This window comes from Triticum aestivum, chromosome 3D, assembly GCF_018294505.1.
Source record: "Triticum aestivum cultivar Chinese Spring chromosome 3D, IWGSC CS RefSeq v2.1, whole genome shotgun sequence".
Lineage (NCBI taxonomy): Eukaryota > Viridiplantae > Streptophyta > Magnoliopsida > Poales > Poaceae > Triticum > Triticum aestivum.
The window spans coordinates 79645832-79716405 of record NC_057802.1 but is presented as its reverse complement, the minus strand read 5'-3'; the positions used below and the strand labels follow the sequence as shown (position 1 = coordinate 79716405).

At 46.8% G+C, this 70574-nt stretch overlaps 4 protein-coding genes across 7 annotated transcripts; 2 read left to right on the top strand and 2 right to left on the bottom strand.

The window, feature by feature from the left end:
- The first annotated feature begins 5114 nt into the window (after positions 1–5114).
- LOC123077540 (valine--tRNA ligase, mitochondrial 1) lies at positions 5115–12870 on the top strand. Of its 3 annotated transcripts, none has more exons than XM_044499823.1 (22): positions 5115–5276; positions 5358–5399; positions 5504–5563; positions 5792–5851; positions 5929–6098; positions 6189–6261; positions 6410–6475; positions 6579–6662; positions 7154–7231; positions 7466–7549; positions 7653–7732; positions 7851–7908; positions 8000–8302; positions 8437–8607; positions 9203–9393; positions 9491–9893; positions 10747–10998; positions 11083–11583; positions 11677–11774; positions 11911–12010; positions 12215–12360; positions 12478–12870. In XM_044499823.1, the coding sequence occupies exons 1-22, from the start codon at positions 5268–5270 to the stop codon at positions 12626–12628; spliced, it is 3180 nt and encodes a 1059-aa protein (XP_044355758.1). In that variant the 5' UTR covers positions 5115–5267; the 3' UTR covers positions 12629–12870. The 3 variants fall into 3 exon arrangements, with proteins under 3 accessions (XP_044355758.1, XP_044355759.1, XP_044355757.1); XM_044499824.1 differs by having other exon boundaries at positions 5120–5276; positions 5507–5563; XM_044499822.1 differs by having other exon boundaries at positions 5253–5399.
- Positions 12871–13484: 614 nt separating this feature from the next.
- Positions 13485–17453, top strand: LOC123077539 (E3 ubiquitin-protein ligase At1g12760). 2 transcript variants are annotated; one of them, XM_044499820.1, is made up of 5 exons: positions 13485–13628; positions 15175–15966; positions 16208–16333; positions 16415–16694; positions 16800–17453. In XM_044499820.1, the coding sequence occupies exons 2-5, from the start codon at positions 15374–15376 to the stop codon at positions 17031–17033; spliced, it is 1233 nt and encodes a 410-aa protein (XP_044355755.1). In that variant the 5' UTR covers positions 13485–13628; positions 15175–15373; the 3' UTR covers positions 17034–17453. The 2 variants fall into 2 exon arrangements, with proteins under 2 accessions (XP_044355755.1, XP_044355756.1); XM_044499821.1 differs by having other exon boundaries at positions 13508–13785.
- A 23059-nt stretch (positions 17454–40512) lies between these two features.
- Positions 40513–43638, bottom strand: LOC123077538 (uncharacterized). Its single transcript, XM_044499819.1, has 2 exons — positions 43086–43638; positions 40513–42975 (listed from the first exon to the last, which is right to left on the bottom strand). Exon 2 carries the CDS (start codon positions 42953–42955, stop codon positions 41798–41800), a length of 1158 nt encoding a protein of 385 aa, XP_044355754.1. The 5' UTR covers positions 42956–42975; positions 43086–43638; the 3' UTR covers positions 40513–41797.
- A 201-nt stretch (positions 43639–43839) lies between these two features.
- On the bottom strand, positions 43840–47087 carry LOC123077537 (uncharacterized). Its single transcript, XM_044499818.1, has 3 exons — positions 45872–47087; positions 45019–45204; positions 43840–44442 (listed from the first exon to the last, which is right to left on the bottom strand). Exons 1-3 carry the CDS (start codon positions 46931–46933, stop codon positions 44122–44124), a joined length of 1569 nt encoding a protein of 522 aa, XP_044355753.1. The 5' UTR covers positions 46934–47087; the 3' UTR covers positions 43840–44121.
- Between the last annotated feature and the right edge of the window lie 23487 nt (positions 47088–70574).

Here is a 70574-nt window from a genome sequence, read left to right as displayed (position 1 = left end):
AGTGGTCGAGGACTTCATAAAAGAAATCAGAGAAGGGAGGAACCAACCCGACGGCGACGCTGCTCGAGAAGAAGGGGAAGAAGGTGCTCCCCTCAGGCTCTGGCTCGTCGGACGCGAGCCGGAGCTCCGTCTTCCCCCACTCATTGCTCTCGCCCGCTGTCAGCAGGCGCACGGAGGCGAGGCTCTTCTCCGTGACGGTGGGCGCCTCGAGGGCCGGCTCATACCAAGCCGGTGTTGAGGAAGTCTTGACCTTGCGCGGCGCCATGGGCGGCAGATGCAGAGCAAGGATGGAGCAGATCTGGAGATAGCGGCGGCAAAGAGCGAGAAAGGGGATCTGGAGCGAGACAAGGAAGAGGCAATGAAGGAAAGAACTGCCCGCGCCAGCCTTTGTCAGGGCAAGCAGTTGCCGAGGCAGCGTGGGGAAGCGGAGACGCCCACGTCCAATCAACCGCCACGCGTCGACCGAGGCCGCAGGCTTTTGGGGCCCGCGGTGCTCCGAACTTGACCCTTGGCTTCGCCGCGAAGCCAAGCCCGAGCGCACCTTGGGCCCGGGGGCTACTGTCAGCGTTCTGGGAATGGGGGTCCCCAGACTTGCCTGCCTACGGCCCACTGCATGGCCAGGCAGCGGGCCGTACGGCCCATCTTCGTCAACGAGACACCCAAGACCCTCGCGAGGATCCAAGCCTCGCGAGGCGGACGACGCAAGACCTCCTCTGGAGTGGCCTAGCCAGGCAGGCTCACGAGGAGCGGAGATATCAAGGCAAGGCAAACCTCACGAGGCTCTCGTGACGTGAGCCATGACGAACGGTACTAGGCGGGTGCCAGGCGGGCGCCAGTGCGCACAACGTCCTTATTTCCTCTTTGGTGCTAAGGAGGCCAGCACAGCGAAGAGTACCGAGGCATCAGGCAAAGGTTGCCATATTGGTGCAACGAGACCAAGACCAGGGGGACGGCCAGGCGGAGGTCATCGTGGAGCCCAAGACGGCGTCACCCCAGGGCTTTTCGCAGGCGAAGACCGCTTTTTTCAGGATAGCTTGTACTAGCTGTCCCCCTTCAAATTTGCCCGCCGTTGTTGGCTCCCTTCCCGCTCAGTATTTGGGGAGAGGACCAGGGCTTATATAAGTAGAGCTAGCCACCACCGTTGGGGGGCATCGGATCAGATCGGATCAGAACTGATCTAATCCTCACGCCACAAGTTCACAAGCACAAGAACACCTCAACCTCAGGAGGTTGTTCTTCCCTTGTACTGTTCATCATCAGCCCGAGAGGCAATCCACCACCACCACACTGGAGTAGGGTATTACACCACAACGGTGGCCCGAACCAGTATAAACCGTGTGTCTTTCTGTGTTGCGAGTTCGTCGAGTTCATCCGCGAGATCGTAGCGAGCTAGAGCGTAGATCGGTAGGAGGGAGAGACTTCGCGCGCACCCCAATGTTCGAATCTTAAGGGTTTGGCGGAACCCCACATCCGACACAATGGACATGGTAATCTGCAGGGAGTGAGCATCTAGGAAGAACGCAGTGAACATAATTGATGCACTGATACAATAATAAAATCAGAACAATGGCAGTTCCCAGTTTTTGCATAAACAGAGTAAAGAGCAGTGTCACGAAAGAGAATAGTTCAATTCTGAACTTTATATTTGATGGAACAGTTATTTGGGATTCAAATTTACTTAATTTGAAGCAACATAAGGATTCGGAACTGCATACACTGTACAGTGTTGTTCAAGACATTATTATTTAGATCTGGGTAGATCATTCTGATGTGAGATGGGTTGTAAATAGCATTATAACAATTGTTGTTTATACATTCTTGAAGCTAGACATGGTGTTTTTCTTTTATGGTCCCATACTTATTCCTATAGCCTCTGTTTCCTCGTCTCTGCCCACTGATTCATTTTCTTCTGCTCCTCCATATTTGCATGTATTCTTAATGTTGCTTCTTTTTCCTTGATATGGTAAACCCTATTTTTTCACTAAAATGAAGTATTTTTCCAATTACTTTTGCGTCAATGCATTAGAAGATGGATCAACAAATTAATATCGTTAGGGTCATAGTGTGTGCTTTTTATCAGATAAAATGCATGTTTCTCAAGAGACACAAATTGCAGCTGACTCAGAATAAGGATAGCAACATTTGCTTCTCCTGGGTACTTTCATTTGTTGACATTCAACTATTTTGGCTGTTTCCATTTAGCCAAGGCCCATTAATTAGCTATATGTATTTTCAATCTAAACTCAGCCTTATAGGTGTCCTGAATTTGAGACATGGATCCTCGAATCAATTTGGTACTTTATAGAATGCAAGGAGAAATACTTACAACTTCGTTGGCGTACTATGATTTTCGGATATCCCTATCTCATTCTTTGCCATGTCTTCGTTTCCTTCTTCCCTTGTATTGCACTTCCGATTGGAACTAGAGATTTACTCCCCCCTCTTAGGCAGTTTTTTTAGTTTTTATGCATCGATTATTTCAGTTCATTCTAACTGGATAGTTCTAAACCCCAATTTATATATGAATTTGGACTCCATGTGTTTTACTACCATTCTTCCTAAATTTGGACTCCATGTTTTTACACAAATTCGTAACACTATGCTACAACATTTAAAGTAGATGGGTGCGGCAACGCGCGCCGTCAACGATCTAGTTATTATGACGATGATGTTGAGTTGTTATACTCCCTCCTTTTCGGTTTATAAGGCTTATCTCGAAATTTTAGTTTTTCCACTTTATAAGGCTCAATTTGGTTGTTCCCCATCACAAGTTCAGATTTCAAGGTGCATTAAATCATTGCATGCAAGTATTAAGAGAAAATTGACCAATGCATGTACTTTATGCATGTATGCATTGCAATTAATGCATTGGTAAACATATTTTTTGAGAAAAACAAGAGCATTAATTGGGTGCTTTTGCAAACTACAAAAAGTATTCCACCACTCACCATCTACCTTGGTTGGTGAGATTTCTGAATTGAGCCCTATAAACCGAAAAGGAGGGAGTATCATTATGAACATGATGAGTTATTATATATATATATATATATATCAGTGGGTGAAATAAACGTTGATTAGATTCAAGTGGAGGCAACATGGTGCAGATCGAAAGTACTACTTATCCAAACTAAAGTGATCAAGTTTGGATTAGTAGTACTTTGGATCTGTATCATGTTGCCTCCATTTCGATCTAATCCACATCTGTTTCACCCACTGATATATATATATATATATAATAACTCATCATGATCATAAAATCATATGATCAGACTACTGTATAAAACCTGTACAAATACAACGCCAATATGCTGCAGAAAAAAATACAGAAAAATTTAGCAGTAGCGCGGGAATGCACGGAGTAGCAGCGTGCTTTTAGCAGCAACGTGCTCTTGAAAGAGGCGCTGCTGCTATTAGCAGTAGCGCGGTGCTTAGCAAGCACACTACTGCTATGTATTGTTAGTAGTAGCGCTGGGCCCCGCTACTGCTAAGGCAAAACCCCGCGCTACTGCTAGCCTTTTCCCTAGTAGTGTCATCCTCCTCCCAACGAGAGGGATAACCGAGAGAGGACGGAAAAATGGTTGGTACAAAAATGGTGCTCCCAGCGACATCTCTCTCGAATCCATCTCCATCCTTGACCAAATACAAGTACAAATTAATTGCTCCCTGGCCAGTCCACCACAGCGGTGCAGACAGAACCGCCGTTTGTTGTCACCTCTGCTACCCTCACCATCATGACACATGTAGAGAATTTAGAACTACCACATGATTTAGAGAAAACATATGTACAAGATTTAGAGAACTACCACATGCATATCATGATATATAGAGAAAAATGGAAGTAATCTAGCGACTTTGCACTTTCTTCATTTGCAACAGGATGCTTGGAACAAAAGTACGTCAATTTTCTCTCCCTCACTCTCCAACCCAACAAATGAAGCAACGCATGTTGAAGAAAAGAAGAGGCAAGCTTACCATGCCTACCATGAAGCTTGTATTTGTACATCAAAACAAAGCATGAAGAGCAAACATTTGCTGTTGGTGATTGTTGTGATCCGTGCTTCCTGTTGCTCCCTTGAGACCCTCATTTGTACGAAATTTAAGTAGCGAGTTAAATTTGTAACAATCAGTATTTGCAGGAAAAATCTAAAAAAAGGAAATTTCAGTAGCTTTAAACCAATTTAAGTAGCAATTTTAACACATTGCAAATACCAACTATGTTGCCAATCTTAATTCTCTTTGAAGAAATTGTAGTATACAACTAGGTTATCATATATAGGAATCTCACCTCATGCCGAGCCACACTCCACATGGACATCAAGCAACCACATCACTGTCCACGGTCCTCCGGCCACACGAACCTACAGACCAGCTGCTGAAGTGTTTGAGGCAGAGGACTGGCTGGGGTGGCGGTGTCAGAACATCAAATTGCACATAAAAAAATCAGAGCTCACCATGGTGCTCCATGGTCAGGGTGTTTGACCTTCACGTAGTGGTGCTTGGGAACGGCGGCCGATGAGCAGGATGGCCAACTTGGTGCCCGGGAGGAAGGCTCTTGGCGGAGGTGTAGCGACCGACGTAGATGTTGAGACAATCATAGTTCTCGATGAGGCGTGACCAAGTGCAGGTGTCTAGGGGAGCGACCAGGGACTGGGCCTTGATCATGTAGCCATCGATCTTTTCCCCAGCCTCTTCCGCGACGAGGTATCGACGACGTCAATAGGGTCAACGGAGGCATCCTTGGTTCTCGGGAAAAAAAACCGGAGGCATCCTTGGATTTGCGCTTCTCCTCTTTCTTCGATTTGGTTAGATTAGAGGCTACGGATGTGATCTCAACCGAGTATGGGACGTGGCCGCAATGGAGTTTAGGTATTAGGGTTTTTGCGAAAGGGGGCCGTGCCGTGGCTGAGAATGGTAAAATTAAGGGCTCAAGGAGGGAGTTGTTAAAAAAAAAACTCAAGGGGGAACGGTTTATTGGGCTTAGGAACAAGTGCTGCCCTGCTGGGCCAGATATATGGGTTTTCCTAGGCCGCCCCATTCAGGGAGAGGCATCCCGGGCCACAAAGCGATGGCATCCCGGCCCATCTGATAAACCCACATGTCAGTGTCACACTTGGGCACGGTATCCTCTAATCCCTTTCACCATCCTCGAAAACCAAAAGAAATCCCGCAAAACCCTAACCTCTCAGGGACCCTCTGCTCTCGCCGTGCTCCGCAACGTCCAAGCAGGCGCCGGCGGCGCGACCAGCCGCACCACCCGATCTCTCACCATGGAGAAGGTAACCCCGCGCTCGTCCGCTCCCATCGATGGATCTCTTCGCTCGCGCGCCTCTGATTCGAGTTTTGCTGGCCTCGTGCAGCCCGCGGCGCAGGCACCGGGGAAGGCGGCTTCAGAGGAGAAGGTTTGTGCGGAAGTTGCCGCGACGGCAGTTCAATTCTGCGCTCTGTTTATTATCAGCGGCTCACCCGATTTCTCTCCTCTCTCTTTTGGTGGTGATGCGAGCAGCAGCTTGACGACAAGGAGCTGGAGCTAGAGCGGGAGCGGAAACTGAAGAAAGAGCAGAAGGTATGCTTGGCCGAGCCCCGTGATTACTTGCTTTCGCGAATTTCGTCCTTGTGTTGTTGTTCGTTTTGACGCGCATTGGTAATTGACAACCAGTTCTCCCGAATTGGTTGTGTGGCCATCTGTGAATTGTGCTGATGTTAGAAACTACAGGTTCAGTGGTAAGGTAAAATTATTCGTTATGTTTATGGGAAAAGATCGCTTATGGGTTGAGTGTTGTTCTACTTGCAGGCTAGAGAGAAAGAGGAGAAAAAGCTCAAGGCAAAGCAAAAGGAGACTGCTAGGCTCCAGGTTGCAACATTCTTAAATGAGTTTGGTGCTGAAATTGCTTGGTGGAGATGGGTTTGTGCTGACTTCGTCGTCTGCAGGCTCAGGCAACTTCGGATGGACCTAAGAAAAGTGAGAAGAAGCAAAAGAAGAAGGCTGCGGGGGATGAAAACCCCGAGGATTTCATTGACCCTGAGACCCCTAGCGGGGAGAAGAAATCGCTTGCACCTCAAATGGCTAAGCAGTATAGCCCGAGCGCAGTTGAAAAATCGTAAGATGCTAGTCTGCTTTTCTCGTATTTGTAATTCATAGCATCTGAAACGCCTACCTGAACTGAATACCTTTTTTCCCCACAATGTAGGTGGTACTCCTGGTGGGAGTCAGCAGGATATTTTGGGGCAGACCCCGCAAGCACAAAACCACCTTTTGTTATAGTAAGTGACCCACTTCTTATGAGCTTCATGCAAGATGTGCACTGGGAGCTGGGTTAGCATACTGTCATCTTATGGGATCACTAGTGTTTTTGTACAAATGTGGATTTGGATTTCCTTCCAGCAAAAGTGCTAAGTCATTTCATTTCAGGTTCTACCACCTCCGAATGTGACTGGAGCGCTTCATATTGGTCATGCACTTACTGTGGCTATAGAGGTGTAAATTTTATGCTTGTAGAGATGTGAGACCTATTTGCCATTCCCTGGTCATTCACGAGACATTCTAAGCTCTTTGCTTTTATTTTGTTTCAACAATGCAGGACGCTATGATAAGGTGGAGGAGAATGTCGGGATATAATGCTCTGTGGGTCCCAGGAGTGGACCATGCTGGCATTGCTACACAGGTCTGTATCTTGGACTTGATTAAGTTCATCTTGTGAATGACATACACATATAGTACAAAGTTACTCATATCTTCTTTGGTGGCACTTGCTGTCACTCAACTTATGAAAAAATACCGTGTCTGTAGTTCGTGTGCCACCACTAAAATAAAGCTGCCAACAGGGGTTCTAGGCCCAGTTAGTATATCTTCTTTGTAATATTGGCAAAAATATTTGGAACACTATTTCCATAGACCAGATGTTTCTTACCGTGTTACTGCCTTACTGGTAGACTTGCCAATTTTGCATGCACCTAAGTAGAAGAAATGGCCACATGGATATTTTAGTTTTGGCAGAATGATGTACTTTCTCTTTATCAGACTTTACTTTTTCCTTTTAGCAAATGAAACTAAATCTTGTATGGTGTTGCCGAATGTAGTTATTTTGTATAGACTTCAACCTGCATTATATTCTACACCCTCTGTTTGATTTAATAATCTGTTCTCCTAAGCCAGGTTGTAGTGGAAAAGAAGCTAATGCGTGAAAGGAAGCTGACAAGGCATGACATAGGCCGTGACAAATTTATATCTGAAGTAAGCACCTATTCCCCTTAATACATGGTTATGTTTGTTGTTCATCTTCTCCTGTGTCAGATCATAGTTCATTTAATCATCACCTTTATACTATGGAATATTAATAATCGGGCTCAACATCCGATGTAGTCATGAAAATCGCAGTGAGCATAGCTTCACACTGGGCTTAATTTGATTCCATTGTGGTAATCATTTTCTTGCTTATTCTATTTTTTGTCATCATCTTTCGGTCAGGTTCTGAAATGGAAAGATCAGTACGGTGGTACCATACTGGGTCAATTACGTAGGCTTGGGGCTTCGCTTGATTGGTCCCGTGAGGTAAAATTCCTGTTTTCTTTAGTTGAGAAAAAAACACATGCACTTGTTTTTTTACTCTTATATTTCTTTGAAATTACCAACTTGATCTTAACTCGTGTATCAGTGTTTCACAATGGATGATCAACGATCGAAAGCTGTAACTGAAGCATTTGTTAGGTTGCACAAAGATGGCCTAATTTATAGGTTAGTTTCCTCTCCTTCTGTTGCTGTAAGTGTTAACATATTTTTAACTATCATCTCTATGTCATTCAATGACCGACCTAGTTTTCTTACCTCTTATGTATGATTTGGTCCTTTACAGGGATTACCGCCTTGTGAATTGGGACTGCACACTTTTAACAGCAATATCTGACATAGAGGTTAATAAAGCTTATTATATTGTCTACACTGTACAGTTTGATTCCACACCCATGACTAAGATCAACTTTATTAAAAATGCTGTTTTCTCAGGTGGATCATCTAGAGCTTAAAGAGGAAACTATGCTGAAGGTCCCTGGTTATAGTAGTCCTGTACAGTTTGGTGTGTTGATATCCTTTGCCTATCCTCTTGAAGAAGGACTAGGTGAAATTATTGTCGCAACAACAAGAATTGAAACAATGCTCGGTGATACGGCAATAGCTGTTCATCCTGAGGATAAAAGGTATAAGCATCTGCATGGAAAGCATGCCATTCACCCGTTCAATGGCCGAAAACTCAAAATAATCTGTGATGCTGTGTTAGTGGATCCCACTTTCGGTACTGGGGCTGTCAAGGTATGTTATAATATGCCTAGGACTGACCTAATTTATTTTTATTTCAGCTTACCTAGTTGAACCTTCTGCATATAACCCCCCCCCCCCCCACACACACCCACCTCAGCTTTTATTGTTGTGTGCTCGTTTTGCAGATTACACCTGCCCATGACCCAAATGACTTTGAGGTTGGAAAACGACACAACCTAGAGTTCATCAATATCTTCACAGATGATGGGAAGATAAACAGCAATGGAGGTGCACAATTTGAAGGAATGGCAAGATTTGCTGCTCGGGTTGCAGTTATTGATGCACTGAAGGAAAAGGTATTACTGGTTTCATTTAGCTATTGGTGCATAACGTTTATGATGTAGTATTTGAAGAATGGTTGTTGGGTTATTGCGCTGGATTAGTATAAATTTAGGTGATGTCATACAAAGAGAGACTATACAGTGAAATATCATGAACTATGTAATGTAATATTCACATTTCTATTTTGTTAACACTTACTACAAAAAACAAATTGGAACTTGCTAGCCTTAAGCAATATTGATTCTTGATAAACATTTCTACCTCTTACATGGTTGTCCTTCACCCGTTCTGATTAATCTAGTTAATGAGTCTCTCAGTACAGCGTTCTTTTTATGAGAAATATGTGTTTTGGTAGTTTATGTATATGTTGCTTCAAGGCTTCTTCATGTTATCCCATTTTGGTTGGGTATCCATCGTAACGGATTCTCATTTCTTATTAGAAATATAATTTGCATGCCTGTGGAATCCAGTGACCAACTATTTACCTTTACTAATCACTTTAGACTGATCTTTGTTTGTTTTTTGCCTTTTCCAATTTATTTCATTTGGGTTTAATTAAGTACGTAGTTCTGAGTTTTGGACTAACAATGTTTTATTCTGCCAATTAAGGGGTTGTACAAGGACACAAAAAAGAATGAAATGAATTTGGGCATTTGTTCAAGAAGTAATGATGTAGTGGAACCTATGATAAAGCCTCAATGGTTTGTTAATTGCCATACGATGGCAAAGGCAGGTCTTGATGCTGTAAGGTCCAAAAAAATTGAGATTATTCCGCAACAATATGAACAAGACTGGTACAGGTATCTTCTTTTGCCTAGTTACAAGTGCCACCTCTTGCAGACTTCAGGTGAAAGTAATGAAATATCAAGAAACATGATCCATCCACCATTCTTGCAGATGGCTTGAAAATATACGCGATTGGTGTGTTTCAAGGCAACTCTGGTGGGGACATCGTGTACCTGCGTGGTATGTGACACTAGAGGATGAGCAATTGAATGATCTGGGATCAAACAATGACCGTTGGATAGTCGCAAGGAATGAATGTGATGCAATGCTTGAGGCACAGAAAAAGTATCCGGGGAAGAAATTCCAGTTAAATCAAGATCCTGACGTTTTGGATACTTGGTTTTCATCTGGTCTCTTCCCATTGACAGTGCTTGGTTGGCCAGATGATACTGCTGATCTTCGTGCTTTCTACCCTACTTCAGTACTTGAAACTGGACTTGATATTCTCTTCTTCTGGGTGGCACGTATGGTGATGATGGGTATGCAACTTGGTGGTGATGTGCCATTTCAGAAGGTAACGACACAAATGTTTTTCTCTGCCAATTAAACTGTATTCTACAGTTCTAATAATCCATTATACATAAATAATCTAATTCCTTGTGCGCACTCTTTAGCTTATAGCTACCTCTTCCTTCTGTCTCCATAGGCCTGGACATAGTGAAACTTTGCTTTAGTGTAACAGTAGCTATGCCCAAATGTCCAAAAACTGAAGCAATCTACATTTAATAGTGGCAGTGCATAACCACCATTGTTTCACAAAATCATGCATTATGAATTCTACAGACATTTGCTGAATGGATTAATGAGGTTGTCCATTTTGCACTATTTGCTGCTCTGCCATTTGCCTCTACATGCCATCCCAGTGTTGTCCTGATTGAACTCTGAAGATATGTTACTCACGGCAATCTACCTTAAACCTTGGTAGTTGGAGTATGTGGATGTTACAGACAAGGTTCAGTTCAAAAAATGAGAGCGTAATTGTTAGACAATATAGTGCACTATAAGTTTTCCAGATACTCGTTGGAGAAACTTCCGCCCTTTTTCAATTATTATTCCGCGATCTGTCATTTGTGTCAACGGGTCATCTTCCTGCATGAACTCTGTTCTTAGTTAATTTTGAACACAAGTTACATTTCTGTCATCATCGTCCTTTGTCATATTGTACTGTGTGCTTGATTGAGACTATCATGTAGTGTTAAATGCTTAAACTCATTAACTCACCCTTTTCTTTTCTGGATGGAAGGTGCTTCTCTGTAAATTCCGAAACTACTTATTTAACCAACCGTATTGAGCTTCAATTCTTTTCTAGTTGAAGATATGCTTTAATTGTCTCGCATACTGAGTCATGATTGCACCCTCTTTTGCAGGTGTATTTGCATCCTATGATCCGTGATGCACATGGCCGCAAAATGTCGAAGTCACTTGGTAATGTTGTTGATCCCCTTGAGGTGATAAACGGTACGACACTTGAAGATCTCCTAAAACGTTTGGAAGAAGGCAACCTGGATCCAAATGAGTTAAGTGTTGCAAGAGAAGGGAAGAAGAAAGATTTTCCTGATGGCATTGCTGAATGTGGCACTGATGCACTCCGTTTCGCACTGATTTCTTACACTTCTCAGGTTATAGTCACACCCATTTGAGTTTCTGTTGTAGTATTATAAGCTTCCAATTCATCTTTTTATAGAATCTCTCTTGTTTTGCAGTCTGACAAGATAAATCTTGATATCAAGAGGGTTGTTGGATATCGCCAATGGTGCAATAAATTGTGGAATGCCATTCGTTTTGCAATGGGCAAGCTTGGTGATCATTATGCTCCACCAGCAACCATTGTTGTGTCTTCAATGCCCCCGGTCTGCAAATGGATACTCTCGGTACTCAACAAGGCTATTGGCAAGACTGTGACCTCATTAGAAGCATACAAGTTCGCTGATGCAACATCTGCTATTTACTCATGGTGGCAATACCAGCTATGTGATGTATTTATAGAAGCTGTAAAACCTTACTTCTTCAATGACTCTCAAGAGTTCGATTCAGCAAGAGCTGCTTGTAGAGATGCCCTATGGGTTTGCCTCGACAATGGTTTGCGTCTGCTCCACCCATTCATGCCTTATGTAACAGAAGAACTCTGGCAGCGCCTTCCTCAGCCCAAAGATTCTTGCAGAAAAACTTCCATTATGATATCAGAATATCCATCTGTTGTTAAGGTAATACTCATGTCTAACGGAAGACTTTAAATACAGAGAACTTCATGTCGCAATATCCTTTTCTTAGTGGAAAACAATTGTTCTTTATCACAGGAATGGGCAGATGATAAACTTGAAAGTGAATTTGGTATTATCTTGGATACTGTGAACAAACTAAGATCTCTGAAGCCACCGACAGATACAAATGAAAGGTGTGTATATATGGTCATGTACCTGGGCTTTGTGTTCACAATGTACTGTGCATGATATATATGGTTGCTTGATTCTTCTTGTTCTACAGTTGGCTTGCCAAATCGACATCTTATTTCTTATCTTTTTCATGAACAGGCGACCTGCTTTTGCACTTTGTCGAGGCGAAGATATTGCTGCCACTGTTCAGTGCTATCAATCTCTAGTGGTGTCTCTTTCTTCTGTATCGTCACTTAAGGTTTTGCCTTGCATTTCCTTAGCTGTATTATGTGTTTTATTATCTGAAAACTTCCTTTACGGATCTAATGTTTTGCTAAAACCTGGAGTGGAGCATATCATCTCAAGTGACTGTCTATCGCAGAATAATCAATTTTCATAGTTGTTTTTATCCTTTTTCATCTGTTCGATGAAAAACACTGATTTGATGTTGGACAATTTCCAGATCCTGGCAGAGAGTGACGAAACTCCACCTGACTGTTCGACTGCTGTTGTAAACAAAGATCTGTCCGTATACCTTCAGCTTCAAGGAGCTCTAAACGCGGAAGTGGAGCTCGAAAAGCTAAGGAAAAAGAGGGATGAAATCCAAAAGTAAGCCTGATATGCCATCTAATTGTTCTCTCCCGCTAAAGATCCTCGTGTATGGTTGTCGTCGTTAGTCCCAGTGTTATCGCACGTAACGTGGTTTCTTGTTATCCATGCGCGCAGGCTACAGCATGCCCTGTCTCAGAAGATGGAAGCGTCCGGTTACAGAGAGAAGGCCCCGCCCAGCGTCCAAGAGGAGGACATGAGGAAACTCACCGCCTTTTTCGAGCAACTGCGGGTGATTGGTGAAGCTGAGAAGAAACTAGATGCGTAAACTGGCAATGCTTGAGTCAGCTCTCTGTTTCTATTGATTTTGGAAACTAATGGCATTTTTGTTTCGAAGCTGATGTACTGCACAGTTTTTTGCGGATGGTGGTGCTGTGATCACATTTACAGAAAATTCAAATGGAGCAATGAGACTCCAATTTCCCACATATGCCTTACTTTTGTAAATGATGTTTATCTTCGAGTGTCAGTGTCAATTGACTATTTTTTAGTGGTCAAGCCCTTGAGATTTTTTTTGTTGTTGCAAATTTCTGCATTCAATTTGAACTTGTCACTTGTATACATGGGTGGAAAGTGTAGAAAGGGCAACAATACGTAGCAGAAACGCAAAACCACATTTCGTGAGGAAAAAAGAAGGAATTTATGTCCTTAAATGGTCATGATTCAATGACAACAAAGGGCTGCTTCTTAGAAAAGGTAAACAATTTTAAAGATTTATTAACTAGCCACTCTGCTAAAAATAGAACAATTGCACACCTGAAATGTGCGCTTGCTATATTTGCGAGAGGGAAAATGTGTTGTGCACTGGCCATTTGTCTGTTTTACCTAACATTAGTCGAAGCCAAAAAGAAAAAGAAAGAAATAAAGGCTTAATAATCCTTTGCCCCTACTGTTACTCTACCTAATCCCACACGGTTTCTACGAGGAAAACGACTCCGTTTTCAAACAAAGAAGTTTCTAATCCTGCACGCGCCAACGGCCTACCCGCCCACCTCCCCCCGGCCGTCCGATCCCGCCCCGCTGGCCGCACCAGCGGCCGCGATGCGTTCCGTCCGTAATTACCGAGCTGCCCCCGCTTGACCCCCGCTTGACCTGTTCGTCCCTGACCGCTGACCTACATAAGGCAAAGCACCGACGGAGCAGACAAAAATGGAGGAGAGAGGATAAATTTTTCCGCCAGGACCGCGACGACGACGACGACCAGAGGAGGACGAAGCCTATAGCTCCAAGCTTCGGCCCCCGCCCCGCCCCTTCCCCCGCCCTGCCCGGTACGTGCGTCCCTTCCCTTCCCTTCCTTGCTCCAGGATCGGGTCGGGGGGCGGCGCCGTTCGCCGCAGGGTTCGCCGGCTCGATTGAAACCGGCTGCGAGCTTCCGGGCTGCTCCCGTCGGCGTGTTCGTGCCGGGTATCGGATTCTCGTAGCCACGTACGTACGTAGTTGGGTTGAGATGGCCGTGAGAAATATATGCCCGTTGGATTTGGTTTCCCTGTAGCTGCTGTTCTCCACATGCATCTTTTTTTTTTGGAACGACACCGGTGATTTGGCGGCGTTGACGATTAGGAGGAGCGTTTCTTTTGCTTCTTTCCGTTTGAGTTAGTAGGATTTGGTAGCTGCCAGAATTGGCCTTTGTTTCTGGTATTGGTAGGTGTATTACTCACATTGGGTCCGCTACTAATCCAATGCACACCACTTGAAAAAAAGATTGTGTATTAACTTGTAGTTTACCTTTGGAATTTCCGATTAGTCTGTTTTCCATGATTGGTCCGCGGTCAAGTTCTAGGATTGCATTTTTTTTATTTGATGAAACATTCTGTGATGCCAAGTTTTTAGACAAAAAGATTTGGAACTTTGGATGGTGACCGATGCTTACCTTGCACAAATGCCCTGATCCTTCGCGATCTTTCATAAAGTCAGGTGTAGTCCTGTGGAACGATATATGATGCCTTACCTCTTTTCGAAAAAAAGGATGTCTTACCTCATACAAAGACCGCATTGCCCCGATTGTCGGAATTGGGTGTGGTTCTGTTTACCTCTGGGCTTGCTGATTCGCGTTCAGGGTTTGCTGGTCCGATTTGAATTGTTGTGAGCTACTGGATTGATCTTGTGGTTGTGTTTATGCGGAATATTGAATTCGCTTAGCCACATTGTTGGGTTGAGATGGATGCTGCTTTTATGAGTAATGCCCGTTGGATTTGGTTTCCCTGTTTCTGCTGCTCTCCATGCGTATCAGACGGCCAGGTGATTTGGGGTAATGGTGAGCGTTGATGATTAGGAGGGGCATTATTGCAGCATTTTTTTTGTTTCCTCCGTTTTCATTGTAATGCTCATTTGAGCTAAATGTGTCGACGTGGCGTTTGAACTAGTATCTTGGTCTGTCACAATTGATCTTTGTTTCTACGGTTGGTAGATGTTACATTGGATCCACCAATCCTATCATTCCTAAGTTCCTACTTGTTGCATGCCACTGGGAAAAGGCATTCACTTCTGGCGTGCCTTCGGAATGTAGATTGATCCTTTTCTCTTCCTTGCATAATTGGTTTGTGGTCAAGCTGTAGGATTGCGGAAAACTATTGATGAAAAAATTGATTCTATAATGCCAAAATTTGCAACATTACATTGGAATTGGGGATGGTAAATGAGGCTTACCCTAAATATGATCATTGTAATCTTTCATAAAGTCAGGCTATGGTCTTTCCTTCAAGTGCAATCGTGTCTATTGATATATGATGTCTTACCTTATACAAAGGCTTTCATAATTTAGTGACAGAGATTTGCAGTGAACTGAAGTTTCCAATTAACTTTCCTTTCCTTCAGGTACACTAAAAGTCACCTGAAGGTGGTGTAGGGGGGAAACACATCGGTTCAGAGTGTGTGAGAAAGATATAGAGCATTCTGTCGGAAACTGCTGCATACCAAGGAAAATGTCAAGCTAAGGTGCTGGGTTGCTTTCCAGTCTACAGCCGCTCCTGTTGAATCGCAGTGTGAAGGTGCACCAGATTAGCATCCTTTACTGATGGATCACCCTGGAAATGTCACTCGTCATGATCACACAATCGACATACCAAGGAATGATCTGATGTCGCCGTCAACATCCCGTCCGGACAGTCATAATCAGTTGGATGAGTTGAACCGCAACAGAGGTCCTTCAAATGAAGTTCCTCCTGTCCCAGAAAGTTCTGGCACAACCGGTATGCCTGACTTTCAAAGCGCATCTTTCGTGAGAAGGGATCAAGTCAATCGTCAGCAGAATCCTCTGAATTCTGGCTTATGGATCTCAATCGAGCTTATTGTAAATGTTAGTCAGATTATAGCAGCTGTTACTGTCCTATCGGTATCAAGGAATGAGCATCCACGGGCTCCACTATTTGAGTGGGTTGTTGGCTATATAATAGGCTGTGTTGCTACAATTCCACATCTTTATTGGCGCTATCTCCATCGCAATTGCCAGAATATCGAGCAAGAACCATCAGCGCAGGGTTCATCTCAAAGGAACATATCCGAGTCTGATTCTTTTGCAGCAATTTCATCTGCTCATGCGTCGGAAGCTGTAAACGAAGATAACAATACTGGAGTCCCAAGAAACAATTTCCCGATTGCAAGTCCAAGGTAACATTTTCTTCCCCGTGAAAAAATAACCTCTTCGACTGAACCACCTCCACGAGCAGTTTAGCTATGATGATTTGGCAGCTTCTGCATAACTAATAATGAGAGTAAACATTAGGTCTTTCAGGATTGCCTAATACGTACATTAGATCATTTTACTCTGCTCCTGGATGAGATGCAATGTTTTGAATTCTTCCTGATGTTTAAAGTTACGAAGTAACAAGATTTATTTTTTTACTTGTAGGGTCTACGCATTGGTTGCGTGCTTGAAGTTGGCCTTGGATTGTTTCTTCGCCGTGTGGTTTGTTGTGGGGAATGTGTGGATATTCGGTGGCCGCTCTTCCGTCCATGACGCTCCTAACTTGTACAGGTGTGTGTTGCTAGGTGCTGCCATGCCACGTTCCTTTCACCTCGGATGTACCTTGCTTATTTGTTTGTAACCATTTTTCAGGCTGTGTATAGTGTTCCTTGCATTCGGCTTCATCGGCTATGCACTGCCTTTCATCCTGTGCACGATGATATGCTGCTGCCTGCCCTGCATAATCTCCATGGTAGGCTTCCACGAGGATCTGGATATGAACAAAGGCGCTACCGCAGAAGTAATCAACACGCTGGTGGCGTACAAGTACAAGTCGATGAGGATCCGCGACGGAGGAGAAGTGGGGGAAGACAATGGCGGGGTTCTGGCATCTGGAACCGACAAGGAGCGGACTATTTCCGCGGAAGACGCCGTGAGTTTCCACCTGTTTTCCGTTTACGCTCATCAAGTGTGGGATGATCTTGTGCACACCATGTCCACGGCTAGTTGATACCTGTGATCCTCTGGGCTCTTTCAGGTTTGCTGCATCTGTTTGTCAAGGTTCTCGAACAACGAAGATCTGCGAGAGCTTCCCTGCGGGCACGTCTTTCACATGGAATGCATCGACAAGTGGCTCAAGATCAACGCGCTGTGCCCTCTCTGCAAGTCCGAGCTGGGCGGCTCAACGGCGGCATCTCCTGAGGCTGGCCCCGAGGGCCAACACCAACAGAATGAGAACAGGGAAGGAGGCGATGTCGAGTCACAGCGGTAGCTGTTCTTCTGCTTGGTCCCATGAGCATGGGCATGAGGATGGATGGAACACGCCCTTTCGGTGTGGTGCACACTGACCAACTCCTGATTTTACGTGACAAGCTATAAGTAGGACGCAAGTCCATTTCTCCCATTCTGGCGGAATTGTCTCGTATATATTGTAAATACTCACACCTGCTTAGCTAGTGATCATACTCAGTATTTGTCAAATGTGGCATTCACCGGAAGCAGTGGTTGGAGCACTGGAATTGTCTCCAAATCATGCAGAAATTGAACTGTTTCATGTGAAATTCCAAAGCAGAAAGCTCATGACCCTGTAACTAATTAATGCCGCACTTGTGTCCATTCGAGAGTCTTACTTGTTTTTGCGGGAAAATACTTTGTATTACTCAAATATCAGGGTTACATTCCTTGTTACAGCGATTTACGACCACATCTGGACTAACAGAACGTTTCCGGTGAATGCAGAAAGCTCATGACTCTAACCAAATGACAGTGCGTTTCTAAACAACTATAAAACTAACAAATTATAAATTATATGATACAAAAAGTATATTGTTGGATTCATAGTTGAAAGAGCTTTTCCATATAATTTTTGTGACATATAATTTACATTTTATGAATTAACTTTATAATCAAACTTTAGCCTAAAATAGAGGGGTCTAATAAATCGGGACAGAGGTAGTACCGAAGTTCGCCAACAAAGGCTTCCATGATTTTGAGTTCGACGCACATGAGTAATACAAGTATTTCGTTCCTCCAGCTTCACATTTATTTCATCCACCATGGAAGTGTATCTTGATCTATCAGTGTCGCTGGCCTTTGGAAGATTAAATGCTTCCAAACAATCCGTCTCTATCAGAATTCGGAAATTACTCCAGACCTAAACCACGTACGGATAGCCTTCCATAGACCCACACTTGAACCAGACTGATGGTCAGGCCTCTTTTTTTGTTGTATGCCTCTTGTACATTCTTTATCTATAGTGCGAAGGCAGAGCACCTGCCGTTCGTCCTAAAATAAATAAATAAATAAATTACTCCACTGAAGGCTAGGGACAAACCCTTATCCAGTGCAGCTAACTGAGCTTGTAGTGCATCCCACGCCTTCCGGTGTGTTTTCCTCTCCCCTTCCTCAGAAGCCCACCATTAATTGAGGTCATCACACAACCCCAAGGGAAGTTTAAACACACTCATTAGATAGGTAGGGACTGGCTATGCAATATATTTGATTAGCGCTTTTGGTGAGCTTCACCTGCAAAATCTACAATTTTCCTTTCACCAAACGACCATCCGGGGTTGGCAACCCAAAGTACCTTTCCTCGAATCCTGCAACTTCAATTTGTAAGACTGCTCGAACAGCTATCTGGTCTGCCGAAGGGCAAGATTCCCCAAACAAAATGGAGCACTTGCTTGGGTTTATCAAATTGTCCAGTGGCTTCGACATAAGTATTAAGGATACCTCTAACTCGGAGAGCCTGTGTTTGATTTTCCTAGGAAAAAAAAGTGGGTGTCATCCGCAAAAAACAAGTAAGGAATTCCCAGTGCTCTTCGACGCGCGCGCCTTCACCGGTGAAAAATTATTCAGAGTTGTCTCTTTATTATTAAATGCAGAACAGCAGAAAGGCCATAAATGAAAAAAGAGAAGCAAACACAGGGAAAGTGGATCACATTGTCAAAGCCCATACGATGGTGCAAATGAATCCGAGGTTGTTCCATTATATTTTATATATGGGGCATCTCACAATGATGAGACATGTCATGACCCAGTCAATCCGAGCGAAGCCAGTTTTTTGCATCATCTGCTTAAGGTAACCCCTGTCCATCCGATCATAATCCTTTGATAGGATCAAGCTTATAGGCACCAAAAACTTTTCTCGATACAATGAATGCACTCACAAGCAACATAAGCTTTATCAGTGACCAACCTGTCTGGATGAGCACAAGGGACTGCATAATGTGTAAATCGAGGTGTGAATATGACCATTCGAGAGTCATACGGATTCCTACTAGAAGGCTACAATCATTCGTTGGGTGAGTGCGAGGGACGGAGCGATGTGTAAATCCACACGTTTATATTGTATTTAGCACACATGCAGTTGCAGATCCAAGTATCCAACAACCTGTGTTGTCCTCCTCCTACGTACTACGTAGTATGAGCTGCAAAGCGTTACTCATTGACCGCATTATTGAAACCATACAGAGAGTCTGGTGGCTGTTCCATCTTATCTGTCCTTGGAGCTTGCATGCTAGGGATGAAAGACTGGGAGAGAGAGAGAGGAAGATCTGCAATTATTGGCCAAGTCTTGTTCATGTTAGAGCAACTCCAATGCTCCGAGCAAAACTGTTCGCGCATGTCCATCTGGGTCGAAATAGACACAAAAATCAGCCTAACACGACGACCCAAACGTACGCGCGTTCGCGTTTTGTCCGCCGCGCGACCCATTTCCGTCCCAAATTTGCGCCGCGTTTGCATCGGTGCGGACACGAAACGGATGCACGCGACACCCGCCCTTGTCCTCGCCTGGCCCGCCAGTTGATGACACATTGGCCATTCCATCTTCCTCCAATCGACAGCCAGCACACCCGACCGCCCCACCCTTCGTCGCCGTCACCCAGTTTTGGTGCCCAGGCCAGCCGTCCGCACCCACGTACCCCCTCCCCCATAGCACGCCACCTTCCAACGTTGCCGCCACCATCGGCTTGCCTCGCCCCACCGCCGCTGCAGCAGCCCGACGTCGCCGCCACCACCCCCTCGCCCCTACCCCCTGCATGCAGTACCCAAGTGCGGCAACATCGCTTGCCGGACACCGACAAACCTGCTACCTGGTCCAGGGGAGGCGCGAGGCTCTTCACCGGCCAGCTTCTTCCACGACGCCCGCAAGCTGTTCGACGGTTTGCTCGCAAGGTACAAATGGACTCCGGCGATGAGTTCTTTTTCCACAATTTCATTTGCGATTCAGATGATTCTTCATCCAACGATGAGGAGCTTGTGGCTACTGTGGTGGTCGTCCATGACCACCTTAGTAGGCAACGACCGATGTTCAGGGTCTTGATCCCGAGGCACACTCCGGCGTTGAATCGTAACCGAGAGAGCGGTCATTTCCTACTCTGGAAGGACTACTTCGAGTCCCCTAACCCACTCTTCAAGCATCACCTATTTCGGCGCCGTTTCTGTATGGCTAGACATGTGTTCAACCGTATCTGAGAGGGGGAAGTGGCATACGATAAGTATTTCGAGTGCAAGGAGGATGCCCTCGGAAAGATTGGCTTCTCCTCTTGCATATGGAGTTCCCGGTGATCTCATTGATGAGTATGTCCGAATGAGCGAGTCCACGTGCCTAGACTCCATGTATAGGTTCTGCAAGGCTATGGTAGTAGTGTTTGGCCAGAGTACTTGAGAGAGCCAAATGCTACAAATACAACCCGGTTGTTGGCGATCAATACTAGCGGGGGCTTTGCCGGGATGCTTGGTAGCATAGATTGTATGCACTGGGAGTGGAAGAACTGCCCTTCTGCTTGGCAGGGGCAGTATAGGGGCCATGTCAAAGCTTGCACTATCATACTCGAGGTTGTGGCTTCACAAGATCTCTAGATTTGACACTCTTTCTTCGGCATGGCCGGATCTCACAAAGATATCGACATGCTTCAACGCTCTCTGGTGTTTGCAAGGCTTGCAGAAGGTAACTGCTCGGAGGTCAATGCCGAGATCAATGGCCACCACTACAACAAAGGATACTACCTAGCTAAAGGTATATATCCTTAGTGGACTACTCTTGTGAAGACAATTCCCAACCCTGTAGTAGAGAAGAGGAAGAGATTTTTCCAAGGAGAGCAAGAGAGTGTTAGGAAGGATGTGGAGCGTGCATTTGGTGTTCTTCAATCTCGATGGAGCATCGTTCGGTATCCTGCTAAAACTTGAAGCACCAAGAAGTTGTGGGAGATGATGACTGCTTGCGTGATCATGCACAATATGATTGCAGAGGATGAGCGCTCGGAACGTATCTATGACCAAGAGTTTCAGTTTCAGGGTGAACATATTGTGCCTGAGCATGGAGGAGCGGCAACGTTTGTACAGTTCACCGAATTTCGTCATCAAATGCGTGATTGGAAAACTCACATTCAACTGCAAGATTATTTGGTTGAGCATACGTGGGCTCACGTTGGCAACCAATAGATGTATGGCTATCTTATTTATTTGGTTGTGAAACTATGAGATATTTGTATTTTGTTTGAATTATGGCCAAATTTTCGTATGTTTGCGAAGAGAGCTAAAAAAATGGACGCAAACCGGCCGCGAGGAAAGAAATAGGTCCGCGTGTTGGCGCACGGCCGACCCAGACACAGAGGGGGCGGACGAGTTGACCCAAACAGATAAAGAAGGACAAAACGCGCGTTTGGGTCCGTGCGTTAGAGTTGCTCTTACCTCTCTTTTGTTTGCTCCCACGCTGTGCAGACAGCACAGCTGGCGCCAATCGGCAGCCATTCCCGGCGTCTGTTCCTCCTCTCTAACATCTGTCTCTCGCGCGCGCCGTGTCGAATTTTGCTGGCGGAAGCATCCATCCCATACGCGAGTGCAGTTAGGTTCGTGTGAGGGACAGCCCACGAGCGCCAGTGGGCGACCCCCGTACGTGCGTGGACTGGCTGTCTGCCTGAACGCCGAGAGCTACGTGTGTGCATTGGCCGATCCTAGTCAGTGTTATCATCTCATCTATCTATAGTGTCGACGCCATGGGCCACCTCGGTATTAGCCCTAGTGTACGTGTCTCTCTGTGTGTGTTTGAGGAGAAAATGCATGCACGAGGGACAAGGACACCGCGCGGCGCGTACGCGTATGAACGTAGCGGCGTGGGCGCGCGCCCACAGTGAGGCGATGATGGGAAAGGGACCTGCGTGCGGTGCGGGAACGTGGTGTGTCCGGGGCTCGCGGAGGAGGAAGACGACGCCACCGCCCGCGCGCGCGGTAGCTCGCGGAAGCCTTGGTGCGCGTCGTTGGCGTACAGGCACGTACGTTCGTGGGCACGACGGCATCGTACGTGTGCCCGTGCGCGCGTGGACGCCGACGGAGAGGTGGTCGACGCGGGATGCCTGTGGGGCTAGCATGGAAGAGCGCCGGCCAGCCGGTCGGCCGGCCTTCCACCGTCGGTGGACCGCGAGCGTGCGGTCGAGCTACCTAGGCAGGTAGCTCGACTTGTAACGATGTAACCGGTATCTCATCGATATTCATGTATTTTTTTCAGAAAAATAATCATTAGATTCGGTGGTTTGATCCAGAGATGCTCGCAAGGCATGTCCTTTAAGTATGGCCTTACGTTTTTTTTTGTTCTCTGTGTAAGCCAATCTATTTTGGCACTATCAATGACTAATAATTTCTATATATATGGCTGTGTGCACCATCTGCTGCAGAGGGCGAGAGTCTTTCCTCCTTCTAAATTTTTTTTGGTCTCATGAAGTCAGTTTACCATTTCGCCCTTGCTTCACATCGCAAACCAATCTCGGTTGTGGAAAGTGGTTGTGAGTCTTGTGGCAAACCGGATGTTGGTTACGAGGGCGTACGTCTAAATTGTTCATGTGGACAGAGCTGAGAGACCGAATACATGTTGTTCCATGATAATTGTCTCATTATATTGAGTTAGCCATGAATGATCATGTTGTAGCTAAAGCTTTTAATTCATTGATAAATCAAGATTTTGCCACTTTGCTAGGTTCAAATAGAACACTAAAGTATCATTTAAACATTGGTAAGTGAACACCATTTCTGTAGCGCCTCACCGAGGTCATGCATGTCAAAGGTCGGGGCTGGAGGAGCAGGGTGACGATCAGCTACTGGTCAACACCCAAGTTGGAGAAGCATAAGGAGTTTGGAGCTTGTATGAATCAAAGGTACGAGGTGGAGGAGAAAGCATTGACCGATGGTCTATGCTCGAGCTCGCCAATAGAGGAGGGCGGCGAATTTTTTGACGATTGTGTTAAGAGGCGAAATACACAACAATGGTGAGTGACACGAGAAAGGCAACGACAATTGATATCGAACCAATAAGCTTGAGTGCCTCGCCTTCCTGGCCCCCACCAAGAAAAGGCTGACACAAACATTAGTCACCACAGTGGAGCAAATGGACTCAGATGAAGGGCAATAGTTCTTTTATTCAAATTGGTTAGAGCAATGGCGAAGCTTGCACCAAAAAGCTGGGCGGGCCGGCAATAAGAGATTGTTACTAGCTAGTATTTTATGACTCATGGTCTGGCTATAAATGCGAGGAGGAGCTCCAGAACTGAGCAGGACATGGCTCATTCGGCCTTGCCTAAGCTCCGCCAGTGGGTTGGAGGTGGGCAAATAACCAACAACATCACGTAGCAAAGTCGAATAAGTTTCTCTAGATCAGACAGGGTTTGGGGCCTGGTTATCAGATAGTGTTTATAGTTAGGCTCACGTGTTAGGTTGCTCATAGTAGGGCGTATCATATACTAGTATCATGCACATAAGAGTAATGTATGTATACAATACCTGGCTCTATAATTCATAGTAATATTTCAGTATCTTTCCATGAAAAACTGTTAGTATTTTACATGACCTTATTTATTGTTTTGAATAATCTGTAGTAGCCCATCTTCTCTCAATTAATGTCATGTGATGGTAACATTACGTTTAGTTGCCATTGCATAAGGTTGCATGACACTAAAAATAATAGTACCCCCTTGCGAGAGATTTTCTTTTTTAGGGGGCGAGAGATTTTTATATGAGAGAAAAACAACATGCGAGAGGGCAAAATCGTCAGTGCCCAGTAACCATCCAGTCCACCGAATCCGGCCCACCGCCACGTGCTGACATGCACCCCACCTCACTAGGGCCCGGCCCTGGACCAGCTGATCCATCCACCCGACCGGGCCTATTTAACTACCGGCATCGATCTTTCTTCATCGCTCTCCTCCAGACCAAGACTCCCCGTGCCAGTGCCTCTCAAAACTCTCTACACGTGTCGAAGCATCCCCGCGTTCGTTAGGCCGCGACGCCCGCTCGTCTGAAAACATGGAGCTCCCGGCCGCCTCCGTCCCCCACTCCGTCTGCACGGCGTACAGCAACCTCGTCACGACGACGGCGGCGGCGGCGCAGCATCGGCGCACGCGGCGGCCGCCGCCGCGCCCGCGGCAGGGCAGGTGCTGCGCCATGCTGAAGCAGCACAAGACGAGGCTGTACATCCTCGGGCGGTGCGTGTCCATGCTCCTCTGCTGGCACGACCGCGACGACTCCGACTGAGCCCCTCCGGCTATGTCTGGTGCAGGCCTTTTTTTTCTTCTTGATTTTGTCATTGTTCTTTTGTGTGTGAACAGAAGCGTCATACACACTCGAAGAGAGATGCTGGAAATATTGGCTGGTTAGTTTGGCAGATGATGGAATGAAACCAAGCAAATGTACATGAAAAAGTTTCTTTTATAAGTATATGATTATATTGCCATTTCCCCGTTACTAAGAGAAAACTGTGATATCTATATGCTTTTTTTAACTGAAATGTCTATATGCTGAATGAACAAAAACTTATTACTTGTTCTTGTAGTAATCAGGGCCTAATTTGATACTTGTATAGGGCCTTTAGTTTCCCGGTTACGGCCTTGCTCTCGATCGTGTGTGTAGACGGCCTCAAGGTGGACGCCCATGTCGCGGCGGCACAGGGGGCACGTCGTCACCGTCTCGAACCACCGCGCAAGGCAGCGGACGAGGAAGGTGTGTGAGCATGGCAGCCTCACGGTGCCGTCGTCGTCGCCGCCGCCCTCAGCAGCCGCGATATCCTGATCCTGAGTTCCTGACATATGCAGCAGCAACAGCGGTCCGCCACGGACAGCCCACACTGGGCGGTGGCCTCCCGGCACGCGAGCGCCAGCAGCCTGGCCTCGCTGCAGACGGCCCGCACGAAGACGGCCAGGGAAAACTCGAGGGTGAAGCGCGGCGCGTCGCCGCCGTGATCCTCCTCGCCGAGCCGGGCCCTCTCCGTGATGGTTCCGGCGAGGTCGTCGGGCAGGAAGCCGCCGTCCCAGTGGGCGGCGGCGAGGTCGAAGTCGCGGAGGGCCGGCGTCCGCGTGAGCATCCGGTGGATCTCGTCGCGGCAGGCCGAGCGGCTCCGGAAGAAGGCCCTGGGGCCGTCGAGCAGGAACGTGCGGTCGAAGCTCCGGGGCGCGTCCTCGTCGTGCTGGGCCTGGAGGCGGTGGAGGGGCTGGCTGGTGCATGAAGAACCCCCCAGCTCCAGCAGCCCGTAGACGACGGTGAGGTGGCCGTGCACGCGCACTGTGCACGGGTGGCGTTTGCTTTGGTTGGTGCGTCTCTTGATCGTGCCTGATCCGGTGAGCCAGCACTCGGACGCCGCCGCGGCCAGCGGCAGCATGTCCCACAACGGCGGAGGCATCGCGGGCCTTCTTCCCCGGCCCGCTGATCAGGGAGTACAGGAACGTTGGATATAGCCGCATCGGTCTCTGAGGAATCCGGGTCGGATTCAACAATTCTAAGAGCAAACAGAGCAAAAATTCCCGTCCTGAATCCATCCGAGGCCAATACGTAACGTGGCATTTTGGCAGGATGCATCAGCGTTCATGAAAACTTTGGGTACGTTTGGTGTAGCCAAAATATATAGGGAAATGATTCCACCCTGCAGGATGATGACTCGTGCACGATCGTACGGCGGGCAACGCAATTCGACTTGACCAGCCGTTTTGCAACATAGGCGTTGTTGCAAGCATATGTTGTGCAGCACAATACCTGTTGCAGTATCGAGCAACGACAACCACATATTCATGCACACACCACACAATACCATCGCAGTTACTCCGTCGAGCTCACATGCCCATGGCCATCGTCGTCGTGGTCCGTCCGAGAGGCGTCTGCCGGATTTTTTGTCCAAAAAAACCCCCTGACCAATAGAATTGTCAAAAAGAACTACCCATGAATATATTTGACAAAAAGGACCTCCTGCGCCGTGGCGGCAGGCGCAGCAGGCGACACGTGGCACCTGCCGCCACAGCAGGAGGCGGCCGGGCGGGGTATAACGGATTAGGTACAGCGGCAGCAGCCGGGACGTAACGGGCCAGGCCTGGTGGGCCATGCCGTCACCGGGCGAGGCGGCGAGCGCTGCGGCTGCCCCTCCCTGGCCGACAAGCCCTGCTGCTTGCGGGCCCAGCCGATGGGCCACGCCGCCACTGCTCCAGGCGGCCTCTCTGGCGCGACAGCGACACCACGCTGACGGCCCTGATTCCCAGGCTCGACAGTGACGCTGACGGCGGTGATTCCCACGCGCGGGAATATGGACGCTGATGCCTGCTTTTGGTTCTTTCGCCCGGGAACCAGTCCTGCTTTTGCTACTTTTGCATCATAGGATGCGACGGCACTGCGAGAATCGCTCTGGCTATTGCTTGAGCGGATGCGACGCACTGCGGTAATCAGTCACTCGCTGCGGGAACCTGTTGTGCCGACACTACAGGGATCCTAAAATTTCCCGCCTAATTTCGTCTGTTCGCGCTTATTTTCTCGCCATCATTTATCGTCTGAGCCTATGAGGCTCTCGTCCAGCCATCCTCGAAATCGCCACTGCGCAAAGTGTGTAACACATTTTTTCAGTCGGTATGAGTTTGCCTTGCTCGGATCAAAGCATTAGGCCGAGGAAAATGAAGAATGCAAGTTTGCCTCCGGGGGTGGCAGTCCTGGGTGTTGGTGTGGCGATCTTTGCAAGGTGAAGGAGGTTACGGATTTTTCAGATTGGTTGGGCATGAAGTTTTTCATGTGCGCCAATTATGAAGAAGATCCACCCGTAGCTATTTCAGAGTACGACAAGCCTCCGGTATGCTTTAACCATCACGAATAGATATTGTTGGTATTTTGATTGATTCTTTAATAACATTCTTGTTTCTTGTTGTAGTCTCCTCTGCCTCTGTGCATGTACTATCGTTGGATTGACACGGAGATGCCGGCTTGGGCAGTGACTGAGATTCATGAAAGAAGTCGCCGTGCGTGGAATAGTTTCTATGCGGAAGAGCGGCGTGAGAAGGCGGAAGCTGAGGAGAAAGCAGAGCAAGAGAGAGAGAGTTAAAAGAATACTATGCGGAGCAACACCTTTTTTTCAGGATTTAGGAAAGAAAAACAGGGAAGAGGCTCATCGCATGGAGGAGCAGGCACGACAGCGAAAGGAGGCTCGTGAGGCGGAGAGACAGAGAAAGAAAGAAAGGGCTCGTCGGGCCAAGGCAGCAGAAGAAGCTGGCGATGGAAAAGGAAAATATCCACGATGGACTCAGTAGATTCCTGTGGTAGTATTTTAAATTTCGCAATCATTTGTATCTTTATTTCTGCAGTTTAATGTAGCTTTATTTCAGTAGTTAAATGTAGCTTTATTTCAATTCTACGATGTATCTTATTTTCAGTTGTACCGTGTCGTAATGGAAAAAATGTATAGTTTTAGAATAAAGTAGTGGCATTTTCTTTCCCTCCATTAATTATCGAACATCGTGCAACAACTATAAAATAAAATTAAGATAGAACATAATGCCCTACAATAAGAGAGTACAAACTAATAATGCAAGTACATCTGAATTAAATGGTAGAACTGGAATACAGCTTAAAAACTACATGAAGGCATCATCGTCATCCTCCGTCGATGCAGAACTCTTGCCCTTCGAGGATGCAGAACTCTTACCCTTGGACGATGCAGAACTCTTGCCCTTCGAGGATGCAGTACTCTTGCCCTTGGACGATGCAGAACTCTTGCCCTTGGACGATGCAGAACCCGGAAGCGGCGGCATGAAGATACCATCTTCGTCCTCGCTCTCCTCAGTCCATAAAAATGGATGCTTTTCTGCAGTCCTTCTGAAAGTTTCACTCTTCGGCTCCACTACCTTCTTCCACCTTGCATGCAACCTAAGAAGTTCTTTACGTTCCTCCTCATAGGTCCTTTCAGGCCACCCAGACCTACGTAATTCGTGAGCCAACTCATTCATTATGGTGTCACTACCGGTGAGTTCGTCCCATGGAATTATCCTATTGTCCATCCTGAAATCGGTAGCTAGCCTCAGAAGAGTCCTGCTCATCCCAGGGTGAAAACTACGATCGAAAGGATAATGGGACATCTCGACTACACTACACTCGAATGCTTATCCACCTCCGTTTGAAGGGGGTTTTATAGGTAGAGAGGAAAAAATGGTGGGAAAGAACGACTGCGGTATGGCGGGAAAGGGTTGGCAGGAACATATGGCGGGAAGGGGTTGGCGGGAAGATATGGTGGGAAGGGGTTGGCGGGAAACGGGTGGCGGGAACATATGGAGGGAAAGCGTTGGCGGGAAAATATTAAGGGGAAAGGGTTGCGCAAAAATATTTTTTTTTCAATGTCTAAGATGGGCAATGGTTTCACAATATTCATCAGCCAAAATTAAAAAAAATCATTTCAGCCTAACATAAGCCGAAGAGTGAAGCGGGATAGTATGGCGGGAGATATAGGCGGGAAAAATTGCTCACTGGTGCATTTTTTTTCCAGCATACATAGATGTTTAAATCGAAAAGTCTGATACTGACATATGTAGATACAATGGGTCGCGCACGTGGATAGATGAATCACCCTAGTTTACGACTGAAAGAACATGCGGTGCCCCCATGTTTGGTTTTGGTAATTGATGACAATCTCTATGGACTAATGGTTGCCTTGATTTATATTTGAAGGATTTGTCCATAGGCATTTCTTGAAGTTCATGTGTTGGTTTCAAGGAGTTTATGTGGTGACCAAGGTGTTATTAAGGAATTATCCAAAGATTGGTCATGTGAGAGTTGAGCTTATTGCAAGCATGTCTTGGAGAAGAAGATTGTGTGATCATTCATGTATATCTTCAAGACATCATCCAAATGAAGAGAGTTGAAAAGATTCAAGGTTGATCAAGACTAAGTCAAGAGTGAATCAACTTGATCAACTCACAAAGCGTAGAAGATGTACCGAGAGGGATCAAGCGATCCCATGGTGTGGTAAGCGTTGTCAATTACGCTTTGTGTACTAACCCATGATCTTCGTGAGAGTTCTTTGTGGGGTTAGGTTGCGGTGTGCAAGTTCAAGTGAAGCATCATGAAGAAATCAAATGCTTGAAGCTTGCCGTCCATTGTGGTGACAATGGACTTGTGAAGATGTTGCGGTGTGCAAGTTCAAGTGAAGCATCATGAAGAGATCAAATGCTTGAAGCTTGCCGTCCATTGTGGTGACAATGGACTTGTGAAGATGTGCAGAAGAGTGGCTCACCCATAGTGGAGTATGGGGGAGCAATCAACTAGTCTTCATCGAGCCAACGCAACCAAGAAAGGTGGTCCAACTTGAGGGAGTCAAGATCGTCATCATCTAGCTCAAGTGGACCATGTGCAAGGCAAAGGTTTGCCCTTGATAGGTTTTCTATTTTACCGGTCTCATGATGGTAGTTGGGAGACCGAGTTATAGGATCGATTGCCGTACTATCAAGGGGGGCTCTCGATGAGTAGCTTGATCGTATCATTCGTAGAGATCTCAAACCATTGCATCCTTGCATCATCTTTCTTGGTTCTTGTTTGGTTTTTCTCTTTGTGAGTTTTGGAGCTTATGGTCAGCTTGATGACAAGCTCGAGTTCATCGAAAGCGGAGTTCACTCGCATCTTCTATGATGTTTTCGATGTTGGAAGGTTATGCCGGTTCTTCTCGGTTGGAGGTTTCACTCCTCTATTTTGTTGGCATACCTTCGCTGTTTTGATGCTACTCATCGTCTTGTATCCAACAAGCTTGAGTTTGCTCAATTCGGAGCTCATATGCAGAAGTTATGGCAGTTTTGGTTTCCCGTGGAGTATTCTTGTTTTCGTGGAAGTGGCTTTAGGATGGTCCCAGCGGTAGTACCGCTTAGGGGTCACAAGCGGCAGTACCGCTCCGCAGCGGTAGTACCGCTGGTGGGTCCTCAGCAGTAGTACCGCTACGGTACCAGGCCCCTACCGCGTCGACTCGAGGGGTCATTTTTCGTGTCGGGTTCAGCGGTAGTCGCGCGGCAGTAAGACACGGTAGTTCCGCCTATAAGCGGTAGTACCGCTCCGGTCGAGCGGTAGTACCGCTGGGGTGAGCGGTAGTACCACTTATAAGCGGTACTACCGCCCCAAGGTTCATGTTTTGTTGATCTGTTTCCCTGCTTCTTCCGCCCGAGCGGTAGTACCGCTCGTGGAGCGGTAGTACCGCTCGTGTGCGGGCTGAGCACATAACGGTTGGATTTCCCCCCTCCTATAAAAGGGGGTCTTCTTCCCCAACGAACCTTATCCTTTGAGCTCGTGTTCTTCCCCCATTGTTGACCTTCTTCGAGCTTGCTGACTCTCAATCCCTCCATGGATTCTTGCTAGTTTTTGAGGGAAAAGAGAGAGGAGATCTAGATCCACATTTCCACCAATCACTTTCTCCTCTATGTGAGGGGAACCCCTTGGATCTAGATCTTGAAGTTCTTGGTGTTCTCCTTCTTGTTCTTCCTCTCATTTTCCTCCCTAGCATTAGTTGCTTCGGTGGGATTTGAGAGAGAAGGACTTGGGCACTCGGTGTGTCCTTGCCATTGCATTTGATGCATCGGTTTGAGTTCTCCACGGTGATACGTGGAAGTTACAAGTTGAGAAGCTTATTACTCGTGGGTGCTTGGTACCCTTGAGCTTGTTCCTCTTGGGTGCTTGGGCGCCCTAGACGGTTGGTGGTGTTCGGAGCTCAATCATTGTGGTGTAAAGCTCCGGGCAAGCGTCGGGGTCTCCAATTAGGTTGTGGAGATCGCCCCGAGCAATTTGACGGGTTCGGTGACCGCCCCCAAGGGTTGCCATTTGTACGGGTTCGGTGACCGCCCTCAAGGGTCCCTTAGTGGAATCACGGCATCTTGCATTGTGCGAGGGCGTGAGGAGATTACGGTGGCCCTAGTGGCTTCTTGGGGAGCATTGTGCCTCCACACCGCTCCAAACGGAGATTAGCATCCGCAAGGGTGTGAACTTCGGGATACATCGTCGTCTCCGCGTGCCTCGGTTATCTCTTACCCGAGCCCTTTACTTATGCACTTTACTTTGTGATAGCCATATTGTTTCTTGTCATATATCTTGCTATCACCTAAGTAGTTTTTCTTGCTTAGCATAAGTTGTTGGTGCACATAGGTGAGCCTAGTAGTTGTAGGTTTTGTGGTTGACAAATTAACCGCTAGGTTTATTCCGCATTTGTTCAAGCCTCAACCGTAATTATTTTAAAGCGCCTATTCACCCCCCTCTAGGCGACATCCACGATCTTTCAACGATGACCACCTGGCCTTTCCTTATGACCAGAAAGCGACAAGTGATTAGGTGGCTGAGTTACACGAAGACCGCGGCCGTACTCCAATCCGGCTTCATGTGTCTGCGACTCCTGCGTAGGTGGTGGAGTCAGGAATCCTTCTTGTGAACCTGAAGCGTAATTGTAGGCGTATGGTTGTGACTCCGCGGGGATAAAAGATGGGCCAATAACGTCCGCTCCGAAGAACTCTGTAACTAATGATGTAACCATGTCGCCATGATCATGTGATGCTCCCCGGACGCCTGTGTTGAGGCCACGTTGGGTGTCCTCATCGCCCCAATTAACATCAGGTATGTCCTGCACATAGAAACATTGTAAACAAAATGTTAGAGGATAATATATGATATCATTGTAAATGCATTAAAATGTAAACATGACTACCTGATCAGATCCCTCGCCTGTACTGTCTGGCCATTGTACATGGTATTGGTTTAAATCTGGTACACGAGTCTCCTCGGGCATGGAGATCCCTCGCGTGGAGAGATACGACTGAGATCCCTCACCTTGGGTGTGTGCGTCATATCCTGTGTACGCATATGGTTAGGGGAAAGAGTCTGCTCGGGCATCGAATCCAAGCCCGTGCCATGGTCCTGAGATGTCTGCCCCTGACGAAACTGCACCGAAGAAGAGCGATGCAGTGGCAGATGAGTCATGTCGTGGCAATGTCGTTCTAGTACTCGGAACCTCCCCCACTGCCCATGGCTCGTACGCGCCTCGCTCGGTCTAGCTGACCTCGCTACCGGCATGTTGTATGCTCCAGTGACAACGTCGTCGCCTCTACCGCATCTGAACTTTGTCGCCATGTATTCTTGAAAACATTTCTGGAATGACTTGCGAGCTGGGCCCTGGGCCGGCATGCTTTCCGCAGCCATCTGCCCTACTTAGTTGCAACTTTCAAGCTAAACAATATTTGGATGTTATTTGGTTCAAATGGTTATGAAATGATGGACCTAAAATAGTTACAAGTGATTACATCTGGTCACGATAGTAAGCTGCATGCAGCTCAATATGTCTCTGTGCCTGCTCCTCCTGTGTGAGATGTGTTGGTATAGTAGCTGGCTGACTGGCCAGGCTAGTACGTGTGTTGATGCAGTACCACTGCTTGTACGCTTGATCTGTATTTTCATCGTACGGTCTGCAAAATTAAATAATTACATAAACCGTTGTGATGAAAGCAAAGCATCTTCACGCATCGTATGATCATCGTAATAAAATAATGCAAATAAAATATACCTAAGTTCATGCACTATATCTGCTAGCGCTTCATTTTCCCACTTGTGTACCCATTGAATGTTGTGTTCCCTCCAATCGTATAAACTCCAACCCCTGCCCATATTGGTCAGCCTGCAAATTATGTAACAAAGTGTGAGTTTAGTAAATTAAAAAAGACGCTAACTATTTAGGGAGGTCACATCTTACTTATGGGTTTCCTCATCGATACGTCTTGGAAAAGGTGGTGGAATCTCTTGATAAAGACCGAACTGTCTCATTACACGCTCTGGGTTGTAAGGCTCAACACACCACAGGAACAATAAGTTGCAGTGAGTCAGCCAGAATGCACTATCGCTCAAGATGCCTGATGTGATGGGTTGAATATCAAAGACCATTTGTATCTGGTCCTGAGTCCACGGGTTCCATGTGCCTTCTGCCTCATCAAGTATCTCAAACTGCTGGTGGTACATAGGGTAACAATTTTTCGCAATATCTGGAGACCAACGTTTTCGTGCCTTTGTCCACCTGGTGGCCATAGTTGCACTGCTGCCCTCGCTAAAGTCGTATGGGTGTACGGGATTTACTATACGAGGTCGTCCTACAGGGAGGTATTCTCAGGACCACAACTGTAGAAACTCGTAGGCGACACAAAGTAATGGAGCTTTTTGTGCGAAAGAGGTTTTTTGTGTGGCATCACACAAGCCTCTATATGTATGACATAGCATGGCAGAATCGAAGCTGTATTTTGGCTGCTCGGGTAAAGGTTCATCTACCATATTCTCTGCAATGTAGATGAGACCAGGGAGAACTATGTCTCCGTGTGAATTTGGAAACAGAGTTCTGAGGAGCCACAACAAATACGCAAACATATGTCTTTTTCTCGTCTCCTCATTGGCGAAGCTAGATAAAATACGAAAGTTATCACGAAGCCAGACGAGTGGGATGCCCCGAGGGCCACCAGAACGTTGTGATTCTGGCATTGCCATCCCAAGACGGGCTGTTATATCTAATGCCCAAGATGGAGACACTCGTGGAGAGACTAACGGCTCACCTCTAATTGGTAGAGCAGTGATCATAGAAACATCTTTCAGTGTAGGTGCAAGCTCCCCAAAACGAAAGTGAAAGGTGTGGGTTTCAGGTCTCCACCTGTCAACGAGGGATATCAAAAGGGATGGGTCTGAACGTAATTGGTCATCGCATGATGTGAGCCTAGCAAAACCTTGTAGTCCATAAGCGTCAAGATGAGCAAGGAAATAATTGTGTATTGGCCATGTTTTCTTTATGGTTCAAAGTCCGAAAGGCCGATAATCATGCTTAGTATTTGGGTTCAAAAATAGGTGGCAACGGTGGCCGGCGTCATGGGGCCCCTGCAAAAGCACTGGCACTTCAGCCATAACCTGCACACAAACATACAAATATAAATTATGAGAAAGACACAAATACAAATGCAAATCAAAATTAACTTAAAAAATACAAAAAGATACAATTTACATTAATTATTTGAAGTTAACATCACGAGTACAATAATACAAAGAAATTCAATTTAAATTTAATATAAGTACACATAACGAGTAGAAATATAAATAGCCATAGCGAGTACAGATATATCAACATCATGCGGTGTTGTTGGCTCGATACGGGCATTCTCTGCGTGAATGTCCAGGACACTTACAAACGCGGCATCGCCTTGGTTCTCCCATCTGGCTATGGTCCATGTCATTGCGATGACGCCTAGACTGACGTCGTCCCTTTGCGGTTCTCATCAAGTCGGCGTTCGGAACCTATTTCGGCCCATCTCGCCACAACATTTTGTAGTTCATATCAATGCCCCAAGCCCAGAACTCACCGTTCCAAGTGTTGTACAGATTGTACATGTTGAAGTACGGCGATATGTATGGCTTGACACTGATTTTTTGATCAACAGCCGCCCGGAGCACATGACTGCAAGGGTAGCCCTCAAGCTTGGGCTTGTTACAAGTGCACTCACAAGACGTTGGGACGAGGATGATAGCTTGCTTTTTTGATCCTCTGTTGTGACCCTTAACGTACTTGGCTCGCACATTGACCTCCCACTTATTCCTAAGTGCGTCCACTTTCCTGCAACCATGACTTTGGGACTTCTTTGCTTTCTCGTCCAAATGTCTTTGCATCTTCTCGGACCATGGCTTGTTCAATTCAACTTGTGCTTTGGCGACGGTGACCCTATCTGCAAAGTATGACAGGGTCCGGTTCCAAGTTTCTTCAATTAGGGTTGTGATAGGCAGTGCTCGCACCCCTTTAAGAACACCATTGTACACCTCTGGCATGTTGCTAGTCATTATTCCATACCGAGCCCCGGTGTTGTGAGCCTGCGCCCACTTGTCCAAATGAGGGTAATTCTTGCAGATCCACTGGCTCAAATTTATGGGCGTCCTACGACCCTTCCGGTCTTCTCACTGCGGCAAGGCCGCGCGTTCGATCTCACTATTGATACCTGCCCAGATCGCATTCATTTTGGCTTCAGTTTTTTGCATGCACATCCTCTTGAATAACTTGAACCAATTCTTGTTTTTGAATTTGGAGTAAAAGTTTGCTGCCAAATGCCTCATGCACCACCTTCCCTCTAGATCAGGCCAGCCCCACTCTTCTTCCGACGCCTTAATTATGTCAAGAGCGCTTAATAATTCAGTGTTGCGATCAGAGATGATGCAAACACCTTCACACTCTTTCACGGCACCCATCTTCACGCAGCTCAGGAACCACAACCAGCTATCTTTGTTCTCGCTCTCGACCAGTGCATATGCAATAGGAAGAAGCTGATTATTTGCATCCGCTGCAATTGCCACCAATAGTGTGCCCTTGTACTTTCCAGTGAGAAAGGTACCATCAACTGATAATACCGGGCGACAGTGCCTAAAGGCTTGTATAGTCTGGGTGAATGCCCAGAATAAGCGGTCCAGGATTAGCTCACCTGGGTTCATTGGGTTTGGACGTTCTCTCCGCCAAACTTGATCCCCCTATTAGCACTTGCTATCTGATGAAGCATTCTGGGGGCATAAGAATAGGCCTCCTTATAGGTACCATACAAGTTCTTGAATATATTTTCCTTTGCACGCCTAGCCTTGCTGTAGCTGACAGGGAAGCCAATTTGATCTTCTGCATCTTTTTGTAGAGCCCTAACACTAATGTTGAGACTTCCCTGCACAATCGTTTCCATCGTCTGTGCCACATATCTTGCTTTCACATTGCAGTGATTTGAAAGAGTCCCAGTTTGCTCACAGGTATGCTCCACTATTTTTGTGATATGCCATGACTGACATACCCCAGGCTTCAGTCTAGCGAGAACTCTTCCGCGGCAACCTTTCACGGTGTGGATGCATATGACCTTCAACTCTGTTTTATCAGACTGCTTCACTCTATGCTGGCGGTGGATGCCGATTGCATAGCTACCCATTGCCTGGTAAGCAGACTTCTTGTCTGGGAAAACTTGCCGAACCTCCAGGCTCCCCGCTCCTAGGCCAGAAGCAGAGTGAAATTAATTGGTGATGCTCATATCCTGTAAAAACCCAGGTTGCAGTGCCGCCGCGACCGCCCTCTGAGGAGGAACATCTTCTTCTTTGCTTGACTCGGAAGACGCAGAAGAATGATCATCATCATCTAGCGCCTCCGGCAATCCCTCCACGTGTTCGGCCGCAGACCAATATCATGTGTCATACACAGGCTAGCCGCCCGTCGGTTCCGATGGGCCGACGCTAGGGGCTGATGTGATGGCCAACTCGACCTCACCACCCCTGCTACTGCATCCGGCAACATCAGTGACTGAAATGAACTCCACATACACCATCAGCTGACCATACATTGAGTTATTGGGATTGCTTGCAAACCTCATGTACGACCCCCACGACTGATCACCTGTGACAGGCCGCAAACTCCAACGGGCAACTGTCCCATCATTTCCTCCGTCAACGACGAAGGTCTCCATTGTCATTTTTCCCCCTGCATCCCTGGGCCAAACACCGCTCGGATGCACCTTCTAACTGCTGCGTAACCCACGTTGACCATGTCTCTCACTACAACTGTAGTCGACTCGTAGAAGGACACATCCACCCCGAAAGGACCGTCGCGTAAGACGTTCCAATAGTACACTACTAAATTTTCCATAGTACCTAACCAACATACATGTTTACATTTCAAATAATTAGTAGCTGAACATTTAGTAACGATGACAACATTTACATATTATACGACTAAAATAATAACCGTATTTTCGTTACAAATATTCGGTTTGTTTTTAGAATCATTTGCTTAGACTTTAAGGGGTTGTTTGGTTAACGGGTATTTAAAGATCTATTTTTTCTCAAACTCGTCTACGAGCGTAACAAACTAAAACTCTGTTTGCTTTTCTCTAACTACCCCAAAAATATCCTAAACTGGTTCTCGTAACATGCAAAAACTGAGCTTTTGGAAAAACGACTATTAGTAAAAAATGGTTTTCTACAAAATTTTCTTACAACAGGTTATGACAAAACCGAGGGTAATTACTCGCTATCCAAACAACCACTAAACATAATAGTACGATAATAACATTTTAATATCATATGAGTAAAACATTTAATTTCTTCCGGCTTTATATAATTTTTCATATCATACGATAAAAATAATTTATTTACAAATAATAATATTTGCAGCGGCATGCACATTATTCACAACAGTACATCAATATAAAAAATATTAACAAAATTACGGCATCATTTTATACCTTAGCTCCAATATGGATGTGCTTGCGAATGCAGTTAAGCGTCCAAATAGTTCGAATAAATATCCGTCACCAGTAATATATGAACGGAGTCAACCTATTATCACATGAACATCAATATTACACACGGATTTTTCTTTCTGCTATCAAAAGTATGAAAATAGCACTTGCATGTATGTGGTCATCACCTCAAAAGGGACAGCGAAGATGGAAACACAATTTCTTCAATCACGTCATCTCCTCCTTGTTTGCTACTAAGATGAATTATTTTACCTAATTACATACATCATTAAGTACATTAGCACCTAATCTTAACATATAAAATTTAGATTATTGCGACATAACAAAGTAGACCTACGGTTTCCTAACCATAGACTTATTAATAAACATACCACATGAAATAACATACCACATGCAATGAACAATTACAGTGCAATTTTTTCTTAATTACCGTATTAAGAGCTTCTCGCATGTCAATACTAATGGACGCAGCTAACATTGATACAACATCTTCAACCTACTCTTCTCAAAATAATAGTATAAATGTTGTATCTGTCGTCTGAAATTTTTCCTAACCTCTAAGCACTAACATCCCATAGCTAATGACGAGCTAAATAACTAACTAATTACCACCGTGCATGCACAAAAAAATCCATGTATTGCAAAGCTCATACCGTGATCTCCCCCTTCATACTTCACTTTGCACGGCAGATCCTACTCCAGAAACTCCAAATGATGCCTCCAAGTGCTGAAATAATGCCTAAAACAACATAGAATACACACTTAGGAACTAATCAAACAGAACAAAAACATCATGCATGCGAACGAAACCAACAAAAATGGATAGATCTTACCTTAATCTATCTTTTCTTCAACTTCACCATCTTCGAAAACCAACTCTAAATCGGCCAAAATCACGAGTGAAAGTGGCTACCAAGTTTTTCCTTCTGTGTATTCTTGTAGACTTAGAGAGAGCAGAGAGGCGGTGAAGGCAACCAGAGATATTCAAGAGAGTGTATGCGCAGCCGCGGTTGTACGTATAAAAAGAAGAGGAGCACTGTATTGTCGGCAGAACGAGCTAGAACTCACCTACCGCAGTGTCGGCCAGGGAGGGGCAGCCGCAGCGCTCGCCGCCTCGCCCGGTGGCGGCATGGCACACCAGGCCTAGCCCGTTACGTCCCGGCTACTGCTGCTGTACCTAATCCGTTATACCCCGCGCGGCCGTCTCCTGCTGTGGCGGCAGGTGCCACGTGTCGCCTGCCGCGCCTGCCGCCACGGCCCAGGGGGTCCTTTTTGTCAAATATATCCACGGGTAGTCCTTTTTGACAATTCTGTTGGCCGGGGGTCCTTTTGGACAAAAAATCCGTCTGCCGATGTCGTGGATGAGATCTGCTCTGCCTGTCAAGCCCATCATCGCTCGTGCGCGTCGCCGTGGCTTGCACCTCCTTCTGCCTCTTCATCTCCTCCACGCGCTTCCTCCGCCGTCACGGCGCGCTCCACCCGAAAGCGGCCGCGCCCTTCCTCGGGGTCTCCCGCAAGATCCGTGTTGCCCTCCAGTCTCTCCTCTCCATGTTTTCCATCCTCTCCCTTTGCGCCCATTCCCGAGCCCGAGCTCGCCCGTCCATGCGCCATGGAAGCCATCGCGACCGGCTCTGCAATAATGACAGTGTTGCAAATGGCAGGGTGCTGCTGCAACACGCGTCAGTAACAATGGTGATGTTTCTGCACAAACATCTCCGGGTCCGGAGAAGGGTCCGACCACTTTGGATCTATTGTACACAACCTTTCCTTACATTTATATTGTGAATGTTGATATTTTTCATACGATCCTAGTCAAACTTTACTGCGTTTGACTTAAGACAAATCTTATATGCGAAGTAAAAAGAAACGGAGGGAGTACCTTGCTAAAACTCCTTCCAATCTTTGTTTGGATGGTTTCCAATCTTTCAGCGTGTAAATTGTTATATCGCCGCCAAAAAGTTATAGCAAGAAGCAAGATAAGGAGCTTACCTTTGAAGCTTTGTTGAATAACTGGAGAGCACTGCTTCCTTCAAGATTTGTTAGGGTTTGTGTCCTATTCAGATAGACGAGACGGCGGCGGCTCCCTGAAGATGGAATAAAGGTCTCCCCGCCTAGTCCCCGTTCCGGTGGTGTGTCTAGCATCGTTGGTGGGCGTGTGGAGGTGTGTCTCCGGCGGATCTATCCTCAGTGGATTTGCTCGGATCTAGTTGTGGTTCGTCTATGTTCATGTGTCTTCCGGTTGGATCCTTTCGATCTACGTTATTCTTCATCAGCGACGGTTGATGTTCTGGTGCGCTGGTCCTACGGGGCCTTAGCACGACGACTTCCCGACTGTCTACTACAACAAGTTGTGCCCGACTCCGGCGAGGGAGGGGTGATGACGGCGGCGCGCCTTCGACTCGCTTCAGTGATTGTAGTCGTCGCTAGGTGGTCTACGGATCTGGATGTAATTTTTATTATTTCTAGTGTTCATTGTACTGCCATGATAGAAGATGAACAGATTGAAAGTTTTCTCGCAAAAAAAAACTGGAGAGCACTGCAGCACAGGTTGTTGAAGCACACATATAGGGATGGCGGTCATGTAATAGGATAGGCAATAAGTTTACCTATCTATCTTTAGCCAGCCGGTTGTGGCGTCTTATCTTGGCTAGTTTGTGTTTCTAACCCATTATGGCTCTGTGTGAGCTTTCTTTTTAGTTTTTACAGTTCGAGATTTTGGAACCTTGTTGGAACCTTTTTATTTGGTTAATAAGTTGGCCGTATGCATCACTCTGATGCAGAGGTCGGGAGACCCCCCTTTTCAAAAAAAAAAACCCTAATCAGAAAACATAAGATGCATAACAGGTGAAATAAGTAGAGTTCTTTTTGACGGAGGGAAAGAGGCCAACCCATTGTAGTACTTGTGTGTTATGTGGATAAACATACCAAACCAATTGCCTCTTTCATGTTTTTTAGTGCTTTACATCCAAAATATGTTATACTACTACCAGCAAAGATTCTTCAGAGAAGAGAACCTCCAGGGAAAGGAACGTCAGAGACAACTGCAAGAGATAACCACCATGCGCAGCAAACCTGAAGTGTAGAGAACCCTCAGAGTCACATTTTGTGCTGCATTTCTTTCTTTCAAAAATAACAAATGAAGGGAAGAACTCGATTGATTTGTTTCAATCATATTAATTCAGATAACTGTCAATGGTCTATTGGTATGTTCTAATCATGAAGATATGTTCGGAGAAGCAGCTAACAAAGAAGGTGCAATGCAACACAGATCGTTACAACGGCAAATACATCAATCACTCAAGAACAAAATCAAATGGCAGTAACTGAAACGCGGCACAAAACAGACTAGGCTTGGAACAACACTGGCCTAGTACTTAAGCAATATCAGAAACACGAATACTGGCACGGGCGGCCTCAGGCCTACTGACAACCCCAACATGGGTGAGTAGTGCCCACAGGAGTGTAATCAGCTCGCCACCCCGGGCAATTGCCTCCGCATGCCCATCCAGGTTATCTGACGGAGCAATATACAGGAGCATCTCACACCAAAATCCAGCCAGAATCGTCCATCCCTCGTCCTCTCCTTCAATCCACCTCACCATTTGTTTGCCAAGCTTTACACCATTCTTGAGCACCTCATGCTTCGACCTTGCACTCAGCAACTCAACCAACTGCTGATATTCTAGTTCAGGCGTCGACTTGGCGACACGACCGGCAAGGACACGCTCAGCGTCTTCCTTGGTGGCCTTGTAAAGGCTCTTGCTCCACGCATAGTCATCGGGAAGTAGCTCAGGACAATATGCCACCAAGTAGGCATAGTAGCGTGAAAAGTGGGTGGCAACAATCTTGTGGTCAGAGGCTGGTGATGATTGTGAGTGCCTCACCTCAAAGATGCTTGTGGTGATGTGCCATGAAAGTAAGGCGTCAGATGTACCTTTGGTGCTTCATGCCCGGAGGAGGTTGTCCCCGACTTGCACGCCGAGTTGCAAACATCTCATGCCATTTCTGAGGTCTCCCATGCTGCTTCTTAATGTGTTGGCAATGGCAGTCTTCACCTCTCTTGGCGTGTCGACGTTCTTCTTTGGCTCAGGAAGAGGAACGAGACGCTCAACAAGAGCCACCGGCGCTTTTCTGTGACTGAGCACCAGGACTGAGCACTGATTCATTTTGTCCTGCCAAGGCTTCACTAGCTTGCATCTGTGTTGTAATAATAGGCCAGTCCCTTTTCGCAATGTAGGATATCCACGCCAAGAAGCATGGCTTACATAGCGGCACATTAAGGCCACTTTAGTCCAGTCTGAGCAGATGTAGGATGCAATAACCCTCACCTCACAGAGCACGACTAATGCAGCTAATGAGAACAATGGCAACAAATCAAACAATAAATTTCCGAAAAGCATCTCAGAACCAACTCCACTAGGATCCCACTTGCACTGGACACGACAACTTATCTGGCGTGCACCCATGTCACTCCAATAGTAGGGTAAACTTACTTCAGAATAATTGCGGCCAATAAACAATAACCAATGCTCAAGATGGGCAGCCAACTCTTGGAGTATGAGGTTGGAAGGGAGGAATAATAATAGTCATGTAGAAAGGAAAGCTCATATGCAATCAACCCAAGTACCCATCCACCATCCCTATCCTCGGCCAGCAGATGCCATAAGAAGTTGCGGGCCTTCATGAAGACAGTTTCAGTGGCGGTGTCTTTTGCGAAACGACACCTTAGCAGCTTGAACAATGCAAATGAAAAACATAGATCCTTGAGTTGTGCCGTTGACTTGTGAAAGATGTCATCTGACTCCCAGACTTTGTGAATGGTCACTAAGCCATTGTTGTTCATCCCTGTCCCATCACCTCCACTAAAAGTGTAACCATGAGGGTTCTTCTCTACCAACAATGTGTCCTCTCCTGTGACTATAAGAGGAGGCAGCATATTTTCAATGACTTCCTCGGCATGCTGACTTCTATCTGGTAGCTGCTCCATGAATCCAACAATAAGACGAGGATTGTGTCCAAACGCAAAGGATTGTCTTGCACCGTACCATGCATAATACTTGACAAATATTTTGGCAATGATAAGAGCAAATGGTGCAAAAATGGCAAGAACAGACGCCAAGGTGACATATTGTTTTATATCTTCTAGGGATGACAAACTTCGATTTGGACCTTGCATGATGTTGACCCCAAGGTAGGTAGTCCATATTGCTTGCACCATCAGTACTGCAGGGGGCGCAATGCTTCGACCTTCTCTAGCATGGGCGGCAACTATTGTGGTTGTATTGATGCCAACAATCATAACAAAGGAAATCCATACTAAGACCAGGCCGGGATGAATACTTGGATCACAATTCCCTGTGGCTATGATATTATAAGGAGCCAGAACAACGACGATATACTGAACATCAGTGACAGAGGCAATATAGGAGATGATGGGCAAGAACAATATGGTGGCACCGAGGAAGAGGTAGCGGGTCAATGGATGGTGACGGTAGCGATGGCCGTAGGCGCCTATCCCGACCATGATTCCCATCAGGATGGTTTTCTCCACCAGGAGAGCATTCACTTGCAACATCTGCCGTCCCATGAACTTATCGAAGTTTGCCAACGCAGCGGGGGTGCAATCAGAATACGGTGCTTTATCCATGATCTGTCTGAGTATCAAATCTGAACCCAGGAACAAAACAAACAAGATCAACATTACAACAACCAATTAAGTAGCTATAGATCAGCCTCATCGACAAATCAATCATGTTTTTTTTTAAAGACTGGTTTACCTGAAGGTGGCGGTCGAGTAAGCCAAGTGCCTTGCGTGGAAGCTCTGGAGATGAGTGGATGATTGCGTTCTGCAAGATGAGGATAGAAAGCCCTGGAGCTGAGCTGAGCTAACAGCTAAGTACTTGACATGCAATCTGTGCTGCAAACACATGGATGTCTTTCGGCTATTTGTCTGCTTTAATTTGTATCTTTAACCAAAGGCGACCGTGGCTTTGTTCCTTGCTTGTATGCTACTTCGGTCTGCAAATGCTGTTGTTATTGCTGCGTGCTGCATTGTACGTCTAGATACCTTCTGTTTTTCCATTTATTTCTGCTATTCCTTTTCATTTTGCACTTCTGAGTCGAACGTGATCGTCGAAGAAACGGCTGGCAATCTCTGGCAGGTGCTTCGACTAGACCAACTTGCTGCATTATCTTTTCCTTTTCAGAGATATCTGCTTTTTTCTTTTCCCTATCCATCATAAAAGAAAAAGAGATAAAGCTCAGAAACAAATCTACCGAAATACATTACTTTTTTTCACAAGCACAAGGGAAAATAGCTCTGTTTCCAAATTAGTTTTCCTTCAAATCAAGGCTCATGTACTCAAGAAAGTATCTTCGTCATTCCTTATGAGATATGCTCTGCCAAACAGCATGAAAGCGAACTAGTTTGCTTGTAAATACATCATGCAACTGGTCATTTCTTCAGACAAAACCACACTGAACAGTTTCTTGCAAATTTTTAAATGCTCGGGATTCAGTCAGTGCCACAGATAACACAATCATAACCAAAATGACATAACTTGATGAATTCACTACAACTTTTGAGCATGCCAAGATTCGAATTGTACACACCAAAGGCTTGTGAAAGCAGCTCTGAGAACTCCATTCGTGAGCAGTACAACAGATGAAACATGAAGCAAGTTCTAACATCTTGCAAAATAGGTTGATGACATTGTAACATCTTGGACCGCTCTACTAGATTTTGATCTTTACATAGAGTGCTGTTGACACCGAAAGAGTATTAGCAACTAGTGCAAGACACAAGCAGGTGCCTTAGCCTTCAGGAACATATGGGACCTTCGCGTACAAGCCACGGTACACGTAAAATTTCATGCAAGTTTCTGGCCTAGAGAAGCTTAGTAATGTCTGGCAGAGATCCTCGGCGTTGCTTTCAGTAACTGACTGATGGAAAGTTATCATCATTTCTTTTAGCACTGTTGCCCAATTAAGCAACCGTTCAACAAAAGCAACTTCATTTTCAGTTCCTCTCCAGGCACTGATTTCGATTATTACGAGGTGACTCAGCAGGAGTTCGTCAGTTTTCCAGTTTGGTGGCTGATGGCATATGCAACCCAGTGAGCATGTAGTTTGAGCCTGAAACAACATATCGGCTTAATAAGAATAAGTGAATAACTGGTATGATTTGATGTTGTAAAATGAGAGAGGTGAAACTGGAAATATGAAACTATGACCTGAATACTTTGGGGTATGACACAACAACATTAACAAAAGTATACTACCTAGAAATTAGTTGGGGCCAACCTATATATTGCAGAAAATATGGTTGTTCTTCAGGAAGAGGGAGTCAAATGACAGAACCATTATAAAAGATCCTCCATCGGTAAATAACATTCAATAAGATATTAAATTTTCTGAGAAAGTAGAGCAGACAAGAGGAAGGAAGCGTCAATTTTTTTTGCTGGAAAGGTTCCTAGTTTCTCTGATTTTCAATAGACAGATGATCTTTCGAAATGCAACATATTACCTAGCTAGCAAACCCAATTAGTATGCCACTTTGTCAAAGTTTGAAGAGCAAACCAACACCTAGAGTGAGGCAACTGGCAACCCAAGCCAAAGTATGCATAAAAATGGAAGTACATATTGAATAGATTGTGACTTTCCAGGTAACTCAAGTACTATTAGATAAACAGATTAAGGATGTAATTTTACCTCTAGTTGCCTGGTACTGACATCAAATGCAAGAGTCAGCTTTCTTACACCAGTACACAGCCTGAGAACATGGAATAAGCTGGCTCCAAAGGAATGTTCATTCGCCGCCACATTTATGGACAAGAATAAAATATATGGCAGCCTTGGCATGTCCTCCATCAAGTAGCGTTGGTGGTCAGACATGTCCTACGGGTTGATAGAAAGTCATAAAGGAGGATTATATATAATGGCGGTTGGAGAAAGACACAGACATACTCATTTTTCTTACTACAAATGGTTTTGTGTGTGCTGGTGGGAGGATATCCAATCCGGCCACAAGGACTGCTGGTGTTCATGTTTCTCCACTCCTGAGAGCTCATGTCCCATTCAATAACTAAATCCTAGTTCAGTAATAACTACTCCCTCCGTTCTAAAATAGATGACCCAACTTTGTACTAACTTTAGTACAAAGTTAGTACAAAGTTGGGTCATCTATTTTGAAACGGAGGGAGTAAATCCTAGTGTAGTAATACTAGCGTGCAGCTTCAATGCTAACTATTCAAAGGTGGTACAAAGCAAGTACTCCCTCTGTAAATAAATATAAGAGCGTTTAGATCACTAAAGTAGTCATCTAAATGCTCTTATATTCTTTACGGAGGGAGTACCATCTAAGAGGATAACTATATAAGTATTGGGAAAGAATAAAGATTGAGTGCACTAAGCCATGTTGCACAGACATGAGCAAAGACAAACAAATGAGAATTTTGTAATGCTTACTCAAATATACCAAATAGCATAACCCCATATTTGCCTTGTTATTATTGACTTGGTAGCATATTATGATGATGGAATATCACATAAGAATGGAACCCACCTTTCGGTAGTAAAGCGCAAGGTCAAGACAGATGATGAACTCGAAGCGCTGCAAAAGCCTGATGCGATTGTGTGCAAAATCCTCATCGGATCCATATACAAGAAATTGACCGGCGTGCAGCCATTGGAGATGTGCCATCTTGCCAAGCTGAACGGATCTTCTATCATAACGAGCATTCCACTCAAGCAACGTGAGCTGAGGGGCTGAGATGTTGGCAACTGGTTGACTCGGATCCACAGGATCAGCAATGTAGGTGGTGTCTTTCTCTTTCAATGAAATGAGTGCAGGCGCCATGACAAGGAGCTGCCGCACGCCAATTAAATTCTTCAGATCTATTTGGAGGACAGACTCTGAGGAAATGGCGAGGATGCCCGGACCCAAGGCGTTATGGTCTAGTAACACATTATCCATCCCTATTTCTAAGAGAGACTCTGAGTGGATTACAATGTCAGCCCGGACCTGGGCGTCGCGTAGGATGAGCTTCCGCAGCGATGGGCACCGTGGCGAGGAGACAATGTCACCGAGTCTGCAGGAACCACGCATCCTAACGGCTACCAGACAGAGATCGGTGAGCCAGGCAAACACGCCGGAGGGCGGCAAGGCGAGGCCAAGATTGTCTAGGTCGAGGGAGATCCAGTCGGCACCCTGGAAGCAAGGCAGCTCAACCGTGCCTGTTTCCCCATCCCAGTCCCGCCTGAGATTGAAGATGAATAGTTCGCCGAAGAGGCGGGGCGCGATGATGGGGACCCACGTCGCCACCGACTCCGCTGCGGCGTCCTGGAGGTCGACGACGAGGAAGTGGATGACCGGCGCTTCGTGGGCTGTGAGGGCGGAGCGTATGCGGTGCGGCTCGGTGCCGAGGGGAAAGTTGAGCTCCGGGAGGAGTTTCCAGAGGTCACGCCAGCGGCGGCAGAGGACGCTGGTCCGAGCGGCCATGGGGGTGCCGCGGAGCTTGACGAGGATGTGGATGAGAATGTCGTCGGGCAGCACGCTGAGGCGGTCCTCGTCGCCGTCGGCGGCGTCGGCGAGCTTCGGTCGCTTGGGCCCATCGCTCTGCTCCATGGTTGGAGGAGGGATTTGGCGCCTCTCACACGCACGGATCACACTGCGCCATTGCGGTGAATTGGAGCTCGGGAGAAGCGGTCGGCACGGTGATTTGGGGGAGCCAGGGTTTGGGGGTTTGCAGATTTGGTGGAGATGGGCCAGCGATAGTCGATAGATGGAGACTCTTGTGGGTGAAATGGTGTTTTCCTTTTCTGCCATACGGAAATGTGATTTTAATTATATGAAAATAAAATGTGACGTGATTTGTTTTAGTAAACACGATAACACTAATATCACCCTAAAAAAACACTCGCCTCTATAAACCATAAAAGCGTCACCTCTCATTAAAAATATATTTTGCTACAAAACACATGCGTTAAACCTTGGGCTGGACTTATGCTTGGGAGAGAATTCCTTATTTGGCCCGTTCTTAAAATCTGGTTCCCTATTTGTCCCTAGAAATTTCATTTTTCTCTTTTTGACATCATAAATTCATTTTATTCCTTTCAGGACACTTCTGTCACTTTTTGCTGTTAACACCGTCAAATATGACTTGAAATGTCTTATTTGCCCCTGCTTTACCACGTCAGAAGAAAACAGAAAAATCTAGTTGCGGCGCGAGGCACACAGCGGCGGCGCGAGGCATGGAGGAGGGCGCGGCAAGAAGTGATGGACGGTCGAGGCGGCGCTGTGCAGGCCCAAGTCGCGGCGCCGGATGTCACGCCCCGAGACCCTCCAGTTGCTGCCCCTCTCGCTAGTGCAAAGGCCAAACAAACCTGGCCACCATGCATAGTCTCCACGTAGCCATTTAAATGTCTTAAGTATTTCTAGAGTGTTGCCAGCACATGCATGTACATCCCATAAATATCAGGCCACATAGCTAGCTACTCCATGATTAATTTGTACTTCTACTTACTTTGTACTACTGCTGAGTCAGACCGACATGAGCCAGAGGAAAAACTCCTCATCTATTCTTCTCTTATCACAAGTTCTCTATATATTGGCATGCGTACCACTTAGCTTGAGAGAATTTCCTCCACCCGTGTACATCTTCCCATACTAATCTTGTTTTAACTTGTAGCATTACTAGTCATGCATGGCTCATGTATAAATACACACATGCACGTACATTGATGTTAAGCTCTGGTGCATAACTACATACATATGGTCAGTGTGCGGTTATTCCATATAATTTTTATTGCATGCAAAAACAAACTGTCTATTACATTTCTTTGGCGCAGCGGTGTAGCATATCTTATTTGCTTAATTATTTATTTTAAAAAATAATACAAATTTAATTATCTAACTTAACTCAACAACTTAAAATAAATATCCTTAAAATTCAGGGTTTTTACACCGGGGGTCCGTTGGTGGCAGGGGCGTGCTAGCTGGGTCGCCGTGGCTGCGTGCTTTCCATGGTCTAGTGTGTGCGTGATGTGATGTGTGTGTTGTGTGTAAATAGAGAAATTGAGAGATGGATCTCTTGTACGCTGTGCGTGAAGAGAGAAACCGTGAGATTGTTGTGCATGTCTGTACTGCTCGTACATGTTCTGGTCCTTATTAATATGGGTTTCTCAGTACAATCTTGTAATATAATTTCATTGCAAATCCAAGGCACTGACCCATTCTGTCCACGTCGCCATTGCTTTTGACTTCAAGTTCATAATTTTGGTCACAAAATACATCAGGGGTAAAATGGACTTTTCATGTTGCATTTAACGGTGTTAGTTGTCAAAACTGACGAAAATGTCACAGAGGGAACAAAATGAAGTTTGAGTGTCAAAACAGGAAGAAGTTTTTTACTAGGGCCAAAAAGGGAATCCAATTTTAAGAAAGGGCCAAATAAGGAATTCTCTCTATGCCTGGCCATCTGTCGAGGCCGGGCCTACCAAAGCCCGACGCAGAAAACCTAGGCCCGAGCATGGCCCGGCCTGGCCATCGGGCCTAAAAATCAGACCCAAGATCGGCCCATCACTCAAAAAGCCCATCGAGCCTAAAAATCAGGCCCAAGCCTGGCCCATCACTCAAAAAGCCCGTCGGGCCGGGCCTCTTCCTTAAACTGCAAATACGACGGGCCCGAGCCCGGCCTGGCCCGGCCATCGGGATCAAAATCTAGGCCCATGCCCGGCCTGTGGGCAACGTCACACCGGGTCGGGCCGTCTGGGCCGGGCTGCCCATGGCCAGGTATAGCTGGGCTGTGAGTATCACCACTCTTGTAACCATCCAACCATAGGGTGATTCTCAATGTGATATGATCCCACTACTATGAAGAATGTGATTTGGATGTGACCAAATGAAGTAGTAAACATGTTTTTCATATGTTTAACTAGAATATTATCTAAGCAAGTATGGAGGCCGCCAACGAATCAAAATTCCTTATGTGCAAGGGTACTTAAATGAAAATATTATCATGATTGTGAGTTTATAAAGGGAAGAGAGGATCATCACATGTGTGACATGCATTTTTTTAAAGAGAAGCCTGGACGTCGGGATTACTGAGAGAGTTGGTGATGACTCGACTATGAATCCATGGGAGGACCCATAGGTCCCTTTGAATACAAGCAGACGACCATGGTCAGATTACTGAATGCAAATTCTCAAATCATGGAATGATTAATTGATGAGAAGAATGGAACGTGGAATATGAACAAACTGCAGGACAATTTCACATGCACTGATGTATGTGCAATATGCTGGATTCCACTTGGTCGCTTTATGGAGGATTTGGTGGTCGTGAAGCATAGAAAAGAGTGAACTATTCACAATTCGTTTGGCCTATAGAGCTTTAACGAAGAGGTCGTGACAACAACATCAGGTGTCAAGTTCTAGATGGGGGACAGAAACTTTGGCACATCTCAATTCCTCACTAGGTTTGGAACTTTTTGTGGCGGGGGATCGTTAAGTTTTTGTCGTACATGTGGAAAGAATTGCCTATGTGAAGGATGCGGTCTAGAGGAAACTATATTCCACGCATATTTTGGCAAGAGTTAAAGGGGTTGCAAGCATGAAGATTCTGCAATTGCATCCAAAATCCTGGGTGAAGGATCTAGTTGATAACGTGCATAGTGCTGATACTTGCATCACTTTATGTGCATGCGGGCAATATGGTCTGAAAGACACATGAGACGACATGGTGAATAGGGATGCTCGATCATGGCATCAGCGAAAATGGGAGGTGGACACGCCATGGATCGCTATGGCTATGGCAAGCATAAGAAGGCGAAGCAACCTAAGTTGATCCAGAGATGGAAGCCCCCAAAAGTTGAAGAAAGAAAGATCAATAGAGATGGGTGTTTTTATGAAAATGATATTTTCTGTATCTACTAGTATGGTGATGCCAGAAAGAACTGGCTCTATGGTCCGTGCTCAAGCGATCTGGTATGAATACGCTACTGAGCTAAGACGGTGGGACCTTAGGAGCTTTGAAGTTTAAATTGGGTACTAATGGACAATGATGCACACCAAGTTATTAAGTTGTGGGAGATGTCTGGACATGAGAGAACACAAATTTCTTGAGTTCTTTGGGAGATTAGAGAACTAAGTGGACACTTTGCAAATTTTACTTTGAGCTTTATTTGCTAGGAAGGAAATGAAGCTGTTCATCTATGTGCCAAACAAGCAACTAATCTAAGGAGAAGATGCATGTGGCTAAACTATACACCCCATTCCTTGATGATATGCGATTGTATGCTTGACTAATGATTAATAAACTCCCTATTTATAAAAGAAAATTTCATGTCGTTCATCATTGGGAAAAGGGTCCTTTCTCGACCAACTGGTTTCAAACAATTCAGCAATCAACTCGTTGTTTCCTCTTCTCTACCCTGCAGCGCCGTCCTTTCTCTCCGATGTAGCACCTCTTATCCGCCACCGACGGAGTCTAGTTTATTCTCTCTTGTAGCACTTCCCCTTCCTAGCATCCCTCTTCCTCCTAGAAGCGCCTTCTCTAGCTCTTCTTCCAGATGCCGCATTGCCCCTTCTCCAAGGAGCTTCTCCTCCTTCGCGATAGATGGTGGCCGAGGGGATCACACAATGGACATATTTTAGGCGTGGAGACTCAAGCTGGAAACTTGTTGCTCCTCCATAGATACCTCGCCATGGAGCTTGAGTCCACTAGGCCTACCTCCGATAGATATTGGGACAAACAGGACCATATGAGTCACATTTCGCTCCAACGAGGATTTGGTGAGCCTGATTTGTGGTCGGCAACAAGCCCAAATCTGTGCAAAAGGTGGTGCCTCCATTGTTGATGACGTGAGGTCAACAAAATCAAGAAATTTGGATGCTACTTATGGTGTTTTTACATGTTGCAGACGTGTATGGTGTTTGTTGTGTACACACAAGAAGTATGTTCCAATAGTTTCGCATGCCTATTGGTCAGGATCTTTTTTATGCTACAAACGTGGTTCTTCATTGTTGTATTAGTCGATCATGTATATTGTACGTATTTGTCTTCCATGATGTGTGTTGCAAGCCATTTTCAAGCGTACCTGCTCCAGTCAATGGTATTTCTTGCATGCTTGCATATTCTTGTTGTACGTGTTTGTTTGAAATGATGTGATGTTTTTCTCACAATCTTTCTAGAAAACATGGAGAAAAATGTTGCAATTGTACACATGATACACATGTCGATCACGAGTTAAGCCAGATCCGATGGTTGGGGCGACAACTAATTTCCACCCCTCTCCCTCCCCCTACCGCCGTGGCTACAGCCGGCTAACGCACATGAGACCATGGAGCTTCTTTTGTTTTTGAGAGTACGCCAAAGACGTACCATACTTTTATAGAAGGTAGAAAGCATAACTACAAGAGCCTATATTACTTGAGAACACCCACAAAACGGTTGAGAACACCCACACCTAGCCCGGCCTGTTTCCACTCCTTGATCTCCTCCATGATGTTCTTGTGCAATTGAATTGCCGACTTGATTTGCTCCGGGCAATTGAAGACTCTAGCATTCCTCTATTTCCAAAATGACCGAGCAACCGCAGTGACAAAAGTATCGAATCCTCTTCTGAGCGCTCCCTGGAAGGTAGCCCTAGCTTGGAGCCACCAGTCAAGGAGCGTATCATCTGCCTCCGGAGGAGCTCCTTTTGTCAAATCTCACAAAAAAAGAAACATATGCGTTCACATAGTAATTCCTGTTGGAAATATGAGCAATTTACCAAATGATTTTATTAACAGAAATATTAGATAAAGCATGACTAATATAACAGTGATAAAACTAGTCATGCGATCTGACAGAGAGAAGGTAAATAACATCTGCATATATGAACCGTAACCAAGTTTATCTAGAGCAGACAGTAGGACAAGTTTCATATATGAAGTAGAACCTAACATATCTAGGGCAAACAACAGAACAAGGAACTGTGGCAGGATCTCGAACAGAAAGGAGAAGAACACAAACGGGACAGCAGCAGCAGTTGCACTGGACTTGGGGTCGGTGTCCTCGCCGGCCATGTCGTCGAGGAGGCTGTCGACGTCAGGAAAGAAGTCGTCGTCGGGGAAGTAGTCGTCGAAGTCCGGGGCACCCGTGACGAAGAAGTCAGTAGTTGCGCTGAGCGCTCCCCAAAAACCTTATCACCCTTCTCCCGTACAGGACTCAAAGAGGTGCGGTTTCGGAGGCCTACTGTCTCGACTCGCGGTGCACGCCGCAAGCCGGGATGAGGAAGACAGCAGAAGCTCAGAGATTGGAACCGGTGGAGAGAGGAAGAAGTTCTGGTGCGTCTCTCTAAGAGGAGCGACCTCCCTTTTATAGGCGCGAGAGAAGGAGGCGAGAGGCTGCGTCGGGATCTGAAGGGAATGCGGGAGACGAAGCGAACAGGCAGCAGCCGAAGGGTGCAGCGTTCGTATTCAATATCCACTACAGCAAAAACTTTCCAGCTCCCGAGTGGCCTTTTGTATACCTGTAGTGCGTGGCAAAAATTTAGACATCGGCTCGGCTCATTCCTGCAACCCGCGTCATGACGAGGCGTGGCGTGGCGAGGCAGGCGGCGGAGGAGGAGCGTGCGTGGATGTCCCTCTTGTTCTCATGCTCATACAAGTGGGGAAAGAACCTCCCTTATAAGGAGGTCCAACTCCCACTAAACTAGCAATGTGGGACTAAACTTTAGTAGTATCCCTTGCCTTGCACAAATGGGCTAAGTGGGCCTCTAGGATTTATTTAGGAATTTCTGAAATAGTTATTGGGTTGTCCCAAAATAGACTAAATTCCAGCAATCCCCCACCAGATCCCAGAGGCACACAGAAATCTGCCTTTGGTTCCAAAACACTGTTTTATATACCGGTATTGCAGTGGAGACTGTTAAGTTGAACTTCCACCTAGAACTCTATGCTACACTAGTAGGCAACTTGAACAGTGGACTGGGCCTTGAACTACAAGTTTTGTGCGAATCTAGCTTCACACAAAGCCTTGACTGATACTAGGCTACCGTGGCTCTTCCCCACGGGTGGAGCTTATGCGTCATACTCCGTGACCTTTCATGAGTTTACTAGAGAGAACCCTACTCTCATAGATTGCGCCGTTTGACAATCAGACTCATATAGGTGTGTTCTTCAAAAGATGTTCAGCAAGAGAACATCTCTGCCTAAATGAGCCACTTAGAACACATTAAGATATACATCAACCTGCCATGCAGATTTAGGAGAGTATTGCATCTTCATGGAGTGGTATTGTTAACAGTAAGGATACTCTCCTCTCAATTGACCAACAGCTTGTCTTCCACATCTAATTCACGGGATCTCCGATCACATAGACTAGGTTACCACTGTGAACAACTCATATTGTGGGTCTCATACCCATCTCCCTCGATGCATTATCTATCACATTACGTGATAGACCCTTAGTAAAAGGATCTGCCAGATTTTTAGACGTTTGGATATAATCCAATGCAATAACTCCGGCGTTTCTCATTTTCCTGACAGACTTTAACCTTCTCTGAACGTGTCTTGATGGCTTCATGTTATCCTTTGAGCTGCTCACTTTCGTGATCACAGTTTGATTGTCGCAGTTCATAAGGATACCCGGTACAGGTTTCTCAACAACCGGCAAGTCATTCAAGAGCCGGCGAAGCCAATCTGCTTCAACCGTAGCTGTATCTAGTGCTGTGAGTTCTGCTTCCATTGTTGACCTCGTTAAGATGGTCTGCTTGCAAGACTTCCAAGAAACAGCGCCACCTCCATGAGTGAATACATATCCGCTTGTGGCCTTTATCTCATCAGCATCTGAGATCCAGTTTGAGTCACTATACCCTTCAAGCACCTTTGGGTGCCCGGTGTAGTGAATTCCATAATTCGCAGTGCCTTTCAAATAACGCAAAACTCTCTCTAGAGCTTTCCAATGCACATCTCCTGGTTTTGAGACAAACCGACTCAGTTTGCTAACAGCAAAAGAGATGTCAGGTCTTGTAGCACTGGCTAAGTACATAAGCGAGCCAATAATCTGAGAATATTTCAATTGATCTCTAGTAATTCTTCGATTCTTTCGAAGTAACACACTCGCATCATATAGTGTTGGAGAGGGCTTGCAGTCACTATAGCCAAAGCGACTCAAGATCTTTTCCACATAGTGAGATTGAAGCAATGTAATCCCACCATCATCGTCTCTCAACAACTTGATGTTCAGAATGACATCAGCCACTCCTAAATCCTTCATCTCAAAACAACGAGATAGAAAATCCTTGACCTCCTTAATAACATTCAGATTTGTTCCGAAAATCAGTATGTCGTCAACATACAAGCAAAGGATAACTCCCTCGCCCCCACCATGGCGATAGTACACACATTTGTCAGCTTCGTTTACAACAAAGCCTGCAGCTGTTAAAGTTCTTTCAAACTTCTCATGCCACTATTTGGGTGCTTGCTTGAGTCCATACAAAGACTTCAGCAACTTGCACACTTTTCTTTCCTGACCATCTAGTACAAACCCATCTAGTTGTTCCATATAAATTTTCTCGTCCAACTCTCCATTTAGGAAAGCAGTCTTAACATCCATTTGATGAACGAGAAGACCATGTGAGGCAGCTAGTGAAAGTAGAACTCGAATAGTGGTCAGTCGAGCCACAGGTGAGTAAGTATCAAAGAAGTCTTCACCTTCCTTTTGGGTATAACCCTTAGCCACGAGCCGAGCCTTGTACTTTTCAATAGTACCATCAGGCCTAAGCTTCTTCTTGAATACCCATTTGCATCCTATAGGTTTGCACCCATAAGGACGATCAGTTATCTCCCAAGTTTCATTCGCCAAGATGGAATCCATCTCGCTACGAACCGCTTCCTTCTAGTAGTCAGCATCTTCAGATGCATAGGCCTCTGAAATAGAACTGGGAGTGTCATCTATGAGATACACAAGAAAATCATCACCAAAGGACTTTGCAGTCCCCTGTCTCTTGCTCCTAGTAGGAACTTCATTGTTCTCCTCCACAGGACTTTCAAAGTGTTCCATCGAAATGGCAGGTTCGGTAATTGTAACTGGTTCCTGATTCGATGAACTAGGCATCTCCTGATTAGATGAGGTAGCCATATCCTTCATGGGAAAGATATCTTCAAAGAAATTCATATCATTCGACTCCATGATCGTACCGACATGCATGTCAGGTACCTCAGATTTTACAACCAAGAATCTATAGCCAATGTTATGAAAAGCATATCCCAGGAAAACACAATCCACAGTCTTTGGACCAAGCTTCCGCTTCTTTGGAATTGGAACATTGACTTTCGCCAAACAACCCCATGTTCGTAGATAAGAGAGTTTTAACCTTTTCTTCTCCCATTCCTCAAATGGAGTTATTTCTTTGTTCTTTGTGGGAACTCGGTTTAGGACATGACATGCCGTCAATATCGCCTCCCCCCCACCATGCCTTGGAGAGACCCGATGTGTCTAACATGGCATTAACCAAATCAGTTAGAGTACGGTTCTTTCTTTCAGCCACCCCATTTGACTGAGGTGAATAGGGAGGCGTCCTCTCATGGATTATACCATGTTCCGCACAAAAAGCATCAAATTCATTGGAAAATACTCTCCACCAAGGTCGGACCTAAGCCTCTTGATTTTCCGATCAAGTTGGTTTTCCACTTCAGCTTTATAGATCTTGAAAAAATTCAAAGCCTCATCCTTAGATTTGAGAAGATACACACGACAATATCTAGTGGAGTCGTCAATTAACATCATGAAATATTTCTTTCCACCTTTTGTCAAAACACCATTCATTTCACATAGATCTAAATGTATGAGTTCTAGTGGTGCAAGATTTCTCGTTTCCGCAGTCGTGTGAGACTTACGAGGTTGCTTAGCTTGCACACACACTTGACACTTAGATCCCTTGACAGTGGTGAAACTAGGGATTAAGTTCAACTTTGCTAGTCGCGACATGCAACCAAAGTTGACATGACAAAGACGTGAATGCCACACATTTGATTCACTATTGTTGCAAACATGATTAACAACTTTATTGCAAACGTCTGATAAGGATAAACGAAAAAGGCCTCCTGATTCATAGCCTTTACCAACAAAGGTTCCATACTTGGATATTACAAATTTATCCGACTCAAAGACAAGCTTGTAGCCATCTCTACACAGAAGATATCCGTTAACAAGATTTTTATTGACGGAGGGGACATAATGCACGTTCTTCAGCTGCACGATCTTCCCCGAAGTAAACTTCAGATCGACCGTGCCAACACCACAAACAGAAGCACTTGAACCATTGCCCATCAACACGGTTGAAGTCCTTGCGGTCTGATAAGACGAAAACATAGAAATATCACCGCATACATGCACATTAGCACCCGTGTCAATCAACCAGTCAGGAGAATGACATACTGAAAGAATAGTGGGAAATATACCATACCCAGCATCCTTCATGTCAGTGTCTCCAATGACAACATTAGCGGTCTTGCTGCCTTTCCCAGGATGATGCTTGTCATAGCGATTAGGGCAACTAGGAGCCCAATGATCAGGATCCCCACACACATGACAAACACCTTTCTTCTTGTCATTCTTCTTCTTGAAGTTCGTGTGTTGCACAACCTTGTTCTTCCCATCAAACTTTGCTTTACCATCAAACTTGCCCTTGTTCTTGAACTTGTGGGGCTGGAAGTTCTTCTTCTGTACCAGATTGGCACTAGATCCTCCCTCAATACCTCGAGCACGTTTGTCCTTTGCTCTTGCCTTTTCTTCCACATCAAGAGTTCCAATGAGGATGGAAAAATCCTGTCTCTTATGTTTCCGTAAGGTAGCAAAGTTCCTCCACGAAGGAGGAAGCTTAGTCATGATACCTCCGGCAACAAACTTGTCCGGTAGCATACAACTGAAGTGCTCAAGTTCTCTAGCAAATGACTGTATCTCATGAGCTTGCTCAACCACGGAGCGCTCTTCAGTCATCCTGTAATCATAGAATTGCTCCATGATGTACAACTCAGTGCCAGCATCCGAGACCCCAAACTTGGCCTCGAGTGCATCCCACATATCTTTTCCATTATCAATTGACGCATAAGCATCAACTATGTTCTCACCAAGAACACTTAAGAGAGCAGCCTTGAACAGAGTATCCATTTTCTGAAAAGCTTGTGCCTGTTGAGCATCAAGCTCTCCTTCAGGTTTGCCAAGAGTGGCGTCATAGCAACTCATGGTTTGAAGCCATAAGACTGCTCTCACGCGCCACCTCTTATAGTGGATACCCTCAAACATAGGAGGTTTCATGGAAGCAGCAAAACCACTCGGGGTAAATTGCCTATGATAAGGTTTTTGGATTGTTGGAAATATGAGCAATTTACCAAATGATTTTATGAACAGAAATATTAGATAAAGCATGACTAATATAACAGTGATAAAACTAGTCATGCGATCTAACAAAGAGAAGGTAAATAACATCTGCATATATGAAATGTAACCAAGTTTATCTAGAGCAGACAGTAGGACAAGTTTCATATATGAAGTAGAACCTAACATATCTAGGGCAAACAACAGAACAAGGAACTGTGGCAGGACCTCGAAAAGAAAGGAGAAGAACACATACGAGACAGCAGCAGCAGTTGCACTGGACTTGGGGTTGGTGTCCTCGCCGGCCATGTCGTCGAGGAGGTTGTCGACGTTGGACTCCGGGGCGTCCGTGACGAAGAAGTCAGTAGTCGCGCTTGTTGAGAATAGCAACTTTTATTATTAGGAGGCCAATGCCAACATATATACACATACATGATGATGCCAAAAGGCTACAAGAGGATGCCAAAAGGCTAGAATGCAAAAGGCCAAAAGACATCACTGAATATAACTCTAACACCCCCCTCAAACTCATGGTGGATCCACAACACTGAGTTTGGAGAGGTGAAATCCATGTTGCGCTCTAGTCTGGGCCTTCGTGAAGAAGTCCGCTAGCTGTAACTCAGAAGGCACATACTGAAGAGCACCAACATGATCCTGCACAGCAGCGCGCACATAAGAAGCATCAACACCAATGTGTTTGGTAAGCTCATGCTTCACGGGGTCCCGCGCAATACTGATAGCACCTGTGCTGTCTGACAGGAGGGTGGTAGGTGTAGTAACAGAAACACCAAAGTCCTCCAGTAACCATCGTAACCAAGTCACCTCAGCCGTCAGAAGAGCCATAGCTCGCAACTCGGCCTCTACACTCGAACGAGAAACTGCAGTCTGTTTCTTCGTCTTCCAGGAAATAAGTGTGACGCCCCCGATTTGACCGTACACTAATCATGCACGCAAATGTGTACGACCAAGATCAGGGACTCACGGGAAGATATCACAACACAACTCTAAAACATAAATAAGTCGTACAAGCATCATAATACAAGCCAGGGGCCTCGAGGGCTCGAATACAAGTGCTCGATCACAGACGAGTCAGCGGAAGCAACGATATCTGAGTACAGACATAAGTTAAACAAGTTTGCCTTAAGAAGGCTAGCACAAACAGGGATACAGATCGAACGAGGCGCAGGCCTCCTGCCTGGGATCCTCCTAACTACTCCTGATCGTCGTCAGCGGGCTGCACGTAGTAGTAGGCACCTCCAGTGCCATAGGTGTCGTCGTCGACGGTGGCGTCTGGCTCCTGGACTCCAACATCTGGTTGTGACAACCAGATAGAAAAGAAAAGGGGGGGAAAGAGGGAAAGAAGCAACCGTGAGTACTCATCCAAAGTACTCGCAAGCAAGGAGCTACACTACATATGCATGGGTATATGTGTAAAGGGGCATATCAGTGGACTGAACTGCAGAATGCCAGAATAAAAGGGGGATAGCTAGTCATGTCGAAGACTACGCTTCTGGTCATCTCCATCTTGCAGCAGGTAGAAGAGAGTAGATTGAAGTCCTCCAAGTAGCATCGCATAGCATAATCCTACCCGGCGATCCCCTCCTCGTCGCCCTGTTAGAGAGCGATCACCGGGTTGTATCTGGCACTTGGAAGGGTGTATTTTATTCAGTATCCAGTTCTAGTTGTCATAAGGTCAAGGTACAACTCCGGGTCGTCCTTTTACCGAGGGACACGGCTATTCGAATAGATAAACTTCCCTGCAGGGGTGCACCACATAACCCAACACGCTCGATCCCATTTGGCCGGACACACTTTCCTGGGTCATGCCCGGCCTCGTAAGATCAACGCGTCGCAGCCCCACCTAAGCACAACAGAGAGGTCAGCACGCCGGTCTAATCCTAAGCGCGCAGGGGTCTGGGCCCATCGCCCTATGCACACCTGCACGTTGCGTACGCGGCCGGAAGCAGACCTAGCCTAGTGGCGTTCCAGTCCAATCCGGCGCGCGCCACTCAGTCGCTGACGTCAAGAAGGCTTCGGCTGATACCACGACGCCGGGATACCCATAACTACTCCCGCGTAGATGGTTAGTGCGTATAGACCAAATGGCCAGACTCAGATCAAATACCAAGATCTCGTTAAGCGTGTTAAGTATCCGCGAACGCCGACCAGGGCCAGGCCCACCTCTCACCTAGGCGGTCTCAACCTGCCCTGTCGCTCCGCCACAAAGATCCACTTGCGGGTACTCCTACGAGCCGACCCGACTTTAGTCATCACATGTGTCATGTATGTAGTATATAAGTATATACCCGTGATCACCGCCCAGGTGATCACGGCCCGATAGTATAGCACAGCAGACGGACAAGAATGTAGGGCCACTGATGGAAATCTAGCATCCTATACTAAGCATGTAGGATTGCAGGTAAAGGTATCAACAGTAGTAGCAAGGATAGGCTATGCATCAGGATAGGATATCGAAAAGCAGTAACATGCTACACTACTCTAATGCAAGCAGTATAGAGAAGAATAGGCGATATCTGGTGATCAAGGGGGGGGCTTGCCTGATTGCTCTGGCAAGTAGGAGGGGTCGTCAACTCCGTAGTCGAACTGGACAGCAGCAGTGTCGGTCTCGTAGTCTACCGGAGAGAAGAGGGGGGGGGAGAAACAGTAAATACAATGCAAACATAAGCATGACGATGCGTGACATGACAATGAGCGGTGCTAGGTGTGCCCTAACGCGACAGTAGGTGGTACCGGCGAAGGGGGGGAACATCCGGGAAGTATTCCCGATGTTTCGCGTTTTCGGACAGACGGACCGGAGGGGGAAAGTTGCTAGTTCGATAGGTTAGGGAGGTGTGGTGGACGAACGGACTGCGTATTCGGATTCGTCTCGTCGTTTTGAGCAACTTTCATATAGAAAACATTTTCATCCGAGTTACGGTTTAAAAGATATGAATTTTCAAAGTTTATTTGAATTTCTGGAATTATTTTTATTCAGCAAAAATGAATTATGACGTCAGCATGAGGCAATGCTGACGTCATCAGGTCAACAGGTCGGCTGACCAGTCAAACCAGACAGGTGGGTCCAGTGGGACCCACATGTCAGCCCCTGTTAGTCTAATATTTAGTTAAACTAATCTAACAGTATAATTAGAGGGGTGGGCCCCATATGTCAGTGAGTGATTAGTTAAAATAATTATTTTTATTTATAAAACATTTTCTTTTTCTTTTCTTTTTTATATTTTTGCGGCGGGGCCCGCATGTCAGTGACTGGGTCCTGCCCAGTCAGCAGTTGACTGGGTCAACCCAGTCAACTGGGGCCCGTGGGGGCCACTGGCAGGGGCACTGGGGTGGCCCCAGGCCAGCCACGTCGGCGGCCGGCGCCGGAGCAACGCCGGCGACCAAACGCACGGCGGCGCGGCTCGGGAGGGGTACGGGTTTCACGTACAGGGGGTCTTCGGGGGCGTGGCTGGGCGCGTTCGACGCGGCTCGGCGTCGCGCGTCCAACGGCGGTGGCCGGAGGGGCTGGAACGGCCGAGGACGACCGCTACGAGCTCGCCGGCGGCGAGGTGCTACGGGTGCCCGACGGAAACGGGGCTACGGCGGGCTAACGAGCAAGCGGAGGGGCTGGGGGGCATCTACGTACGGCGGGGAGTGCAACGGGCTTGACCCCGTGAACATTTGGTCACCGGAGACCCGCCGGCGGCGAGCTCCGCGGCGCGGCGTTCGGGCGCGCGTGGGGGAGCAGCTACGGAACGCGGGCGAGCTAACGGAGAGGGGGAGGAGATGCGGGAGCTCACAGCGGAGCCGTAGGGAGTGGCAGTGGGCTCGGGGAGGGCGCGGGGTAGCCGGAACCGGCGACGAACGACGGCGACCTGAAGGTTGAAGACGAGCTCGTGGAGGTCGGTGCAGTGGCGCTCGGCTCGTTCCCGATGGCGCAGTCGGCGTAGTCGACGGCGGGGAGTCGTTCGGGCACGTCGTCGGGGCGATCGGGGCACGGTGGCCGCGGGAACTACGGTGAACGGCGGCGAGCGCGCTCGGGCAGAGGGGATCGAAGGGAAGAGGGAGGTGGATCTGACGGGGGAAGGCGCAGAGGCCGAGGGACGAGCGGGGGCGAGTGGGAGAGAGGCCCGAGGAGACGGGGGAGCTGGCGCCCTTATCCTCCCCGTCGCCGGCGAGGGGGTGCGGCGGGGACGGCCACTGTTCCGCCCCCGGTCGGGGGAACAGGGAAGGGGGCGAGGGGGAGAGTGGGCTGGGCCGGGGGTTCGGGGGTGGCGGCCCAGTTTGGGCCGGGGGTCAGTGGGGGGGAGGCCTGCTCTGTTTCTGTTTTCTGTTTTCCTTTTATTTGTTTATTTTCTTTTCTGTTTTATTTCATTTAAAAGTATTTAGGTATTTTATAAAAATGTGTTTTCTCCACCATAATTACCAGTGTATTATTTGGCACCCACCGAACATTTTTGTTTAAACTTTTGAAAACTTTTATTTTTCACTTTAATTATATTTGAAGTTTGAACTAGGAGTTCGAAAAGGGTGTGATTCAAATGTGATCAAGCCCTGTTTAGCAACATGATTAGCTTAATCACAGGGGGTTACTGTAGCATGATTCTCAGGGTGTTACAAATCTCCTCCACTACAAGAAATCTCGTCCCGAGATTTAGGAGGTAGAAGGAAACAGTGCGGGGTATTCTTCGCGCAGACGATCCTCTCGTTCCCAAGTGGCCTCATCTTCAGAATGGTGCGACCACTGGACTTTGAGAAACTTGATCGCCTTCTGACGTGTGCGGCGTTCAGCTTGGTCGAGAATGCGGACCGGATGCTCCTTATAGGAGAGGTCTTGCTGCAATTCGAGCACTTCATGATCCACAGCTCGGATTGGATCCTTGAAGCAACGGCGGAGCTGTGACACATGGAACACATCGTGAACCTGAGAAAGGTTCGGCGGTAGCTCCAGTTGGTATGCCACTTTTCCACGCCTTTCGAGAATAGTGAATGGGCCAATATAGCGAGGAGCTAGTTTGCCCTTGATCCCGAAGCGGTGAGCACCCTTCATAGGTGTGACTCGAAGATAAGCCTTTTCGCCAGGTTGATAGACCATGTCTTTATGATGACGGTCATACTGACTCTTCTGACGTGACTGAGCAGTCTTGAGATTCTCACGAATAATGCGGACTTGTTCTTCGGCATCTTGGATAATATCCGGACCGAAGAGTGGACGTTCCCCAGTTTCTGACCAGTTCAGAGGGGTTCGGCACTTTCGTCCATATAACACTTCGAAGGGGGCCATCTTCAGACTAGCTTGATAGCTATTATTATAAGAGAACTCAGCATACGGGAGAGATTCCTCCCATTTCTTGCCGAAGGAAATAACGCAAGCTCGAAGCATGTCTTCGAGAACTTGATTGACGCGTTCAACTTGTCCTTGCGATTGAGGATGAAACGCAGTACTGAATGACAGATGAGTTCCCATTGCTTCTTGGAAACTTGCCCAGAATCTTGAAGTGAATAAGCTACCACGGTCTGAACTGATAACCAATGGAATACCGTGGAGTGAAACAATCCTGGACATATAGAGCGTTGCCAACTGGCTAGCAGTGATCGTTTCTTTGACCGCCAGGAAATGTGCAACTTTGGAAAGCCGGTCAATGACGACAAGAATAGCATCATTACCTTTCTGTGATTTGGGAAATCCAGTGACGAAGTCCATCTCAACATGGTCCCATTTCCATTCAGGAATAGAGATAGGTTGCAGAGTTCCAGCAGGCCTTTGATGTTCTGCTTTGATACGACGGCAAACGTCACACTCAGCAACATAACGAGCAATGTCTTGCTTCATATTAGTCCACCAGAATCTCTGACGGATATCTTGGTACATCTTTGTACTACCAGGATGGATACATAGAGGCGTATCATGAGCTTCTTTCATAACTTCCTGTGTCATATCCAGGTTTTTCTCTGCACATGGCACCACTAGGCGGCCCTTGAAGTATAGGGTGCCATCTTCAGCAATGGTGAAGAATGAGGGCTTTCCTTCTGCGAGGTAGCGCTTAATCTTGTGGGCTTCAGAGTCATACTTCTGTAGCCTTTTGATGCTATCCTCGAGATCTGGTTTAGCAACTAGGGTATTGAGGGAACCCTGGGTAACAACGTGGAGGTTCACCTTGCCAAACTCCTTAGGAGGGGGAGCGAGTGCACCCGGAGGAACAATATGGAGGTTCAGCTTCCTGAATTCTTCAACAAGCGAGGGCTGAACTTTATGAACCTGGAGGTGGTTGCAGTAAGACTTGCGGCTCAAGGCATCAGCCATTACATTAGCCTTGCCTGGCGTATAGGAAATACCCAAGTCAAAGTCTGCAACGAGCTCCATCCATCTCTGCTGACGGAGGTTCAGATCTGGCTGAGTAAACAGATACTTCAGACTTTGGTGGTCAGTGAAGATCTCGCAACGATTACCGAGAAGGTAATGTCGCCACTGCTTCAGCGCATGAATGACAGCAGCAAGTTCGAGGTCGTGAACTGGGTAGTTCTCTTCGTGAGGGCGCAATTGTCGAGAGGCATAAGCAATCACTTTGCGGTCTTGCATTAGGACACAGCCTAATCCTTGACGGGAAGCGTCGCAGTAGATGACGAAGTCCTTCTTAGTATCAGGTGGAGCTAGAACTGGGGCAGAAGTCAACTTGTCTTTGAGTGCCTGGAAACTTTCCTGACATTTGTCTGTCCATTGGAACTTGACGCCCTTATGTAACAGGTTAGTCAGAGGCCTGGCGATCTTGGAGAAGTTCTCGACAAATCGACGGCAATAGCTGGCGAGACCGAGAAAACTTCTGACTTGCTTAACGTTCTTGGGAGGAGTCCAATCAAGAATAGCCTGAACTCGCTCGGGGTTGACGGCAATACCATCCTTAGAGATGACATGCCCCAGATAGGTTACTTCGGGTAGCCAGAATTCACATTTGGAGAACTTGGCATATAGTTGATGCTCTCGTAGCTTTTCCAGCACAAGTCGAAGATGTTCAGCATGTTCTTCTTCGTTCTTGGAAAATACCAGGATATCATCCAGATAAACCACGACGAACTTGTCGAGGTAATCCATGAATATATAGTTCATCAGACGAGAGAAGGTGGCTGGAGCATTGGTTAAACCGAAAGACATGACGGTGTACTCGTATGAACCATAGCGAGTCACGAAGGCGGTCTTTGGGATATCCTCTTCGCGAACACGGATCTGATGGTAGCCCAACCTCAAGTCGAGCTTAGAGAACACTGACGAACCCGCCAGTTGATCATACAGATCATTGATCCGAGGAAGAGGGTATTTATTCTGAATGGTAGCTTGGTTTATAGGACGGTAGTCTTGAACTAACCGGTTTGTCCCATCCTTCTTCTTGACAAAGAGAGAAGGTGCTCCCCAAGGAGAGCAACTTGGGCGAATAAATCCTTTGCGAAGAGATTTGTCGATTTCCTCCTTAAGCTCAAGGAGTTCATGCGGCGGCATTTTGTAGGGTCGCTTGGCTATAGGAGTGGTGCCTGGTTTCAAGTCGATGATGAATTCGACAGCTCTAGCAGGGGGAATCCCTGGAAGTTCTTCAGGAAAGACGTCGAGGAATTCACGCACGACGGGAATGTTTTCAATGCCCTCGAGTGGTGCAGCGTTCAATGCATTCAATGCATAGAGCCTTGCCTCGGCATTTTGCACCAGATGAGCTTGGTAAGCAACTATTTCATCTGAAGGGTGTAGCAGATGGACGGTTTTAGTGGCGCAAACTATAGAAGCAGTATGCGCTTTCAACCAATCCATACCCAAAATGAGGTCGATGTTAGACGACTTCAGGATAATGGGAGAGGCATAGAATTCCAGCCCTTCGATTTCCACGGGGACATCAATGCCAACCAAGGAGGTTTGACACTGTCCCACGGGGGTTTTGACCAATACAAAGGTGTTCATCTCCTCACATTTAACGTCGTGCTTGTATGCAAAATCTTCTGACATGAATGAATGCGATGCACCTGTATCAAATAAAACGGATGCTGGTACTGAATTTACGAGGAGTGTACCCATCACAGTAGCAGGCTGGTCTTGAGCTTCGTTGAGATCAACGTGGTTGGCATGAGCACGACCATAAGACTTAGCATTGTTGTTGCGAGGCTGATTGTTACCACGGCCAGTTGCTGGAAGGGCCAGTTGATTCTGGTTCTGGTTGCATTCTCTAGCACGGTGTCCTGGTTGACCACACCTGAAGCACAAGCCATTATTCGGAGTGGGAACAGGAGCTTGGGATGGTGGAGCTGGAAGTCTTGACTGCCTAGATGGTGGTGGAGGCAGACGAGGTGTAGCATAGGTCTGCCTTGGGGCAGATGCATTTGGACGGTACATGCTATTCGGGATCCATATCTTACGCTTCTGTGAGGGCGGGCCCGAAGATGAGCCCGTGTCACGGTTGCGTCTGTGAGAGCTCTGGTATTCCTGCAGACCAGTTTCAACATTGATGGCCTTGTTCACCAAGGTGGCGAAATCAGCAAAGTCATGCACTAGAAGTGCGAGCTTGATGTCAGCTTGAAGGCCATCACGGAACTTCTCCTGTCTGCGTGCATCAGTTGCAATGTCTTCTTCAGCATAGCGGGACAAGTCCAGAAACTCCCGCTGATAAGCTTCGACAGTTTTGTTGCCTTGGGTGAGGTTGCGGAACTCACGCTTCTTCCGGTCCATGACTCCTTGAGGAAAGAAGCGGGCACGGAAAGCAGCTTGGAAGTCTGGCCATGTGATGATTGTTCCAGCTAGCAGAGTACGCCTGTGGCTGTCCCACCATTGAGCTGCGGGTCCCTTCAAGAAGAAGGAAGCAAAGGTGACATAGCTGGCAGGGGCTACATCAGCAGACTCCATCTCATAGGTGATGTCACGGAGCCAGTCATCAGCATCCAGAGGCTGAGTTGAGCTGCGGTAGATGGTTGGGTTGAGGCGTATGAAATCTTGAAGAGTCACTTGGGCTTGCTGCTGGTTCATATTGGGGCGAGGAAACTGAGCCATCATATTTTCCATGAACTGGCGGTTCAGTTCAAACTGTTGGATCATACCAGCCATGTACTCAGGTGGTGGTGGGGCATCGCCACCACGACCACGACCACCTGGTCTAACCATCCTGCTAATATATAACAGGGGTAGTTCAGCATTGAGAAATTTGCAATGACAAGAATCATTCATGATGAAACATGCATAATGAAAGGAGCACGATAGATACTACATAGTAGTCGGCATAACTTACAAAAGGGGTCATGCATAGAGTTCAGTACATAGAGTTCAGTACATAGACTAATACATCATAGGCGGCACACAGGCTCGCGGCGACTGCAGCTAATACTACAAGCAAGCCTACATTAGTCCCAAGAGGTACTGTGGAGGTAATCGTAGCCCGACAGCTGGTAGTGAGGCAACGGATAGCCCTCCACGTCAGCAGACTGGGGGCCGCGGATACTCAGGTGTAGAGCCCGACCCTCAGGTGGCAGAAAAGGACCAAGTGCGGGAGAGTAGCCTCCCACCTCTGGCCAACCGACACCGTGGGGCATCACGGTCCTGGCTGGGTAGATCGCAGTACGCGGTACCTGTCCAGATCGGACAAAGGGGTGCAGCAGCGTCAGAGCACGGTAAAGGTGCTGACGGGTGGTGTACATCTCGTGGCGAAGAGCTCGGTTAGCTCGATCCAGCCCATCAGCATGCAGAACCAGGTGCTGATGGTAGAAGGGCTCTCGGGTGACAGTGGAGTAGGCAGCAGTATAGTATCCCTCCGCACCAACATCAGATGCGATAGCAATGTGCCTGAAAGGGGAGGTGTCCAACTCCTGATACTCTCCACAAAGACGTGTCAGAGCAGCATAGGCAGCATCGTGGACAGCCATATCGATGGTCACACCAACACCATGTGCGGTGTGCAGCACAGTAGTGGAGTCGTACTCCCGAGAGTAGAGGTGGACGATGGCACGGTACTGCTCCTGGTTAAAGTCCTGGTACTCCTCGTAGACGGTGTACTCAGGGTGCCAGCGATAACCCAGATAGGTCATCATCTCAGCTAGCACCGCAGGTGATCCCGAGGCACCAATGGCCGTCGTGTGACGAACGACCTGCCTCGTGGGTTCCATCTGAAAGCAAAGACGTTTCAAAGGAGTCAAATGACAGTGTGTGAATTGTTCAATATACTATTCTAGGAAACAACTATGGCTTATCCAACTTTGGGGTGAATGTGGTCACGAGATCCTAGTGTTAGAGTTAGTAAATTCGTTTAACCCGAGTAGAAGAGGGTTCAGAGTCCCAGAGTAAAGGTCAAGGAGTAAAAGATACTAGTACCACCCAATGGCGACGTGGGCCCGTAAGACACACAGCCATGTTAGTAAAAGTTTTGTAATGTCTAGACTCGACTTCGGCCAAGGAGTGTGGATAGGGGGATTCCTACAGGCAGTCGGCTCTGATACCAACTTGTGACGCCCCCGATTTGACCGTACACTAATCATGCACGCAAATGTGTACGACCAAGATCAGGGACTCACGGGAAGATATCACAACACAACTCTAAAACATAAATAAGTCATACAAGCATCATAATACAAGCCAGGGGCCTCGAGGGCTCGAATACAAGTGCTCGATCACAGACGAGTCAGCGGAAGCAACGATATCTGAGTACAGACATAAGTTAAACAAGTTTGCCTTAAGAAGGCTAGCACAAACAGGGATACAGATCGAACGAGGCGCAGGCCTCCTGCCTGGGATCCTCCTAACTACTCCTGATCGTCGTCAGCGGGCTGCACGTAGTAGTAGGCACCTCCAGTGCCGTAGGTGTCGTCGTCGACGGTGGCGTCTGGCTCCTGGACTCCAACATCTGGTTGTGACAACCAGATAGAAAAGAAAAGGGGGGAAAGAGGGAAAGAAGCAACCGTGAGTACTCATCCAAAGTACTCGCAAGCAAGGAGCTACACTACATATGCATGGGTATATGTGTAAAGGGGCATATCAGTGGACTGAACTGCAGAATGCCAGAATAAAAGGGGGATAGCTAGTCATGTCGAAGACTACGCTTCTGGTCATCTCCATCTTGCAGCAGGTAGAAGAGAGTAGATTGAAGTCCTCCAAGTAGCATCCCATAGCATAATCCTACCCGGCGATCCCCTCCTCGTCGCCCTGTTAGAGAGCGATCACCGGGTTGTATCTGGCACTTGGAAGGGTGTATTTTATTCAGTATCCAGTTCTAGTTGTCATAAGGTCAAGGTACAACTCCGGGTCGTCCTTTTACCGAGGGACACGGCTATTCGAATAGATAAACTTCCCTGCAGGGGTGCACCACATAACCCAACACGCTCGATCCCATTTGGCCGGACACACTTTCCTGGGTCATGCCCGGCCTCGTAAGATCAACGCGTCGCAGCCCCACCTAAGCACAACAGAGAGGTCAGCACGCCGGTCTAATCCTAAGCGCGCAGGGGTCTGGGCCCATCGCCCTATGCACACCTGCACGGTGCGTACGCGGCCGGAAGCAGACCTAGCCTAGTGGCGTTCCAGTCCAATCCGGCGCGCGCCACTCAGTCGCTGACGTCAAGAAGGCTTCGGCTGATACCACGACGCCGGGATACCCATAACTACTCCCGCGTAGATGGTTAGTGCGTATAGACCAAATGGCCAGACTCAGATCAAATACCAAGATCTCGTTAAGCGTGTTAAGTATCCGCGAACGCCGACCAGGGCCAGGCCCACCTCTCACCTAGGCGGTCTCAACCTGCCCTGTCGCTCCGCCACAAAGATCCACTTGCGGGTACTCCTACGAGCCGACCCGACTTTAGTCATCACAGGTGTCATGTATGTAGTATATAAGTATATACCCGTGATCACTCCCTGGTGATCACGGCCCGATAGTATAGCACAGCAGACGGACAAGAATGTAGGGCCACTGATGGAAATCTAGCATCCTATACTAAGCATGTAGGATTGCAGGTAAAGGTATCAACAGTAGTAGCAAGGATAGGCTATGCATCAGGATAGAATATCGAAAAGCAGTAACATGCTACACTACTCTAATGCAAGCAGTATAGAGAAGAATAGGCGATATCTGGTGATCAAGGGGGGGCTTGCCTGGTTGCTCTGGCAAGTAGGAGGGGTCATCAACTCCGTAGTCGAACTGGACAGCAGCAGTGTCGGTCTCGTAGTCTACCGGAGAGAAGAGGGGGGGGGGAAACAGTAAATACAATGCAAACATAAGCATGACGATGCGTGACATGACAATGAGCGGTGCTAGGTGTGCCCTAACGCGACAGTAGGTGGTACCGGCGAAGGGGGGGAACATCCGGGAAGTATTCCCGATGTTTCGCGTTTTCGGACAGACGGACCGGAGGGGAAAGTTGCTAGTTCGATAGGTTAGGGAGGTGTGGTGGACGAACGGACTGCGTATTCGGATTCGTCTCGTCGTTTTGAGCAACTTTCATATAGAAAACATTTTCATCCGAGTTACGGTTTAAAAGATATGAATTTTCAAAGTTTATTTGAATTTCTGGAATTATTTTTATTCAGCAAAAATGAATTATGATGTCAGCATGAGGCAATGCTGACGTCATCAGGTCAACAGGTCGGCTGACCAGTCAAACCAGACAGGTGGGTCCAGTGGGACCCACATGTCAGCCCCTGTTAGTCTAATATTTAGTTAAACTAATCTAACAGTATAATTAGAGGGGTGGGCCCCATATGTCAGTGAGTGATTAGTTAAATAATTATTTTTATTTATAAAACATTTTCTTTTTCTTTTCTTTTTTATATTTTTGCGGCGGGGCCCGCATGTCAGTGACTGGGTCTGCCCAGTCAGCAGTTGACTGGGTCAACCCAGTCAACTGGGGCCCGTGGGGGCCACTGGCAGGGGCACTGGGGTGGCCCCAGGCCAG

What these genes read in the sequence shown, in the direction of transcription:
- LOC123077540 (XM_044499822.1), top strand. Translation starts at nt 5,268, where the DNA reads ATGGAGAAGGTAACCCCGCGCTCGTCCGCTCCCATCGATGGATCTCTT. An exon ending in ATGCTGGCATTGCTACACAG is followed by an intron (nt 6,663 to 7,153) that starts GTCTGTATCTTG and finishes CTCCTAAGCCAG; the next exon opens with GTTGTAGTGGAAAAGAAGCT. An exon ending in TATGAACAAGACTGGTACAG is followed by an intron (nt 9,394 to 9,490) that starts GTATCTTCTTTT and finishes CCATTCTTGCAG; the next exon opens with ATGGCTTGAAAATATACGCG.
- LOC123077539 (XM_044499820.1), top strand. Translation starts at nt 15,374, where the DNA reads ATGGATCACCCTGGAAATGTCACTCGTCATGATCACACAATCGACATA. An exon ending in GACGCTCCTAACTTGTACAG is followed by an intron (nt 16,334 to 16,414) that starts GTGTGTGTTGCT and finishes ACCATTTTTCAG; the next exon opens with GCTGTGTATAGTGTTCCTTG. An exon ending in CTATTTCCGCGGAAGACGCC is followed by an intron (nt 16,695 to 16,799) that starts GTGAGTTTCCAC and finishes GGGCTCTTTCAG; the next exon opens with GTTTGCTGCATCTGTTTGTC.
- LOC123077538 (XM_044499819.1), bottom strand. Translation starts at nt 42,955, where the DNA reads ATGGATAAAGCACCGTATTCTGATTGCACCCCCGCTGCGTTGGCAAAC.
- LOC123077537 (XM_044499818.1), bottom strand. Translation starts at nt 46,933, where the DNA reads ATGGAGCAGAGCGATGGGCCCAAGCGACCGAAGCTCGCCGACGCCGCC. An exon ending in TTGCGCTTTACTACCGAAAG is followed by an intron (nt 45,205 to 45,871) that starts GTGGGTTCCATT and finishes ATCAACCCGTAG; the next exon opens with GACATGTCTGACCACCAACG. An exon ending in TCAGTACCAGGCAACTAGAG is followed by an intron (nt 44,443 to 45,018) that starts GTAAAATTACAT and finishes ATGTTGTTTCAG; the next exon opens with GCTCAAACTACATGCTCACT.